Source organism: Leuciscus leuciscus (assembly GCF_965113295.1).
Source record: "Leuciscus leuciscus genome assembly, chromosome: 11".
NCBI classification, from domain to species: Eukaryota; Metazoa; Chordata; class Actinopteri; order Cypriniformes; family Leuciscidae; genus Leuciscus; species Leuciscus leuciscus.
This window is the reverse complement of record NC_138735.1, coordinates 17,039,746-17,111,834: the sequence shown is the minus strand read 5'-3', so window position 1 is coordinate 17,111,834 and position 72,089 is coordinate 17,039,746. Positions and strand designations below refer to the sequence as shown.

The 72,089-nt window shown below is 38.5% G+C and overlaps 2 protein-coding genes across 2 annotated transcripts; both read right to left on the bottom strand.

Moving 5' to 3' along the window:
• Positions 1-35,376: 35,376 nt before the first annotated feature.
• LOC309509093 (uncharacterized protein) lies at positions 35,377-37,870 on the bottom strand. Its single transcript, XM_082183633.1, has 2 exons — positions 36,577-37,870; positions 35,377-36,378 (listed from the first exon to the last, which is right to left on the bottom strand). Exons 1-2 carry the CDS (start codon positions 37,418-37,420, stop codon positions 35,513-35,515), a joined length of 1,710 nt encoding a protein of 569 aa, XP_082039759.1. The 5' UTR covers positions 37,421-37,870; the 3' UTR covers positions 35,377-35,512.
• Positions 37,871-45,660: 7,790 nt separating this feature from the next.
• On the bottom strand, positions 45,661-51,092 carry pi15a (peptidase inhibitor 15a). The gene is made up of 6 exons (XM_082183769.1): positions 50,957-51,092; positions 50,048-50,363; positions 49,196-49,314; positions 48,926-49,058; positions 48,259-48,374; positions 45,661-47,712 (listed from the first exon to the last, which is right to left on the bottom strand). The coding sequence occupies exons 2-6, from the start codon at positions 50,309-50,311 to the stop codon at positions 47,577-47,579; spliced, it is 768 nt and encodes a 255-aa protein (XP_082039895.1). The 5' UTR covers positions 50,312-50,363; positions 50,957-51,092; the 3' UTR covers positions 45,661-47,576.
• Positions 51,093-72,089: the final 20,997 nt, after the last annotated feature.

Here is a 72,089-nt window from a genome sequence, read left to right as displayed (position 1 = left end):
CAAAACATTGTGCTTTTGTAAAATAAAGAAAATAAACAGGGTGTGCGTTCTGCCTCTCCGTCGCGGTGAACTTTTTTTTCTTGAGCACGTCTATAAACTGAAACAAAACTCAGCGAATACTTCTCACACATTTATGAGCCATATATCTTTATACACATTTAAGTGTGTACTTTTAAATGATCGGATTCAAACTGAAAACAAATATTCTCTGTTTAAGTAATTTGTATAAAACCAACAGGATGTCCAGTATCTCAAACGCTTGCTAATTACTTTTTAATTCGACACGCCCACTCGCGCAAAAGAGATTCACATGCAAATCTCCACATGGGACGCGAACGCCCTCGTTACCTCAAACACAAAACACCAAAAAACTTCACAAGTCTCTGCTTTTCGTCGAGTTTGGAAGACACGTCTGAGCTTACATTGGATTTACCTAAGAAGAAGAAGAACGCGATTTGAAGACAAGAAAGATGTAAGGTAAGAAATTCTTACTTATTAGTTTATGGTATTGTTGCATAAACTTCACATTGCAGTTGAACTGTTGCTAGATATATGGTGAATATTATACTATTTAGACCCGTGTTTACTGTTAAATACTGTTTGTGGATATCTGCTCAAACATAGATATGTATAACCATAATGTTTAATATTTTGGAGCGCGATGGCGTTTGAATGTATCATATTTTGGAGCGCGCTGTGGGTTTGAATGTATCATATTTTGGAGCGCGCTGTGCGTTTGAATGTATCACATTTTGGAGCGCGCTGTGCGTTTGAATGTATCATATTTTGGAGCGCGATTGCGTTTGAAAGGTAAAATGCACCAAACATTAGGCTTTATGTTTTTACTATTATCTCATTTCATATCATCATAACGAATGGAAACATTTGAAGTAACATATGATAATCAATATATTTTTCTCTAGCGTAGTTGTTCTTGAAATCTTTTGGAAGATTTAATTTATTGTTATTATTATTTTATGCAGCACTGCGTAGCCTATGCCTACAAGGCACAACAAACCTGGTGTTCATTATATATTGTTGGAAACGTGTGTGTGTGTGTATTCTGTGAATTTTAAAAAGACATTTTAACCAGAAAAATCTAAAATCTATTCCCAAAATCGTGCAGCCCTATAGTTTCTCTTGATATCAGTATGTTCACAGTTTTTTCTTTTTTTTTCTTTCAGGGACCAGATGCAACTGAGTCCTGCTGACTTCAACATTTACATGAGTCTCTGTATATGAACATGATAAAGTGAAAATCAAACACCTTGGAAATGAAAGGTATGTACAATGTTTTTAGGAATGGCACAAAGGTCTCTGTCTGTTGTCATTTGTTGTGTATTTTTGGATTGTGTTGTGTTGTAAATAAATCCAAACAATCTAAAAGCCATTCTTTTTTAAATCTCCTCATTCTTTGTGCAAGGTTGCTCTGAATGACAGGGCCTGATCGCTCCTAATAGGGCAGTTAGGGGAGTGTCTTTGTCTTTCTCAGGTGTTGAAGGCTTACATATTCATGAGATGATCACGCCTCTTCGCATATCGCATATGGACTGACCAGTTATGTGCCCATTGCATACCTTGGCAATTTGGAAACTTCGTTAAAGCTGGCAGTTCACCCCAGGTAAACACTTGGAGTTAGGACTAGGGTGTGTACTGTAAGGTACACCCTGGCCTGTGGGACACAGGCCACACCCTAGATTGCCAAAAAACGACAAACTACTAAATAAAAAAAAAGGTCAAATAAAATCCGAAATATAGTTACGTTTGTAATGAAACAAAGTCAAACACATTTTCAAATGACAAAGCACAACTTATTCCCAGATATTATTATTTTAAAATACAAAATCTATGGTTAATTGGCCTTTTTTGGTTCCTAGCTCTGGTGCTGCACTCTGGGTGGGACTGACCAGTTATGTGCCCATTGCATACCGTGGCAATTTGGAAACTTCGTTAAAGCTGGCAGTTCACCCCAAGTAAACACTTGGAGTTAGGACTAGGGTGTGTACTGTAAGGTGGTGGGTGGGACACAGGCCACACCCTAGATTGCCAAAAAATGACAAACAACTATATAAAAAAAAAGGTCAAATAAAATCCGAAATATAGTTAAGTTTGTAATGAAACAAAGTCTAACACATTTTCAAATGACAAAGCACAACTTATTCCCAGATATAATTATTTTAAAATACAAAATCTATGGTTAATTGGCCTTTTTTGGTTCCTAGCTCTGGTGCAGTACTCTGGGTGGGACTGACCAGTTATGTGCCCATTGCATACCGTGGCAATTTGGAAACTTCGTTAAAGCTGGCAGTTCACCCCAAGTAAACACTTGGAGTTAAGACTAGGGTGTGTACTGTAAGGTGGTGGGTGGGACACAGGCCACACCCTAGATTGCCAAAAAATGACAAACAACTATATAAAAAGAAAAGGTCAAATAAAATCCGAAATATAGTTAAGTTTGTAATGAAACAAAGTCAAACACATTTTCAAATGACAAAGCACAACTTATTCCCAGATATAATTATTTTAAAATACAAAATCTATGGTTAATTGACCTTTTTGTCATAATGGTTCCTAGCTCTGGTGCAGCACTCTGGGTGGGACTGACCAGTTATGTGCCCATTGCATACCTTGGCAATTTGGAAACTTCGTTAAAGCTGGCAGTTCACCCCAAGTAAACACTTGGAGTTAGGACTAGGGTGTGTACTGTAAGGTGGTGGGTGGGACACAGGCCACACCCTAGATTGCCAAAAAATGACAAACAACTATATAAGTTGGAAGAGGTGTTAGTGAGGCCAGCAGGGGGTGCTCACCCTGTGGTCTGTGTGGGTCCTAATGCCCCAGTATAGTGACGGGGACACTATACTGTCAAAGAGCACCGTCCTTCGGATGAGACGTTAAACCGAGGTCCTGACTCTCTGTGGTCATTAAAAATCCCAGGATGTCTTTAGAAAGAGTAGGGGTGTAACCCCGGCATCCTGGCCAAATTTGCCCAGTGGCCTCTGTCCATCATGGCCTCCTAATCATCCCCATATACCGATTGGCTTCATCACTGTCTCCTCTCCACCAGTAAGCTGGTGTGTGGTGAGCGTTCTGGCGCAATATGGCTGCCGTCGCATCATCCAAGTGGATGCTGCACATTGGTGGTGGTTGAGGAGATTCCCCCTTCTATGTAAAGCGCCTTGAGTGCTGAGAAAAGCGCTATATAAATGTAATGAATTATTATTATTATTATTATTATTATATAAAAAAAAAAGGTCAAATAAAATCCGAAATATAGTTAAGTTTGTAATGAAACAAAGTCAAACACATTTTCAAATGACAAAGCACAACTTATTCCCAGATATAATTATTTTAAAATACAAAATCTATGGTTAATTGACCTTTTTGTCATAATGGTTCCTAGCTCTGGTGCAGCACTCTGGGTGGGACTGACCAGTTATGTGCCCATTGCATACCTTGGCAATTTGGAAACTTCGTTAAAGCTGGCAGTTCACCCCAGGTAAACACTTGGAGTTAGGACTAGGGTGTGTACTGTAAGGTGGTGGGTGGGACACAGGCCACACCCTAGATTGCCAAAAAACGACAAACTACTAAATTAAAAAAAAGGTCAAATAAAATCCGAAATATAGTTAAGTTTGTAATGAAACAAAGTCAAACACATTTTCAAATGACAAAGCACAACTTATTCCCAGATATAATTATTTTAAAAATCTCGTTAAAGCTGGCAGTTCACCCCAAGTAAACACTTGGAGTTAGGACTAGGGTGTGTACTGTAAGGTGGTGGGTGGGACACAGGCCACACCCTAGATTGCCAAAAAATGACAAACAACTATATAAAAAAAAAAGGTCAAATAAAATCCGAAATATAGTTAAGTTTGTAATGAAACAAAGTCAAACACATTTTCAAATGACAAAGCACAACTTATTCCCAGATATAATTATTTTAAAATACAAAATCTATGGTTAATTGACATTTTTGTCATAATGGTTCCTAGCTCTGGTGCAGCACTCTGGGTGGGACTGACCAGTTATGTGCCCATTGCATACCTTGGCAATTTGGAAACTTCGTTAAAGCTGGCAGTTCACCCCAGGTAAACACTTGGAGTTAGGACTAGGGTGTGTACTGTAAGGTGGTGGGTGGGACACAGGCCACACCCTAGATTGCCAAAAAACGACAAACTACTAAATAAAAAAAAAGGTCAAATAAAATCCGAAATATAGTTAAGTTTGTAATGAAACAAAGTCAAACACATTTTCAAATGACAAAGCACAACTTATTCCCAGATATAATTATTTTAAAATACAAAATCTATGGTTAATTGGCCTTTTTTGGTTCCTAGCTCTGGTGCAGAACTCTGGGTGGGACTGACCAGTTATGTGCCCATTGCATACCGTGGCAATTTGGAAACTTTGTTAAAGCTGGCAGTTCACCCCAAGTAAACACTTGGAGTTAGGACTAGGGTGTGTACTGTAAGGTGGTGGGTGGGACACAGGCCACACCCTAGATTGCCAAAAAATGACAAACAACTATATAAAAAAAAAACCCGAAGTATAGTTAAGTTTGTAATGAAACAAAGTCTAACACATTTTCAAATGACAAAGCACAACTTATACCCAGATATAATTATTTTAAAATACAAAATGTATGGTTAATTGGCCTTTTTTGGTTCCTAGCTCTGGTGCAGCACTCTGGGTGGGACTGACCAGTTATGTGCCCAGTGCATACCGTGGCAATTTGGAAACTTCGTTAAAGCTGGCAGTTCACCCCAAGTAAACACTTGGAGTTAGGACTAGGGTGTGTACTGTAAGGTGGTGGGTGGGACACAGGCCACACCCTAGATTGCCAAAAAATGACAAACAACTATATTAAAAAAAAAGGTCAAATAAAATCCGAAATATAGTTAAGTTTGTAATGAAACAAAGTCAAACACATTTTCAAATGACAAAGCACAACTTATTCCCAGATATAATTATTTTCAAATACAAAATCTATGGTTAATTGACCTTTTTGTCATAATGGTTCCTAGCTCTGGTGCAGCACTCTGGGTGGGACTGACCAGTTATGTGCCCATTGCATACCTTGGCAATTTGGAAACTTCGTTAAAGCTGGCAGTTCACCCCAGGTAAACACTTGGAGTTAGGACTAGGGTGTGTACTGTAAGGTGGTGGGTGGGACACAGGCCACACCCTAGATTGCCAAAAAACGACAAACTACTAAATTAAAAAAAAGGTCAAATAAAATCCGAAATATAGTTAAGTTTGTAATGAAACAAAGTCAAACACATTTTCAAATGACAAAGCACAACTTATTCCCAGATATAATTATTTTAAAAATCTCGTTAAAGCTGGCAGTTCACCCCAAGTAAACACTTGGAGTTAGGACTAGGGTGTGTACTGTAAGGTGGTGGGTGGGACACAGGCCACACCCTAGATTGCCAAAAAATGACAAACAACTATATAAAAAAAAAAGGTCAAATAAAATCCGAAATATAGTTAAGTTTGTAATGAAACAAAGTCAAACACATTTTCAAATGACAAAGCACAACTTATTCCCAGATATAATTATTTTAAAATACAAAATCTATGGTTAATTGACATTTTTGTCATAATGGTTCCTAGCTCTGGTGCAGCACTCTGGGTGGGACTGACCAGTTATGTGCCCATTGCATACCTTGGCAATTTGGAAACTTCGTTAAAGCTGGCAGTTCACCCCAGGTAAACACTTGGAGTTAGGACTAGGGTGTGTACTGTAAGGTGGTGGGTGGGACACAGGCCACACCCTAGATTGCCAAAAAACGACAAACTACTAAATAAAAAAAAAGGTCAAATAAAATCCGAAATATAGTTAAGTTTGTAATGAAACAAAGTCAAACACATTTTCAAATGACAAAGCACCACTTATTCCCAGATATAATTATTTTAAAATACAAAATCTATGGTTAATTGGCCTTTTTTGGTTCCTAGCTCTGGTGCAGAACTCTGGGTGGGACTGACCAGTTATGTGCCCATTGCATACCGTGGCAATTTGGAAACTTCGTTAAAGCTGGCAGTTCACCCCAAGTAAACACTTGGAGTTAGGACTAGGGTGTGTACTGTAAGGTGGTGGGTGGGACACAGGCCACACCCTAGATTGCCAAAAAATGACAAACAACTATATAAAAAAAAAACCCGAAGTATAGTTAAGTTTGTAATGAAACAAAGTCTAACACATTTTCAAATGACAAAGCACAACTTATACCCAGATATAATTATTTTAAAATACAAAATGTATGGTTAATTGGCCTTTTTTGGTTCCTAGCTCTGGTGCAGCACTCTGGGTGGGACTGACCAGTTATGTGCCCAGTGCATACCTTGGCAATTTGGAAACTTCGTTAAAGCTGGCAGTTCACCCCTAAACACTTGGAGTTAGGACTAGGGTGTGTACTGTAAGGTGGTGGGTGGGACACAGGCCACACCCTAGATTGCCAAAAAATGACAAACAACTATATTAAAAAAAAAGGTCAAATAAAATCCGAAATATAGTTAAGTTTGTAATGAAACAAAGTCAAACACATTTTCAAATGACAAAGCACAACTTATTCCCAGATATAATTATTTTAAAATACAAAATCTATGGTTAATTGCCATTTTTGTCATAATGGTTCCTAGCTCTGGTGCAGCACTCTGGGTGGGACTGACCAGTTATGTGCCCATTGCATACCTTGGCAATTTGGAAACTTCGTTAAAGCTGGCAGTTCACCCCAGGTAAACACTTGGAGTTAGGACTAGGGTGTGTACTGTAAGGTGGTGGGTGGGACACAGGCCACACCCTAGATTGCCAAAAAATGACAAACAACTATATAAAAAAAAAAAAAGTCAAATAAAATCCGAAATATAGTTAAGTTTGTAATGAAACAAAGTCAAACACATTTTCAAATGACAAAGCACAACTTATTCCCAGATATAATTATTTTCAAATACAAAATCTATGGTTAATTGGCCTTTTTTGGTTCCTAGTTCTGGTGCAGTACTCTGGGTGGGACTGACCAGTTATGTGCCCATTGCATACCGTGGCAATTTGGAAACTTCGTTAAAGCTGGCAGTTCACCCCAAGTAAACACTTGGAGTTAGGACTAGGGTGTGTACTGTAAGGTGGTGGGTGGGACACAGGCCACACCCTAGATTGCCAAAAAATGACAAACAACTATATTAAAAAAAAAGGTCAAATAAAATCCGAAATATAGTTAAGTTTGTAATGAAACAAAGTCAAACACATTTTCAAATGACAAAGCACAACTTATTCCCAGATATAATTATTTTAAAATACAAAATCTATGGTTAATTGACATTTTTGTCATAATGGTTCCTAGCTCTGGTGCAGCACTCTGGGTGGGACTGACCAGTTATGTGCCCATTGCATACCTTGGCAATTTGGAAACTTCGTTAAAGCTGGCAGTTCACCCCAGGTAAACACTTGGAGTTAGGACTAGGGTGTGTACTGTAAGGTGGTGGGTGGGACACAGGCCACACCCTAGATTGCCAAAAAATGACAAACAACTATATAAAAAAAAAAAAAGTCAAATAAAATCCGAAATATAGTTAAGTTTGTAATGAAACAAAGTCAAACACATTTTCAAATGACAAAGCACAACTTATTCCCAGATATAATTATTTTCAAATACAAAATCTATGGTTAATTGGCCTTTTTTGGTTCCTAGTTCTGGTGCAGTACTCTGGGTGGGACTGACCAGTTATGTGCCCATTGCATACCGTGGCAATTTGGAAACTTCGTTAAAGCTGGCAGTTCACCCCAAGTAAACACTTGGAGTTAGGACTAGGGTGTGTACTGTAAGGTGGTGGGTGGGACACAGGCCACACCCTAGATTGCCAAAAAATGACAAACAACTATATTAAAAAAAAAAGGTCAAATAAAATCCGAAATATAGTTAAGTTTGTAATGAAACAAAGTCAAACACATTTTCAAATGACAAAGCACAACTTATTCCCAGATATAATTATTTTAAAATACAAAATCTATGGTTAATTGACATTTTTGTCATAATGGTTCCTAGCTCTGGTGCAGCACTCTGGGTGGGACTGACCAGTTATGTGCCCATTGCATACCTTGGCAATTTGGAAACTTCGTTAAAGCTGGCAGTTCACCCCAGGTAAACACTTGGAGTTAGGACTAGGGTGTGTACTGTAAGGTGGTGGGTGGGACACAGGCCACACCCTAGATTGCCAAAAAATGACAAACAACTATATTAAAAAAAAAAAAGTCAAATAAAATCCGAAATATAGTTAAGTTTGTAATGAAACAAAGTCAAACACATTTTCAAATGACAAAGCACAACTTATTCCCAGATATAATTATTTTAAAATACAAAATCTATGGTTAATTGGCCTTTTTTGGTTCCTAGCTCTGGTGCAGTACTCTGGGTGGGACTGACCAGTTATGTGCCCATTGCATACCGTGGCAATTTGGAAACTTCGTTAAAGCTGGCAGTTCACCCCAAGTAAACACTTGGAGTTAGGACTAGGGTGTGTACTGTAAGGTGGTGGGTGGGACACAGGCCACACCCTAGATTGCCAAAAAATGACAAACAACTATATTAAAAAAAAGGTCAAATAAAATCCGAAATATAGTTAAGTTTGTAATGAAACAAAGTCAAACACATTTTCAAATGACAAAGCACAACTTATTCCCAGATATTATTATTTTAAAATACAAAATCTATGGTTAATTGACCTTTTTGTCATAATGGTTCCTAGCTCTGGTGCAGAACTCTGGGTGGGACTGACCAGTTATGTGCCCATTGCATACCTTGGCAATTTGGAAACTTCGTTAAAGCTGGCAGTTCACCCCAAGTAAACACTTGGAGTTAGGACTAGGGTGTGTACTGTAAGGTGGTGGGTGGGACACAGGCCACACCCTAGATTGCCAAAAAATGACAAACAACTATATAAAAAAAAAAGGTCAAATAAAATCCAAAATATAGTTAAGTTTGTAATGAAACAAAGTCAAACACATTTTCAAATGACAAAGCACAACTTATTCCCAGATATAATTATTTTAAAATACAAAATCTTTGGTTAATTGGCCTTTTTTGGTTCCTTGCTCTGGTGCAGTACTCTGGGTGGGACTGGCCAGTTATGTGCCCATTGCATACCGTGGCAATTTGGAAACTTCGTTAAAGCTGGCAGTTCACCCCAAGTAAACACTTGGAGTTAGGACTAGGGTGTGTACTGTAAGGTGGTGGGTGGGACACAGGCCACACCCTAGATTGCCAAAAAACGACAAACTACTAAATAAAAAAAAAGGTCAAATAAAATCCTAAATATAGTTAAGTTTGTAATGAAACAAAGTCAAACACATTTTCAAATGACAAAGCACAACTTATTCCCAGATATAATTATTTTAAAATACAAAATCTATGGTTAATTGACCTTTTTGTCATAATGGTTCCTAGCTCTGGTGCAGCACTCTGGGTGGGACTGACCAGTTATGTGCCCATTGCAAACCTTGGCAATTTGGAAACTTCGTTAAAGCTGGCAGTTCACCCCAGGTACATTTACATTTACATTTAGTCATTTAGCAGACGCCTTTATCCAAAGCGACTTACAAATTAGGACTAAATTCAGCGAGTCATCATAAAGAGGCAAAAGCAACAACAACGCAAGAAGTGCTCAAAATACGAAGTTCAGGTATTATTCAGAGTAGCATAAGCCTGATAAGTGATGTTTCGAAGGGAAAGGAATTATTTTTATTTTTTTTCTATAAGGTTAAGTGCTCACGGAAGAGATTGGTTTTCAGCTGTCTTTTGAATGTTGTCAGGGATTCTGCATTCCGGATGAGGGTGGGGAGAGCGTTCCACCAGCATGGAACTGTGAATGAGAATGTTCTGGAAAGTGATTTTGTGGCTTTCTGTGATGGAACCACGAGACGTCGCTCGTTGACCGATCGTAGGTGTCTGGTAGGGATGTAGACTCGTAGGAGTGAGTGAAAGTAGGAGGGAGCTGAGCCTGTGATAGTTCTGTAAGCAAGCGTCAGTGCCTTGAACTTGATGCGAGCAGCGAGAGGTTGCCAGTGCAGAGAGATGAACAGAGGAGTGACGTGGGCCCTCTTGGGCTCGTTGAAGACAAGACGAGCTGCAGCATTCTGGATCATCTGTAGGGGTTTGGTTGCACATGCTGGAAGTCCAGCCAGAAGAGCATTGCAGTAGTCAAGCCTAGAGATGACCAGGGCCTGGACGATAAGTTGTGTTGCATGCTCAGTTAGGAAAGGCCTGATCTTCCTGATGTTGTGCAGTGCAAACCTGCATGATCGAGCTGTCTTTGAAATGTGATCTGTGAAGGTCAGCTGGTCATCAAACGTTACTCCAAGATTTCTGACCGATCTTGATGGGGTGATTAATGATGACTCTAGCTGGATGGTGAAGTCGTGCTGTAGAGATGGATTGGCAGGGAGGACGAGAAGCTCAGTCTTTGCCAGGTTGAGCTGCAGGTGATGTTCCTTCATCCATGTGGAGATGTCCGCCAGACAGCTTGAGACCCGTGCAGCTACTGTGGGATCATCTGGTTGAAAGGAGAGGAAGAGCTGCGTGTCATCAGCATAGCAGTGGTAGGAAAAACCGTGTGCCTGTATGATGTGTCCCAGTGATGTGGTGTAGATGGAGAAGAGGAGGGGACCAAGAACTGAACCCTGGGGAACACCTGTGGTCAGCTGATGTGCTCTGGATACCTCACCTCTCCATGCGACCTTGAAGGACCTACCTGTGAGATAGGACTCAAACCAGTGGAGTGAAGTTCCTGTGATGCCCAGTGATGAGAGGGTGGACATAAGGATCTGATGATTCACCGTGTCGAAGGCAGCAGACAGATCCAGGAGAATGAGGACTGAAGATTTGGAAGCAGCTTTTGCGATCCGTAGGGCTTATGTGACTGACAGTAATGCAGTCTCAGTTGAATGTCCTTTCTTGAAGCCAGATTGGTTGACATCCAGCTGGTTGTTTAGAGACAAGAAGGATGTTAGTTGGTTGAAGACAGCTCTTTCAAGTGTCTTCGCAATGAATGGTAGGAGAGAGATAGGTCTGTAATTCTCTACAAAGGATGTGTTTAGCGTTGGTTTTTTGAGCAGTGGAGTAACCCGAGCCTGCTTGAATGCTGTAGGGAAGGTGCCAGTATGGAGGGATGAGTTGATGATGTGTGTGAGTGATGGTAGAAGTGTGGGAGAGATGGCTTGTAGAAGGTGTGAGGGGATGGGGTCAAGCGGGCAGGTGGTAGGGTGACTGGAGAGGAGAAGTGTAGATACTTCTTCCTCGGTTAGCGAAGAAAAGGAGGACAGAGGGGTATTGGCTGTGGAAGGGGTCGGTCTGGGTTCCTGTGTGTGTGGAGCTGAGAACTGACTGCTGATAGCTGTTGTTTTGTTGGTGAAGAAGTGCGCAAAATCGTCAGCAGTTAAGGAGGAGGCGGGTGGTGGTGGAGGTGGACAGAGGAGAGAGTTGAATGTCTTGAAGAGTAATCGTGTGTTGGAGGAGCTGTTGATCTTGTTGTGGAAGTATGAAGATTTTGCAGCATGAACATCAACAGAAAAGGAGGAGAGGAGAGATTGATACATACTCAGGTCAGATGCGTCTTTTGATTTGTGCCATTTCCTCTCCGCTGCCCTGAGTTCGGTCCGGTGTTCCCGAAGAACCTCAGATAACCAGGGGTTAGAGGGAGTAGCGCGTGCTGGCCTGGAGGAGAGAGGGCAGATAATGTCTAGAGAAGAGATTAGAGTGGAGCATAAGGTGTCCGTTGCGGTATTCACATCCAGAGATGAGAATTGTGAGGGTGGGGGAAGAGAGGATGACACGGCAGAGGAAAGATGGGAGGGGGAAAGTGAGCGCAGGTTTCGTCTGAAAGTGACTGGTGGTGGGAGTGGTGGTGCAGGGGTAGAGAGTTGTAGACTGAAAGTAATGAGGAAATGATCTGAAACGTGGAGAGGTGTCACCAGGATGTTTTCTGTGGTGCAGTTGCGTGTGTAAACCAGGTCCAGTTGGTTGCCTGATTTGTGAGTACCTGTGGTGATGAGTCGTTACCTCTTAAGAGGTAAACACTTGGAGTTAGGACTAGGGTGTGTACTGTAAGGTGGTGGGTGGGACACAGGCCACACCCTAGATTGCCAAAAAACGACAAACTACTAAATAAAAAAAAAAGGTCAAATAAAATCCGAAATATAGTTAAGTTTGTAATGAAACAAAGTCAAACACATTTTCAAATGACAAAGCACAACTTATTCCCAGATATAATTATTTTAAAATACAAAATCTATGGTTAATTGGCCTTTTTTGGTTCCTAGCTCTGGTGCAGCACTCTGGGTGGGACTGACCAGTTATGTGCCCATTGCATACCGTGGCAATTTGGAAACTTTGTTAAAGCTGGCAGTTCACCCCAAGTAAACACTTGGAGTTAGGACTAGGGTGTGTACTGTAAGGTGGTGGGTGGGACACAGGCCACACCCTAGATTGCCAAAAAATGACAAACAACTATATATATAAAAAAAAAAGGTCAAATAAAATCCGAAATAAAGTTAAGTTTGTAATGAAACACAGTCAAACACATTTTCAAATGACAAAGCACAACTTATTCCCAGATATAATTATTTTAAAATACAAAATCTGTGCTTAATTGGCCTTTTTTGGTTCCTAGCTCTGGTGCAGTACTCTGGGTGGGACTGACCAGTTATGTGCCCATTGCATACCGTGGCAATTTGGAAACTTCGTTAAAGCTGGCAGTTCACCCCAAGTAAACACTTGGAGTTAGGACTAGGGTGTGTACTGTAAGGTGGTGGGTGGGACACAGGCCACACCCTAGATTGCCAAAAAATGACAAACAACTATATAAAAAAAAAAGGTCAAATCAAATCCGAAATATAGTTAAGTTTGTAATGAAACAAAGTCTAACACATTTTCAAATGACAAAGCACAACTTATACCCAGATATAATTATTTTAAAATACAAAATCTATGGTTAATTGACCTTTTTGTCATAATGGTTCCTAGCTCTGGTGCAGCACTCTGGGTGGGACTGACCAGTTATGTGCCCATTGCATACCTTGGCAATTTGGAAACTTCGTTAAAGCTGGCAGTTCACCCCAGGTAAACACTTGGAGTTAGGACTAGGGTGTGTACTGTAAGGTGGTGGGTGGGACACAGGCCACACCCTAGATTGCCAAAAAACGACAAACTACTAAATAAAAAAAAAGGTCAAATAAAATCCGAAATATAGTTAAGTTTGTAATGAAACAAAGTCAAACACATTTTCAAATGACAAAGCACAACTTATTCCCAGATATAATTATTTTAAAATACAAAATCTATGGTTAACCCTCTGAGGTCGAGAAACGCGCCGACGCGTTTTGCTGGATTTTTTCACATAGCAGCAACATAAACTTAAATTAGTCCGTCATTTATGGATATACAGAAAAAATAAATATAAAAAAATAATCTGTGATATTTCCACTTTTGTATGTGTCCACTTACAATCAAATCAAAACATTGTGCTTTTGTAAAATAAAGAAAATAAACAGGGTGTGCGTTCTGCCTCTCCGTCGCGGTGAACTTTTTTTTTCTTGAGCACGTCTATAAACTGAAACAAAACTCAGCGAATACTTCTCACACATTTATGAGCCATATATCTTTATACACATTTAAGTGTGTACTTTTAAATGATCGGATTCAAACTGAAAACAAATATTCTCTGTTTAAGTAATTTGTATAAAACCAACAGGATGTCCAGTATCTCAAACGCTTGCTAATTACTTTTTAATTCGACACGCCCACTCGCGCAAAAGAGATTCACAAGCAAATCTCCACATGGGACGCGAACGCCCTCGTTACCTCAAACACAAAACACCAAAAAACTTCACAAGTCTCTGCTTTTCGTCGAGTTTGGAAGACACGTCTGAGCTTACATTGGATTTACCTAAGAAGAAGAAGAACGCGATTTGAAGACAAGAAAGATGTAAGGTAAGAAATTCTTACTTATTAGTTTATGGTATTGTTGCATAAACTTCACATTGCAGTTGAACTGTTGCTAGATATATGGTGAATATTATACTATTTAGACCCGTGTTTACTGTTAAATACTGTTTGTGGATATCTGCTCAAACATAGATATGTATAACCATAATGTTTAATATTTTGGAGCGCGATGGCGTTTGAATGTATCATATTTTGGAGCGCGCTGTGGGTTTGAATGTATCATATTTTGGAGCGCGCTGTGCGTTTGAATGTATCATATTTTGGAGCGCGATTGCGTTTGAAAGGAAAAATGCACCAAACATTAGGCTTTATGTTTTTACTATTATCTCATTTCATATCATCATAACGAATGGAAACATTTGAAGTAACATATGATAATCAATATATTTTTCTCTAGCGTAGTTGTTCTTGAAATCTTTTGGAAGATTTAATTTATTGTTATTATTATTTTATGCAGCACTGCGTAGCCTATGCCTACAAGGCACAACAAACCTGGTGTTCATTATATATTGTTGGAAACGTGTGTGTGTGTGTATTCTGTGAATTTTAAAAAGACATTTTAACCAGAAAAATCTAAAATCTATTCCCAAAATCGTGCAGCCCTATAGTTTCTCTTGATATCAGTATGTTCACAGTTTTTTCTTTTTTTTTCTTTCAGGGACCAGATGCAACTGAGTCCTGCTGACTTCAACATTTACATGAGTCTCTGTATATGAACATGATAAAGTGAAAATCAAACACCTTGGAAATGAAAGGTATGTACAATGTTTTTAGGAATGGCACAAAGGTCTCTGTCTGTTGTCATTTGTTGTGTATTTTTGGATTGTGTTGTGTTGTAAATAAATCCAAACAATCTAAAAGCCATTCTTTTTTAAATCTCCTCATTCTTTGTGCAAGGTTGCTCTGAATGACAGGGCCTGATCGCTCCTAATAGGGCAGTTAGGGGAGTGTCTTTGTCTTTCTCAGGTGTTGAAGGCTTACATTTTCATGAGATGATCACGCCTCTTCGCATATCGCATATGGACTGACCAGTTATGTGCCCATTGCATACCTTGGCAATTTGGAAACTTCGTTAAAGCTGGCAGTTCACCCCAGGTAAACACTTGGAGTTAGGACTAGGGTGTGTACTGTAAGGTGGTGGGTGGGACACAGGCCACACCCTAGATTGCCAAAAAACGACAAACTACTAAATAAAAAAAAAGGTCAAATAAAATCCGAAATATAGTTACGTTTGTAATGAAACAAAGTCAAACACATTTTCAAATGACAAAGCACAACTTATTCCCAGATATAATTATTTTAAAATACAAAATCTATGGTTAATTGGCCTTTTTTGGTTCCTAGCTCTGGTGCTGCACTCTGGGTGGGACTGACCAGTTATGTGCCCATTGCATACCGTGGCAATTTGGAAACTTCGTTAAAGCTGGCAGTTCACCCCAAGTAAACACTTGGAGTTAGGACTAGGGTGTGTACTGTAAGGTGGTGGGTGGGACACAGGCCACACCCTAGATTGCCAAAAAATGACAAACAACTATATAAAAAAAAAGGTCAAATAAAATCCGAAATATAGTTAAGTTTGTAATGAAACAAAGTCTAACACATTTTCAAATGACAAAGCACAACTTATTCCCAGATATAATTATTTTAAAATACAAAATCTATGGTTAATTGGCCTTTTTTGGTTCCTAGCTCTGGTGCAGTACTCTGGGTGGGACTGACCAGTTATGTGCCCATTGCATACCGTGGCAATTTGGAAACTTCGTTAAAGCTGGCAGTTCACCCCAAGTAAACACTTGGAGTTAGGACTAGGGTGTGTACTGTAAGGTGGTGGGTGGGACACAGGCCACACCCTAGATTGCCAAAAAATGACAAACAACTATATAAGTTGGAAGAGGTGTTAGTGAGGCCAGCAGGGGGTGCTCACCCTGTGGTCTGTGTGGGTCCTAATGCCCCAGTATAGTGACGGGGACACTATACTGTCAAAGAGCACCGTCCTTCGGATGAGACGTTAAACCGAGGTCCTGACTCTCTGTGGTCATTAAAAATCCCAGGATGTCTTTAGAAAGAGTAGGGGTGTAACCCCGGCATCCTGGCCAAATTTGCCCAGTGGCCTCTGTCCATCATGGCCTCCTAATCATCCCCATATACCGATTGGCTTCATCACTGTCTCCTCTCCACCAGTAAGCTGGTGTGTGGTGAGCGTTCTGGCGCAATATGGCTGCCGTCGCATCATCCAAGTGGATGCTGCACATTGGTGGTGGTTGAGGAGATTCCCCCTTCTATGTAAAGCGCCTTGAGTGCTGAGAAAAGCGCTATATAAATGTAATGAATTATTATTATTATTATTATTATATAAAAAAAAAAGGTCAAATAAAATCCGAAATATAGTTAAGTTTGTAATGAAACAAAGTCAAACACATTTTCAAATGACAAAGCACAACTTATTCCCAGATATAATTATTTTAAAATACAAAATCTATGGTTAATTGACCTTTTTGTCATAATGGTTCCTAGCTCTGGTGCAGCACTCTGGGTGGGACTGACCAGTTATGTGCCCATTGCATACCTTGGCAATTTGGAAACTTCGTTAAAGCTGGCAGTTCACCCCAGGTAAACACTTGGAGTTAGGACTAGGGTGTGTACTGTAAGGTGGTAGGTGGGACACAGGCCACACCCTAGATTGCCAAAAAACGACAAACTACTAAATAAAAAAAAAGGTCAAATAAAATCTGAAATATAGTTAAGTTTGTAATGAAACAAAGTCAAACACATTTTCAAATGACAAAGCACAACTTATTCCCAGATATAATTTTTTTTAAATACAAAATCTATGGTTAATTGGCCTTTTTTGGTTCCTAGCTCTGGTGCAGTACTCTGGGTGGGACTGACCAGTTATGTGCCCATTGCATACCTTGGCAATTTGGAAACTTCGTTAAAGCTGGCAGTTCACCCCAAGTAAACACTTGGAGTTAGGACTAGGGTGTGTACTGTAAGGTGGTGGGTGGGACACAGGCCACACCCTAGATTGCCAAAAAATGACAAACAACTATATAAAAAAAAAGGTCAAATAAAATCCGAAATATAGTTAAGTTTATAATGAAACAAAGTCAAACACATTTTCAAATGACAAAGCACAACTTATTCCCAGATATAATTATTTTAAAATACAAAATCTATGGTTAATTGACATTTTTGTCATAATGGTTCCTAGCTCTGGTGCAGCACTCTGGGTGGGACTGACCAGTTATGTGCCCATTGCATACCTTGGCAATTTGGAAACTTCGTTAAAGCTGGCAGTTCACCCCAGGTAAACACTTGGAGTTAGGACTAGGGTGTGTACTGTAAGGTGGTGGGTGGGACACAGGCCACACCCTAGATTGCCAAAAAACGACAAACTACTAAATAAAAAAAAAGGTCAAATAAAATCCGAAATATAGTTAAGTTTGTAATGAAACAAAGTCAAACACATTTTCAAATGACAAAGCACAACTTATTCCCAGATATAATTATTTTAAAATACAAAATCTATGGTTAATTGGCCTTTTTTGGTTCCTAGCTCTGGTGCAGAACTCTGGGTGGGACTGACCAGTTATGTGCCCATTGCATACCGTGGCAATTTGGAAACTTCGTTAAAGCTGGCAGTTCACCCCAAGTAAACACTTGGAGTTAGGACTAGGGTGTGTACTGTAAGGTGGTGGGTGGGACACAGGCCACACCCTAGATTGCCAAAAAATGACAAACAACTATATAAAAAAAAAAACGAAGTATAGTTAAGTTTGTAATGAAACAAAGTCTAACACATTTTCAAATGACAAAGCACAACTTATTCCCAGATATAATTATTTTAAAATACAAAATCTATGGTTAATTGACATTTTTGTCATAATGGTTCCTAGCTCTGGTGCAGCACTCTGGGTGGGACTGACCAGTTATGTGCCCATTGCATACCTTGGCAATTTGGAAACTTCGTTAAAGCTGGCAGTTCACCCCAGGTAAACACTTGGAGTTAGGACTAGGGTGTGTACTGTAAGGTGGTGGGTGGGACACAGGCCACACCCTAGATTGCCAAAAAACGACAAACTACTAAATAAAAAAAAAGGTCAAATAAAATCCGAAATATAGTTAAGTTTGTAATGAAACAAAGTCAAACACATTTTCAAATGACAAAGCACAACTTATTCCCAGATATAATTATTTTAAAATACAAAATCTATGGTTAATTGGCCTTTTTTGGTTCCTAGCTCTGGTGCAGAACTCTGGGTGGGACTGACCAGTTATGTGCCCATTGCATACCGTGGCAATTTGGAAACTTCGTTAAAGCTGGCAGTTCACCCCAAGTAAACACTTGGAGTTAGGACTAGGGTGTGTACTGTAAGGTGGTGGGTGGGACACAGGCCACACCCTAGATTGCCAAAAAATGACAAACAACTATATATAAAAAAAAAACCCGAAGTATAGTTAAGTTTGTAATGAAACAAAGTCTAACACATTTTCAAATGACAAAGCACAACTTATACCCAGATATAATTATTTTAAAATACAAAATTTATGGTTAATTGGCCTTTTTTGGTTCCTAGCTCTGGTGCAGCACTCTGGGTGGGACTGACCAGTTATGTGCCCATTGCATACCTTGGCAATTTGGAAACTTCGTTAAAGCTGGCAGTTCACCCCAGGTAAACACTTGGAGTTAGGACTAGGGTGTGTACTGTAAGGTGGTGGGTGGGACACAGGCCACACCCTAGATTGCCAAAAAATGACAAACAACTATATAAAAAAAAAGGTCAAATAAAATCCGAAATATAGTTAAGTTTGTAATGAAACAAAGTCTAACACATTTTCAAATGACAAAGCACAACTTATTCCCAGATATAATTATTTTAAAATACAAAATCTATGGTTAATTGGCCTTTTTTGGTTCCTAGCTCTGGTGCAGTACTCTGGGTGGGACTGACCAGTTATGTGCCCATTGCATACCGTGGCAATTTGGAAACTTCGTTAAAGCTGGCAGTTCACCCCAAGTAAACACTTGGAGTTAGGACTAGGGTGTGTACTGTAAGGTGGTGGGTGGGACACAGGCCACACCCTAGATTGCCAAAAAATGACAAACAACTATATAAAAAGAAAAGGTCAAATAAAATCCGAAATATAGTTAAGTTTGTAATGAAACAAAGTCAAACACATTTTCAAATGACAAAGCACAACTTATTCCCAGATATAATTATTTTAAAATACAAAATCTATGGTTAATTGACCTTTTTGTCATAATGGTTCCTAGCTCTGGTGCAGCACTCTGGGTGGGACTGACCAGTTATGTGCCCATTGCATACCTTGGCAATTTGGAAACTTCGTTAAAGCTGGCAGTTCACCCCAAGTAAACACTTGGAGTTAGGACTAGGGTGTGTACTGTAAGGTGGTGGGTGGGACACAGGCCACACCCTAGATTGCCAAAAAATGACAAACAACTATATAAGTTGGAAGAGGTGTTAGTGAGGCCAGCAGGGGGTGCTCACCCTGTGGTCTGTGTGGGTCCTAATGCCCCAGTATAGTGACGGGGACACTATACTGTCAAAGAGCACCGTCCTTCGGATGAGACGTTAAACCGAGGTCCTGACTCTCTGTGGTCATTAAAAATCCCAGGATGTCTTTAGAAAGAGTAGGGGTGTAACCCCGGCATCCTGGCCAAATTTGCCCAGTGGCCTCTGTCCATCATGGCCTCCTAATCATCCCCATATACCGATTGGCTTCATCACTGTCTCCTCTCCACCAGTAAGCTGGTGTGTGGTGAGCGTTCTGGCGCAATATGGCTGCCGTCGCATCATCCAAGTGGATGCTGCACATTGGTGGTGGTTGAGGAGATTCCCCCTTCTATGTAAAGCGCCTTGAGTGCTGAGAAAAGCGCTATATAAATGTAATGAATTATTATTATTATTATTATTATTATATAAAAAAAAAAGGTCAAATAAAATCCGAAATATAGTTAAGTTTGTAATGAAACAAAGTCAAACACATTTTCAAATGACAAAGCACAACTTATTCCCAGATATAATTATTTTAAAATACAAAATCTATGGTTAATTGACCTTTTTGTCATAATGGTTCCTAGCTCTGGTGCAGCACTCTGGGTGGGACTGACCAGTTATGTGCCCATTGCATACCTTGGCAATTTGGAAACTTCGTTAAAGCTGGCAGTTCACCCCAGGTAAACACTTGGAGTTAGGACTAGGGTGTGTACTGTAAGGTGGTGGGTGGGACACAGGCCACACCCTAGATTGCCAAAAAACGACAAACTACTAAATAAAAAAAAAGGTCAAATAAAATCTGAAATATAGTTAAGTTTGTAATGAAACAAAGTCAAACACATTTTCAAATGACAAAGCACAACTTATTCCCAGATATAATTTTTTTTAAATACAAAATCTATGGTTAATTGGCCTTTTTTGGTTCCTAGCTCTGGTGCAGTACTCTGGGTGGGACTGACCAGTTATGTGCCCATTGCATACCGTGGCAATTTGGAAACTTCGTTAAAGCTGGCAGTTCACCCCAATTAAACACTTGGAGTTAGGACTAGGGTGTGTACTGTAAGGTGGTGGGTGGGACACAGGCCACACCCTAGATTGCCAAAAAACGACAAACTACTAAATTAAAAAAAAGGTCAAATAAAATCCGAAATATAGTTAAGTTTGTAATGAAACAAAGTCAAACACATTTTCAAATGACAAAGCACAACTTATTCCCAGATATAATTATTTTAAAATACAAAATCTATGGTTAATTGGCCTTTTTTGGTTCCTAGCTCTGGTGCAGAACTCTGGGTGGGACTGACCAGTTATGTGCCCATTGCATACCGTGGCAATTTGGAAACTTCGTTAAAGCTGGCAGTTCACCCCAAGTAAACACTTGGAGTTAGGACTAGGGTGTGTACTGTAAGGTGGTGGGTGGGACACAGGCCACACCCTAGATTGCCAAAAAATGACAAACAACTATATAAAAAAAAAACCCGAAGTATAGTTAAGTTTGTAATGAAACAAAGTCTAACACATTTTCAAATGACAAAGCACAACTTATACCCAGATATAATTATTTTAAAATACAAAATTTATGGTTAATTGGCCTTTTTTGGTTCCTAGCTCTGGTGCAGCACTCTGGGTGGGACTGACCAGTTATGTGCCCAGTGCATACCTTGGCAATTTGGAAACTTCGTTAAAGCTGGCAGTTCACCCCTAAACACTTGGAGTTAGGACTAGGGTGTGTACTGTAAGGTGGTGGGTGGGACACAGGCCACACCCTAGATTGCCAAAAAATGACAAACAACTATATAAAAAAAAAAGGTCAAATAAAATCCGAAATATAGTTAAGTTTGTAATGAAACAAAGTCAAACACATTTTCAAATGACAAAGCACAACTTATTCCCAGATATAATTATTTTAAAATACAAAATCTATGGTTAATTGACATTTTTGTCATAATGGTTCCTAGCTCTGGTGCAGCACTCTGGGTGGGACTGACCAGTTATGTGCCCATTGCATACCTTGGCAATTTGGAAACTTCGTTAAAGCTGGCAGTTCACCCCAGGTAAACACTTGGAGTTAGGACTAGGGTGTGTACTGTAAGGTGGTGGGTGGGACACAGGCCACACCCTAGATTGCCAAAAAATGACAAACAACTATATAAAAAAAAAAAAAGTCAAATAAAATCCGAAATATAGTTAAGTTTGTAATGAAACAAAGTCAAACACATTTTCAAATGACAAAGCACAACTTATTCCCAGATATAATTATTTTCAAATACAAAATCTATGGTTAATTGGCCTTTTTTGGTTCCTAGTTCTGGTGCAGTACTCTGGGTGGGACTGACCAGTTATGTGCCCATTGCATACCGTGGCAATTTGGAAACTTCGTTAAAGCTGGCAGTTCACCCCAAGTAAACACTTGGAGTTAGGACTAGGGTGTGTACTGTAAGGTGGTGGGTGGGACACAGGCCACACCCTAGATTGCCAAAAAATGACAAACAACTATATTAAAAAAAAAGGTCAAATAAAATCCGAAATATAGTTAAGTTTGTAATGAAACAAAGTCAAACACATTTTCAAATGACAAAGCACAACTTATTCCCAGATATAATTATTTTAAAATACAAAATCTATGGTTAATTGGCCTTTTTTGGTTCCTAGCTCTGGTGCAGTACTCTGGGTGGGACTGACCAGTTATGTGCCCATTGCATACCGTGGCAATTTGGAAACTTCGTTAAAGCTGGCAGTTCACCCCAGGTAAACACTTGGAGTTAGGACTAGGGTGTGTACTGTAAGGTGGTGGGTGGGACACAGGCCACACCCTAGATTGCCAAAAAATGACAAACAACTATATAAAAAAATAAAGGGCAAATAAAATCCGAAATATAGTTAAGTTTGTAATGAAACAAAGTCAAACACATTTTCAAATGACAAAGCACAACTTATTCCCAGATATAATTATTTTAAAATACAAAATCTATGGTTAATTGACATTTTTGTCATAATGGTTCCTAGCTCTGGTGCAGCACTCTGGGTGGGACTGACCAGTTATGTGCCCATTGCATACCTTGGCAATTTGGAAACTTCGTTAAAGCTGGCAGTTCACCCCAGGTAAACACTTGGAGTTAGGACTAGGGTGTGTACTGTAAGGTGGTGGGTGGGACACAGGCCACACCCTAGATTGCCAAAAAATGACAAACAACTATATTAAAAAAAAAAAAGTCAAATAAAATCCGAAATATAGTTAAGTTTGTAATGAAACAAAGTCAAACACATTTTCAAATGACAAAGCACAACTTATTCCCAGATATAATTATTTTAAAATACAAAATCTATGGTTAATTGGCCTTTTTTGGTTCCTAGCTCTGGTGCAGCACTCTGGGTGGGACTGACCAGTTATGTGCCCATTGCATACCGTGGCAATTTGGAAACTTCGTTAAAGCTGGCAGTTCACCCCAAGTAAACACTTGGAGTTAGGACTAGGGTGTGTACTGTAAGGTGGTGGGTGGGACACAGGCCACACCCTAGATTGCCAAAAAATGACAAACAACTATATTAAAAAAAAGGTCAAATAAAATCCGAAATATAGTTAAGTTTGTAATGAAACAAAGTCAAACACATTTTCAAATGACAAAGCACAACTTATTCCCAGATATAATTATTTTAAAATACAAAATCTATGGTTAATTGACCTTTTTGTCATAATGGTTCCTAGCTCTGGTGCAGCACTCTGGGTGGGACTGACCAGTTATGTGCCCATTGCATACCGTGGCAATTTGGAAACTTCGTTAAAGCTGACAGTTCACCCCAAGTAAACACTTGGAGTTAGGACTAGGGTGTGTACTGTAAGGTGGTGGGTGGGACACAGGCCACACCCTAGATTGCCAAAAAACGACAAACTACTAAATAAAAAAAAAGGTCAAATAAAATCCGAAATATAGTTACGTTTGTAATGAAACAAAGTCAAACACATTTTCAAATGACAAAGCACAACTTATTCCCAGATATTATTATTTTAAAATACAAAATCTATGGTTAATTGACCTTTTTGTCATAATGGTTCCTAGCTCTGGTGCAGAACTCTGGGTGGGACTGACCAGTTATGTGCCCATTGCATACCTTGGCAATTTGGAAACTTCGTTAAAGCTGGCAGTTCACCCCAAGTAAACACTTGGAGTTAGGACTAGGGTGTGTACTGTAAGGTGGTGGGTGGGACACAGGCCACACCCTAGATTGCCAAAAAATGACAAACAACTATATAAAAAAAAAAGGTCAAATAAAATCCGAAATATAGTTAAGTTTGTAATGAAACAAAGTCAAACACATTTTCAAATGACAAAGCACAACTTATTCCCAGATATAATTATTTTAAAATACAAAATCTATGGTTAATTGACCTTTTTGTCATAATGGTTCCTAGCTCTGGTGCAGCACTCTGGGTGGGACTGACCAGTTATGTGCCCATTGCATACCTTGGCAATTTGGAAACTTCGTTAAAGCTGGCAGTTCACCCCAGGTAAACACTTGGAGTTAGGACTAGGGTGTGTACTGTAAGGTGGTGGGTGGGACACAGGCCACACCCTAGATTGCCAAAAAACGACAAACTACTAAATAAAAAAAAAGGTCAAATAAAATCCGAAATATAGTTAAGTTTGTAATGAAACAAAGTCAAACACATTTTCAAATGACAAAGCACAACTTATTCCCAGATATAATTATTTTAAAATACAAAATCTATGGTTAACCCTCTGAGGTCGAGAAACGCGCCGACGCGTTTTGCTGGATTTTTTCACATAGCAGCAACATAAACTTAAATTAGTCCGTCATTTATGGTTATACAGAAAAAATAAATATAAAAAAATAATCTGTGATATTTCCACTTTTGTATGTGTCCACTTACAATCAAATCAAAACATTGTGCTTTTGTAAAATAAAGAAAATAAACAGGGTGTGCGTTCTGCCTCTCCGTCGCGGTGAACTTTTTTTTCTTGAGCACGTCTATAAACTGAAACAAAACTCAGCGAATACTTCTCACACATTTATGAGCCATATATCTTTATACACATTTAAGTGTGTACTTTTAAATGATCGGATTCAAACTGAAAACAAATATTCTCTGTTTAAGTAATTTGTATAAAACCAACAGGATGTCCAGTATCTCAAACGCTTGCTAATTACTTTTTAATTCGACACGCCCACTCGCGCAAAAGAGATTCACATGCAAATCTCCACATGGGACGCGAACGCCCTCGTTACCTCAAACACAAAACACCAAAAAACTTCACAAGTCTCTGCTTTTCGTCGAGTTTGGAAGACACGTCTGAGCTTACATTGGATTTACCTAAGAAGAAGAAGAACGCGATTTGAAGACAAGAAAGATGTAAGGTAAGAAATTCTTACTTATTAGTTTATGGTATTGTTGCATAAACTTCACATTGCAGTTGAACTGTTGCTAGATATATGGTGAATATTATACTATTTAGACCCGTGTTTACTGTTAAATACTGTTTGTGGATATCTGCTCAAACATAGATATGTATAACCATAATGTTTAATATTTTGGAGCGCGATGGCGTTTGAATGTATCATATTTTGGAGCGCGCTGTGGGTTTGAATGTATCACATTTTGGAGCGCGCTGTGCGTTTGAATGTATCACATTTTGGAGCGCGCTGTGCGTTTGAATGTATCATATTTTGGAGCGCGATTGCGTTTGAAAGGAAAAATGCACCAAACATTAGGCTTTATGTTTTTACTATTATCTCATTTCATATCATCATAACGAATGGAAACATTTGAAGTAACATATGATAATCAATATATTTTTCTCTAGCGTAGTTGTTCTTGAAATCTTTTGGAAGATTTAATTTATTGTTATTATTATTTTATGCAGCACTGCGTAGCCTATGCCTACAAGGCACAACAAACCTGGTGTTCATTATATATTGTTGGAAACGTGTGTGTGTGTGTATTCTGTGAATTTTAAAAAGACATTTTAACCAGAAAAATCTAAAATCTATTCCCAAAATCGTGCAGCCCTATAGTTTCTCTTGATATCAGTATGTTCACAGTTTTTTCTTTTTTTTTCTTTCAGGGACCAGATGCAACTGAGTCCTGCTGACTTCAACATTTACATGAGTCTCTGTATATGAACATGATAAAGTGAAAATCAAACACCTTGGAAATGAAAGGTATGTACAATGTTTTTAGGAATGGCACAAAGGTCTCTGTCTGTTGTCATTTGTTGTGTATTTTTGGATTGTGTTGTGTTGTAAATAAATCCAAACAATCTAAAAGCCATTCTTTTTTAAATCTCCTCATTCTTTGTGCAAGGTTGCTCTGAATGACAGGGCCTGATCGCTCCTAATAGGGCAGTTAGGGGAGTGTCTTTGTCTTTCTCAGGTGTTGAAGGCTTACATATTCATGAGATGATCACGCCTCTTCGCATATCGCATATGGACTGACCAGTTATGTGCCCATTGCATACCTTGGCAATTTGGAAACTTCGTTAAAGCTGGCAGTTCACCCCAGGTAAACACTTGGAGTTAGGACTAGGGTGTGTACTGTAAGGTGGTGGGTGGGACACAGGCCACACCCTAGATTGCCAAAAAACGACAAACTACTAAATAAAAAAAAAGGTCAAATAAAATCCGAAATATAGTTACGTTTGTAATGAAACAAAGTCAAACACATTTTCAAATGACAAAGCACAACTTATTCCCAGATATTATTATTTTAAAATACAAAATCTATGGTTAATTGGCCTTTTTTGGTTCCTAGCTCTGGTGCTGCACTCTGGGTGGGACTGACCAGTTATGTGCCCATTGCATACCGTGGCAATTTGGAAACTTCGTTAAAGCTGGCAGTTCACCCCAAGTAAACACTTGGAGTTAGGACTAGGGTGTGTACTGTAAGGTGGTGGGTGGGACACAGGCCACACCCTAGATTGCCAAAAAATGACAAACAACTATATAAAAAAAAAGGTCAAATAAAATCCGAAATATAGTTAAGTTTGTAATGAAACAAAGTCTAACACATTTTCAAATGACAAAGCACAACTTATTCCCAGATATAATTATTTTAAAATACAAAATCTATGGTTAATTGGCCTTTTTTGGTTCCTAGCTCTGGTGCAGTACTCTGGGTGGGACTGACCAGTTATGTGCCCATTGCATACCGTGGCAATTTGGAAACTTCGTTAAAGCTGGCAGTTCACCCCAAGTAAACACTTGGAGTTAAGACTAGGGTGTGTACTGTAAGGTGGTGGGTGGGACACAGGCCACACCCTAGATTGCCAAAAAATGACAAACAACTATATAAAAAGAAAAGGTCAAATAAAATCCGAAATATAGTTAAGTTTGTAATGAAACAAAGTCAAACACATTTTCAAATGACAAAGCACAACTTATTCCCAGATATAATTATTTTAAAATACAAAATCTATGGTTAATTGACCTTTTTGTCATAATGGTTCCTAGCTCTGGTGCAGCACTCTGGGTGGGACTGACCAGTTATGTGCCCATTGCATACCTTGGCAATTTGGAAACTTCGTTAAAGCTGGCAGTTCACCCCAAGTAAACACTTGGAGTTAGGACTAGGGTGTGTACTGTAAGGTGGTGGGTGGGACACAGGCCACACCCTAGATTGCCAAAAAATGACAAACAACTATATAAGTTGGAAGAGGTGTTAGTGAGGCCAGCAGGGGGTGCTCACCCTGTGGTCTGTGTGGGTCCTAATGCCCCAGTATAGTGACGGGGACACTATACTGTCAAAGAGCACCGTCCTTCGGATGAGACGTTAAACCGAGGTCCTGACTCTCTGTGGTCATTAAAAATCCCAGGATGTCTTTAGAAAGAGTAGGGGTGTAACCCCGGCATCCTGGCCAAATTTGCCCAGTGGCCTCTGTCCATCATGGCCTCCTAATCATCCCCATATACCGATTGGCTTCATCACTGTCTCCTCTCCACCAGTAAGCTGGTGTGTGGTGAGCGATCTGGCGCAATATGGCTGCCGTCGCATCATCCAAGTGGATGCTGCACATTGGTGGTGGTTGAGGAGATTCCCCCTTCTATGTAATTATTATTATTATTATTATATAAAAAAAAAAGGTCAAATAAAATCCGAAATATAGTTAAGTTTGTAATGAAACAAAGTCAAACACATTTTCAAATGACAAAGCACAACTTATTCCCAGATATAATTATTTTAAAATACAAAATCTATGGTTAATTGACCTTTTTGTCATAATGGTTCCTAGCTCTGGTGCAGCACTCTGGGTGGGACTGACCAGTTATGTGCCCATTGCATACCTTGGCAATTTGGAAACTTCGTTAAAGCTGGCAGTTCACCCCAGGTAAACACTTGGAGTTAGGACTAGGGTGTGTACTGTAAGGTGGTGGGTGGGACACAGGCCACACCCTAGATTGCCAAAAAACGACAAACTACTAAATTAAAAAAAAGGTCAAATAAAATCCGAAATATAGTTAAGTTTGTAATGAAACAAAGTCAAACACATTTTCAAATGACAAAGCACAACTTATTCCCAGATATAATTTTTTTAAAATACAAAATCTATGGTTAATTGGCCTTTTTTGGTTCCTAGCTCTGGTGCAGTACTCTGGGTGGGACTGACCAGTTATGTGCCCATTGCATACCGTGGCAATTTGGAAACTTCGTTAAAGCTGGCAGTTCACCCCAAGTAAACACTTGGAGTTAGGACTAGGGTGTGTACTGTAAGGTGGTGGGTGGGACACAGGCCACACCCTAGATTGCCAAAAAACGACAAACTACTAAATTAAAAAAAAGGTCAAATAAAATCCGAAATATAGTTAAGTTTGTAATGAAACAAAGTCAAACACATTTTCAAATGACAAAGCACAACTTATTCCCAGATATAATTATTTTAAAAATCTCGTTAAAGCTGGCAGTTCACCCCAAGTAAACACTTGGAGTTAGGACTAGGGTGTGTACTGTAAGGTGGTGGGTGGGACACAGGCCACACCCTAGATTGCCAAAAAATGACAAACAACTATATAAAAAAAAAAGGTCAAATAAAATCCGAAATATAGTTAAGTTTGTAATGAAACAAAGTCAAACACATTTTCAAATGACAAAGCACAACTTATTCCCAGATATAATTATTTTAAAATACAAAATCTATGGTTAATTGACATTTTTGTCATAATGGTTCCTAGCTCTGGTGCAGCACTCTGGGTGGAACTGACCAGTTATGTGCCCATTGCATACCTTGGCAATTTGGAAACTTCGTTAAAGCTGGCAGTTCACCCCAGGTAAACACTTGGAGTTAGGACTAGGGTGTGTACTGTAAGGTGGTGGTCCTGACTCTCTGTGGTCATTAAAAATCCCAGGATGTCTTTAGAAAGAGTAGGGGTGTAACCCCGGCATCCTGGCCAAATTTGCCCAGTGGCCTCTGTCCATCATGGCCTCCTAATCATCCCCATATACCGATTGGCTTCATCACTGTCTCCTCTCCACCAGTAAGCTGGTGTGTGGTGAGCGTTCTGGCGCAATATGGCTGCCGTCGCATCATCCAAGTGGATGCTGCACATTGGTGGTGGTTGAGGAGATTCCCCCTTCTATGTAAAGCGCCTTGAGTGCTGAGAAAAGCGCTATATAAATGTAATGAATTATTATTATTATTATTATTATTATATAAAAAAAAAAGGTCAAATAAAATCCGAAATATAGTTAAGTTTGTAATGAAACAAAGTCAAACACATTTTCAAATGACAAAGCACAACTTATTCCCAGATATAATTATTTTAAAATACAAAATCTATGGTTAATTGACCTTTTTGTCATAATGGTTCCTAGCTCTGGTGCAGCACTCTGGGTGGGACTGACCAGTTATGTGCCCATTGCATACCTTGGCAATTTGGAAACTTCGTTAAAGCTGGCAGTTCACCCCAGGTAAACACTTGGAGTTAGGACTAGGGTGTGTACTGTAAGGTGGTGGGTGGGACACAGGCCACACCCTAGATTGCCAAAAAACGACAAACTACTAAATAAAAAAAAAGGTCGAATAAAATCTGAAATATAGTTAAGTTTGTAATGAAACAAAGTCAAACACATTTTCAAATGACAAAGCACAACTTATTCCCAGATATAATTTTTTTAAAATACAAAATCTATGGTTAATTGGCCTTTTTTGGTTCCTAGCTCTGGTGCAGTACTCTGGGTGGGACTGACCAGTTATGTGCCCATTGCATACCGTGGCAATTTGGAAACTTCGTTAAAGCTGGCAGTTCACCCCAATTAAACACTTGGAGTTAGGACTAGGGTGTGTACTGTAAGGTGGTGGGTGGGACACAGGCCACACCCTAGATTGCCAAAAAACGACAAACTACTAAATTAAAAAAAAGGTCAAATAAAATACGAAATATAGTTAAGTTTGTAATGAAACAAGGTCAAACACATTTTCAAATGACAAAGCACAACTTATTCCCAGATATAATTATTTTAAAATACAAAATCTATGGTTAATTGGCCTTTTTTGGTTCCTAGCTCTGGTGCAGTACTCTGGGTGGGACTGACCAGTTATGTGCCCATTGCATACCGTGGCAATTTGGAAACTTCGTTAAAGCTGGCAGTTCACCCCAAGTAAACACTTGGAGTTAGGACTAGGGTGTGTACTGTAAGGTGGTGGGTGGGACACAGGCCACACCCTAGATTGCCAAAAAATGACAAACAACTATATATAAAAAAAAGGTCAAATAAAATCCGAAATATAGTTAAGTTTGTAATGAAACAAAGTCAAACACATTTTCAAATGACAAAGCACAACTTATTCCCAGATATAATTATTTTAAAATACAAAATCTATGGTTAATTGACCTTTTTGTCATAATGGTTCCTAGCTCTGGTGCAGCACTCTGGGTGGGACTGACCAGTTATGTGCCCATTGCATACCTTGGCAATTTGGAAACTTCGTTAAAGCTGGCAGTTCACCCCAGGTAAACACTTGGAGTTAGGACTAGGGTGTGTACTGTAAGGTGGTGGGTGGGACACAGGCCACACCCTAGATTGCCAAAAAACGACAAACTACTAAATAAAAAAAAAGGTCAAATAAAATCTGAAATATAGTTAAGTTTGTAATGAAACAAAGTCAAACACATTTTCAAATGACAAAGCACAACTTATTCCCAGATATAATTTTTTTAAAATACAAAATCTATGGTTAATTGGCCTTTTTTGGTTCCTAGCTCTGGTGCAGTACTCTGGGTGGGACTGACCAGTTATGTGCCCATTGCATACCGTGGCAATTTGGAAACTTCGTTAAAGCTGGCAGTTCACCCCAAGTAAACACTTGGAGTTAGGACTAGGGTGTGTACTGTAAGGTGGTGGGTGGGACACAGGCCACACCCTAGATTGCCAAAAAACGACAAACTACTAAATTAAAAAAAAGGTCAAATAAAATCCGAAATATAGTTAAGTTTGTAATGAAACAAAGTCAAACACATTTTCAAATGACAAAGCACAACTTATTCCCAGATATAATTATTTTAAAAATCTCGTTAAAGCTGGCAGTTCACCCCAAGTAAACACTTGGAGTTAGGACTAGGGTGTGTACTGTAAGGTGGTGGGTGGGACACAGGCCACACCCTAGATTGCCAAAAAATGACAAACAACTATATAAAAAAAAAAGGTCAAATAAAATCCCAAATATAGTTAAGTTTGTAATGAAACAAAGTCAAACACATTTTCAAATGACAAAGCACAACTAATTCCCAGATATAATTATTTTAAAATACAAAATCTATGGTTAATTGACATTTTTGTCATAATGGTTCCTAGCTCTGGTGCAGCACTCTGGGTGGAACTGACCAGTTATGTGCCCATTGCATACCTTGGCAATTTGGAAACTTCGTTAAAGCTGGCAGTTCACCCCAGGTAAACACTTGGAGTTAGGACTAGGGTGTGTACTGTAAGGTGGTGGGTGGGACACAGGCCACACCCTAGATTGCCAAAAAATGACAAACAACTATATAAAAAAAAACCCGAAGTATAGTTAAGTTTGTAATGAAACAAAGTCTAACACATTTTCAAATGACAAAGCACAACTTATTCCCAGATATAATTATTTTAAAATACAAAATTTATGGTTAATTGGCCTTTTTTGGTTCCTAGCTCTGGTGCAGCACTCTGGGTGGGACTGACCAGTTATGTGCCCATTGCATACCTTGGCAATTTGGAAACTTCGTTAAAGCTGGCAGTTCACCCCAAGTAAACACTTGGAGTTAGGACTAGGGTGTGTACTGTAAGGTGGTGGGTGGGACACAGGCCACACCCTAGATTGCCAAAAAATGACAAACAACTATATAAAAAAAAAGGTCAAATAAAATCCGAAATATAGTTAAGTTTGTAATGAAACAAAGTCTAACACATTTTCAAATGACAAAGCACAACTTATTCCCAGATATAATTATTTTAAAATACAAAATCTATGGTTAATTGGCCTTTTTTGGTTCCTAGCTCTGGTGCAGTACTCTGGGTGGGACTGACCAGTTATGTGCCCATTGCATACCGTGGCAATTTGGAAACTTCGTTAAAGCTGGCAGTTCACCCCAAGTAAACACTTGGAGTTAGGACTAGGGTGTGTACTGTAAGGTGGTGGGTGGGACACAGGCCACACCCTAGATTGCCAAAAAATGACAAACAACTATATAAAAAGAAAAGGTCAAATAAAATCCGAAATATAGTTAAGTTTGTAATGAAACAAAGTCAAACACATTTTCAAATGACAAAGCACAACTTATTCCCAGATATAATTATTTTAAAATACAAAATCTATGGTTAATTGACCTTTTTGTCATAATGGTTCCTAGCTCTGGTGCAGCACTCTGGGTGGGACTGACCAGTTATGTGCCCATTGCATACCTTGGCAATTTGGAAACTTCGTTAAAGCTGGCAGTTCACCCCAAGTAAACACTTGGAGTTAGGACTAGGGTGTGTACTGTAAGGTGGTGGGTGGGACACAGGCCACACCCTAGATTGCCAAAAAATGACAAACAACTATATAAGTTGGAAGAGGTGTTAGTGAGGCCAGCAGGGGGTGCTCACCCTGTGGTCTGTGTGGGTCCTAATGCCCCAGTATAGTGACGGGGACACTATACTGTCAAAGAGCACCGTCCTTCGGATGAGACGTTAAACCGAGGTCCTGACTCTCTGTGGTCATTAAAAATCCCAGGATGTCTTTAGAAAGAGTAGGGGTGTAACCCCGGCATCCTGGCCAAATTTGCCCAGTGGCCTCTGTCCATCATGGCCTCCTAATCATCCCCATATACCGATTGGCTTCATCACTGTCTCCTCTCCACCAGTAAGCTGGTGTGTGGTGAGCGTTCTGGCGCAATATGGCTGCCGTCGCATCATCCAAGTGGATGCTGCACATTGGTGGTGGTTGAGGAGATTCCCCCTTCTATGTAAAGCGCCTTGAGTGCTGAGAAAAGCGCTATATAAATGTAATGAATTATTATTATTATTATTATTATTATTATATAAAAAAAAAAGGTCAAATAAAATCCGAAATATAGTTAAGTTTGTAATGAAACAAAGTCAAACACATTTTCAAATGACAAAGCACAACTTATTCCCAGATATAATTATTTTAAAATACAAAATCTATGGTTAATTGACATTTTTGTCATAATGGTTCCTAGCTCTGGTGCAGCACTCTGGGTGGGACTGACCAGTTATGTGCCCATTGCATACCTTGGCAATTTGGAAACTTCGTTAAAGCTGGCAGTTCACCCCAGGTAAACACTTGGAGTTAGGACTAGGGTGTGTACTGTAAGGTGGTGGGTGGGACACAGGCCACACCCTAGATTGCCAAAAAACGACAAACTACTAAATAAAAAAAAAGGTCAAATAAAATCCGAAATATAGTTAAGTTTGTAATGAAACAAAGTCAAACACATTTTCAAATGACAAAGCACAACTTATTCCCAGATATAATTATTTTAAAATACAAAATCTATGGTTAATTGGCCTTTTTTGGTTCCTAGCTCTGGTGCAGAACTCTGGGTGGGACTGACCAGTTATGTGCCCATTGCATACCGTGGCAATTTGGAAACTTCGTTAAAGCTGGCAGTTCACCCCAAGTAAACACTTGGAGTTAGGACTAGGGTGTGTACTGTAAGGTGGTGGGTGGGACACAGGCCACACCCTAGATTGCCAAAAAATGACAAACAACTATATTAAAAAAAAAGGTCAAATAAAATCCGAAATATAGTTAAGTTTGTAATGAAACAAAGTCAAACACATTTTCAAATGACAAAGCACAACTTATTCCCAGATATAATTATTTTAAAATACAAAATCTATGGTTAATTGGCCTTTTTTGGTTCCTAGCTCTGGTGCAGTACTCTGGGTGGGACTGACCAGTTATGTGCCCATTGCATACCGTGGCAATTTGGAAACTTCGTTAAAGCTGGCAGTTCACCCCAGGTAAACACTTGGAGTTAGGACTAGGGTGTGTACTGTAAGGTGGTGGGTGGGACACAGGCCACACCCTAGATTGCCAAAAAATGACAAACAACTATATAAAAAAAAAAGGTCAAATAAAATCCAAAATATAGTTAAGTTTGTAATGAAACAAAGTCAAACACATTTTCAAATGACAAAGCACAACTTATTCCCAGATATAATTATTTTAAAATACAAAATCTATGGTTAATTGGCCTTTTTTGGTTCCTAGCTCTGGTGCAGTACTCTGGGTGGGACTGACCAGTTATGTGCCCATTGCATACCGTGGCAATTTGGAAACTTCGTTAAAGCTGGCAGTTCACCCCAAGTAAACACTTGGAGTTAGGACTAGGGTGTGTACTGTAAGGTGGTGGGTGGGACACAGGCCACACCCTAGATTGCCAAAAAATGACAAACAACTATATTAAAAAAAAGGTCAAATAAAATCCGAAATATAGTTAAGTTTGTAATGAAACAAAGTCAAACACATTTTCAAATGACAAAGCACAACTTATTCCCAGATATAATTATTTTAAAATACAAAATCTATGGTTAATTGACCTTTTTGTCATAATGGTTCCTAGCTCTGGTGCAGCACTCTGGGTGGGACTGACCAGTTATGTGCCCATTGCATACCGTGGCAATTTGGAAACTTCGTTAAAGCTGGCAGTTCACCCCAAGTAAACACTTGGAGTTAGGACTAGGGTGTGTACTGTAAGGTGGTGGGTGGGACACAGGCCACACCCTAGATTGCCAAAAAACGACAAACTACTAAATAAAAAAAAAGGTCAAATAAAATCCGAAATATAGTTAAGTTTGTAATGAAACAAAGTCAAACACATTTTCAAATGACAAAGCACAACTTATTCCCAGATATAATTATTTTAAAATACAAAATCTATGGTTAATTGGCCTTTTTTGGTTCCTAGCTCTGGTGCAGTACTCTGGGTGGGACTGACCAGTTATGTGCCCATTGCATACCGTGGCAATTTGGAAACTTCGTTAAAGCTGGCAGTTCACCCCAAGTAAACACTTGGAGTTAGGACTAGGGTGTGTACTGTAAGGTGGTGGGTGGGACACAGGCCACACCCTAGATTGCCAAAAAATGACAAACAACTATATATAAAAAAAAGGTCAAATAAAATCCGAAATATAGTTAAGTTTGTAATGAAACAAAGTCAAACACATTTTCAAATGACAAAGCACAACTTATTCCCAGATATAATTATTTTAAAATACAAAATCTATGGTTAATTGACCTTTTTGTCATAATGGTTCCTATCTCTGGTGCAGCACTCTGGGTGGGACTGACCAGTTATGTGCCCATTGCATACCTTGGCAATTTGGAAACTTCGTTAAAGCTGGCAGTTCACCCCAGGTACATTTACATTTACATTTAGTCATTTAGCAGACGCCTTTATCCAAAGCGACTTACAAATTAGGACTAAATTCAGCGAGTCATCATAAAGAGGCAAAAGCAACAACAACGCAAGAAGTGCTCAAAATACAAAGTTCAGGTATTATTCAGAGTAGCATAAGCCTGATAAGTGATGTTTCGAAGGGTACGGATTTTTTTTTTTTTTTTTGTATAAGGTTAAGTGCTCACGGAAGAGATTGGTTTTCAGCTGTCTTTTGAATGTTGTCAGGGATTCTGCATTCCGGATGAGGGTGGGGAGAGCGTTCCACCAGCATGGAACTGTGAATGAGAATGTTCTGGAAAGTGATTTTGTGGCTTTCTGTGATGGAACCACGAGACGTCGCTCGTTGACCGATCGTAGGTGTCTGGTAGGGATGTAGACTCGTAGGAGTGAGTGAAAGTAGGAGGGAGCTGAGCCTGTGATAGTTCTGTAAGCAAGCGTCAGTGCCTTGAACTTGATGCGAGCAGCGAGAGGTAGCCAGTGCAGAGAGATGAACAGAGGAGTGACGTGGGCCCTCTTGGGCTCGTTGAAGACAAGACGAGCTGCAGCATTCTGGATCATCTGTAGGGGTTTGGTTGCACATGCTGGAAGTCCAGCCAGAAGAGCATTGCAGTAGTCAAGCCTAGAGATGACCAGGGCCTGGACGATAAGTTGTGTTGCATGCTCAGTTAGGAAAGGCCTGATCTTCCTGATGTTGTGCAGTGCAAACCTGCATGATCGAGCTGTCTTTGAAATGTGATCTGTGAAGGTCAGCTGGTCATCAAACGTTACTCCAAGATTTCTGACCGATCTTGATGGGGTGATTAATGATGACTCTAGCTGGATGGTGAAGTCGTGCTGTAGAGATGGATTGGCAGGGAGGACGAGAAGCTCAGTCTTTGCCAGGTTGAGCTGCAGGTGATGTTCCTTCATCCATGTGGAGATGTCCGCCAGACAGCTTGAGACCCGTGCAGCTACTGTGGGATCATCTGGTTGAAAGGAGAGGAAGAGCTGTGTGTCATCAGCATAGCAGTGGTAGGAAAAACCGTGTGCCTGTATGATGTGTCCCAGTGATGTGGTGTAGATGGAGAAGAGGAGGGGACCAAGAACTGAACCCTGGGGAACACCTGTGGTCAGCTGATGTGCTCTGGATACCTCACCTCTCCATGCGACCTTGAAGGACCTACCTGTGAGATAGGACTCAAACCAGTGGAGTGAAGTTCCTGTGATGCCCAGTGATGAGAGGGTGGACATAAGGATCTGATGATTCACCGTGTCGAAGGCAGCAGACAGATCCAGGAGAATGAGGACTGAAGATTTGGAAGCAGCTTTTGTGATCCGTAGGGCTTCTGTGACTGACAGTAATGCAGTCTCAGTTGAATGTCCTTTCTTGAAGCCATATTGGTTGACATCCAGCTGGTTGTTTAGAGACAAGAAGGATGTTAGTTGGTTGAAGACAGCTCTTTCAAGTGTCTTCGCAATGAATGGTAGGAGAGAGATAGGTCTGTAATTCTCTACAAATGATGTGTTTAGCGTTGGTTTTTTGAGCAGTGGAGTAACCCGAGCCTGCTTGAATGCTGTAGGGAAGGTGCCAGTATGGAGGGATGAGTTGATGATGTGTGTGAGTGATGGTAGAAGTGTGGGAGAGATGGCTTGTAGAAGGTGTGAGGGGATGGGGTCAAGCGGGCAGGTGGTAGGGTGACTGGAGAGGAGAAGTGTAGATACTTCTTCCTCGGTTAGCGAAGAAAAGGAGGACAGAGGGGTATTGGCTGTGGAAGGGGTCGGTCTGGGTTCCTGTGTGTGTGGAGCTGAGAACTGACTGCTGATAGCTGTTGTTTTGTTGGTGAAGAAGTGCGCAAAATCGTCAGCAGTTAAGGAGGAGGCGGGTGGTGGTGGAGGTGGACAGAGGAGAGAGTTGAATGTCTTGAAGAGTAATCGTGTGTTGGAGGAGCTGTTGATCTTGTTGTGGAAGTATGAAGATTTTGCAGCATGAACATCAACAGAAAAGGAGGAGAGGAGAGATTGATACATACTCAGGTCAGATGCGTCTTTTGATTTGTGCCATTTCCTCTCCGCTGCCCTGAGTTCGGTCCGGTGTTCCCGAAGAACCTCAGATAACCAGGGGTTAGAGGGAGTAGCGCGTGCTGGCCTGGAGGAGAGAGGGCAGATAATGTCTAGAGAAGAGATTAGAGTGGAGCATAAGGTGTCCGTTGCGGCATTCACATCCAGAGATGAGAATTGTGAGGGTGGGGGAAGAGAGGATGACACGGCAGAGGAAAGATGGGAGGGGGAAAGTGAGCGCAGGTTTCGTCTGAAAGTGACTGGTGGTGGGGGTGGTGGTGCAGGGGTAGAGAGTTGTAGACTGAAAGTAATGAGGAAATGATCTGAAACGTGGAGAGGTGTCACCAGGATGTTTTCTGTGGTGCAGTTGCGTGTGTAAACCAGGTCCAGTTGGTTGCCTGATTTGTGAGTACCTGTGGTGATGAGTCGTTACCTCGTAAGAGGTAAACACTTGGAGTTAGGACTAGGGTGTGTACTGTAAGGTGGTGGGTGGGACACAGGCCACACCCTAGATTGCCAAAAAACGACAAACTACTAAATAAAAAAAAAAGGTCAAATAAAATCCGAAATATAGTTAAGTTTGTAATGAAACAAAGTCAAACACATTTTCAAATGACAAAGCACAACTTATTCCCAGATATAATTATTTTAAAATACAAAATCTATGGTTAATATCAAAAGTAACCTCTGTCTTGTCTGTCAGCGTGTTGTCAGTGTCCGCTCTGCTGCGCGATGTGTTTTTCACTGCGTACGAGATCATGGTTTGGCCAGAGTTTGGCGTGAGCGCGGTGTAGCTTGTCGGACATAGCAACAGTAACTAAAGGGGCCGGGTCTTTGTGACGTGTTTTTTTTTTGTTAGTTTTTTTTGCAAAGTTGTTGTTCTTTGACATTTAAACGAAGTCAGCTATTTCGTTGGATTTTAGCTAAAAAATGTGGCGGCAGGCACATTACTGGAGTAAAGAAAGCATCTGTGAAAGCAGCGCAGTTTGAGTGTTTCGGAACGTAACGTTAGCCTATATGTGATCGGAGAGAAAGATGAGGCCCTTCTCTGACTACGTTTGAATGTGTGAGTTAAGTATTAAACTGTTGGTGAGATGAGATGAGATAATGCAACGCTGACATAGGCTACATTACAATGACAGTTGCACAGATGTTGGGAGTTGGGAACCGGTGAGAAAATGTCTGGTAGCCTACCCGGTAACTTTACCAGTTATAACAATATTAATTTAGTTCTGCTTAACGGTTCCTGAACGCTGTAACTAACAGCTGCCCAGCCATCAACACAGCCGCGTGTGATTTGTTTACGAGCTGGTCTATATCTGTATTCTAAGAGTTATTATTACTTGTATGGATCTCATCTCGTTAATAACTTGACAGCACTTAAATGTGTAGCAGATATTCTTACAAGTTAAAGAACAAATGTTTGTGCAATTCTTTTTTTTCACCTTTTATGAGGCCAAAAAAAAACTGGCTGGTAAAAAGTCACTGTGGCGGCTGGATTTTTAAAGTTTTAAACTTCAGGCCCTGGTCGCGAGTAATCTCCCTACTCGCATTCGTCTCTGTGTCACTGAGTGTAAAGTGCGAAAGGCGAAGCTTGAATTTACAGGTATGTCCCTCTTTGGCTAATGTAGTTTCAAGATGGAGGGGCAACATGGCGACCGGCATTCGAACCCCTCACCCGTATGTACTTTCAATGGCATATTATAAACTTACGAGAATACTTTATTACTTGAAAGAAGTAAATATACATTAATGAGCACATATATTTTTGAAAGAACTAAGTGTTTTTTGCTAAGAATCAACTAAAAAAATTACATAGTGTAGCTTTAAGTGTTATTTTATGGGGGGGGGGTTTTTGAGAAAATGAGAAAAGTGGAAGACTTTTGTGTGTAATTGTGTTTAATGTTCAATTAAATTGGAATTATTAGAACCATTTAAATTACAGTGGGTTACCATTGTGGAGAAGAGTGGAGCATTTTGTTTGGCTGTGGACTGATTCAGTTACTTTCAAATGCTTTGGTTGAAGGAACATGTAAATCTTAGCATTTAATATGCTAGTACACTGTAAAAATGTCTAACCTCTCCAAGTCAAAATGTTCTAGTGACTGGTCACATCAAAATTGTTAAATTGGCCCAAGTGCAATTCTTGTTGCAATAGTCTGTTAACATTGGCTCAATGAGAAATAATACGTCAGACTAATTGAAAAATGTAGATGTTATCAGTCACTAGAAATGTTTTGACTTGGGGATGTAATTTTTTTTTACAGCGTATGTGTTCTGCTAGTTGATAGCTATTTATAGTCTATCAATTTAATTATGTGTCACTAAAATGAATTAAATATTAAATAAGTTGGATTCAACTATATTTAATTAAGTAAATTAGTTGGTCCAAAACATTGCAAATTAGTTGGGCTGACACTGTTAAATTAAGCTGTGCCCAACCATAGTAAATACGTTGAATCAACCTTAATAAATTAAGTTGACCCAACGTAAGTACATTAAATTGGAATAACAGAATGGCATAATTCTGAAATAAAGCAAGTTAATCATGTGGAAATCCTTTTCCATGATTTATTTATGTTCATTCAAAGAGTTATTTTTTTTTGAGTGTACCTTAACATTCCCAGAATGACTTAAGGGTAAATACACATATATGCTGTTCACACATCAGTAGCTCAACCTTCAAATACTTGGTCGGGATTTGCTGTTTCAGTTGCAGCTCGCTTTCAGAAATCTCCCACCTTCCCCAGCTCCACCTGTATCTGCTATAGGTAATTCAGGTATACTATAGCCTATTGTACAGCAGCAGCATGTCTTAGTTGCTCACAGCAGCGTGTCGTGTATGTATTGGCAACTCCCATACTTGCCCTGCAGCAGCAGCAGCAGCATAGCAGATCTATTCCACCAAGGCATATCAACATTGTCAAATCCATTAACATGCCAAACACATGTCCGTTGTCATGACAGAAATATATCGCTCATTGTTAGTTAAGGTTAGTTAATGCATTAACAAATGTTAACCAAAAAGACCTTAATGTAAAGTAATATCTTGTATGTTTTCATCTCTAACTTCAACATTTTGCTTCAGTTTGAGAGGAAACTGCTATAATTTGATACTTTAAATACAGTATTGATTGTTGTTAGTTTGAAAGTGAATCATTGTAACAAAGACCATTTTAACAATAACATTGATGAAAGGTATGTGATATGTAGAATAATGTAAGTTAAAAGATGATATTTAGAAAATGTTTCAACTGTTTTTGTCATTAAAATAAAAGTCATTTTTCAAAATATCTTTTGTGTTCAACAGAAGAAGTAAAGTCATACAGGTTTAGAATCAGAAATGAGTGAGAAATGTTCATATTTTGGTGAACTGTCCCTTTAACACCTTTAGCTCTTTGCAACATCTGCATTTGGAGAGATGGATTGGCATTGCACAGGGGATGTTTACAGTCCATTCTGTTGCTTTTGCAGCAGACCAGATCTAGCTGTGGAGAGCACCAGATGCAGGATGTTACTCCACAGACTCGGTCACCCTCTATTTCACCACGTCCCCCTCCCCCCCCCCAAGAATTAAAAGGTGAGTTTTGATAGCGTCCATAAATGAATGTACAAGCTTTCTTCCAAGCAGTATTTGGCAAGCATTATGAAAGCTTAAAGCTCCATTATGATTAACAGCTGTTTTTTTTCTTGAGAATCATGGAAAGTGGGGACAGTGTTTAAGAGGAAAGGCCAAGGACAGTGGAGGCCAGTCTGAACTTAGCCACCTCAGATGAGAGGAAGGAGGCGCTGAGAGAGGGAGAGGCGGGGCGGCGGTCGAATGAACAGATTTGTTGTTGGTTCCTCAGAGGGAATTGCGAAGACAGAGAGTGAAGGAGAAAAAGCATTAAAAGGATTAAAAAATGCTATCTGCGATGGCTCCCGGAAGACATGAAAGAAAACGAGCGGGAGCCAAGTTTTCATCAGCAGGTTGTTGGTCTGTCATCCATAGTCTCAAGCCAGACACACTGGATCTTTCTTCTGGTCTGCCGTCAGCATGAGCCACATTCACCTGATGTTTAGCTGAAAGAGTTTGAGGGCATGCTTGCAAAAAATTGCTTAAAGCTCACATTCTCTTATGATGAATCATGATGAAAGTTAAAGCCATAATGTTTCTGTATTTCATAAAAAAAATTAAAAAAAATGTCATTTTAAAATTCAGTTTTGCATTGATATGAAGATATGAGATCAGAATTTTGTGACCCAAATAATAATGTCAAATAGATTTAGTTGGATACAGACAAGTGCGCAGTAAATCTTGTAATTCACACAGGTGGGGTATTTTTATTGCAGCTACAGTCTTGGGTCCATGACTCATTGTTTAAAGACATGAAACATTACCACTTGAGCTGGACTTTACAATGCATACTATTTGTCATTTTGACCTGAGAGCAAAACAGAGCTGCATTGTATAAACGTAATGAGGCATGAAACAATGAAGCAAGTGTAAAATCAGATTAGAAATTTATTCAACAGAACCTTTGATTAATAACGAGTTATATAGTTAAAAATAATGGAATAAATTAAATTAAGTCAATGTCAAACCCTGTTCACAATATATTTAACTTCCGTGAAGTATTTCCAAGTGAAAATGGATTTTCAGTTAGACCCATCCATTCAATCCACCCTATCCCCAGACTGATTGTCCTATGTAGAGTTTAATTAGACCCTATTATATAAACACACAAAAAAGTAGTTTATTGTTTAGTTCAGTTACATTTTACAGTTTTGCATACATTTTGAGATCAGAATTTTGTGACACAAATTTAGGTTGGTCTATAATGGACAATGTTATTGTAGTAAAAATGTATTACGAATTTATGTTAGATACAAACAAGTACACAATGAATCTTGTAACTCGCACAGGTTTTAACTATTATATATTCACACCTGTTTGAATGCACAAAACATAGAATTGTCAAAATACCCGGTTTTGCGAGTAGTCTAGTGAAAGCAGGCTTAAATCTGTTAAAGCTGTAAATGACCGTAAAGAGTAGGGAGAAAATAGCATGCATGTCAGATCCGTGTCATGTGTGGCAGGTCTTATGCTGCATTCCAAACAACTCAAAATTCTGATTTTTCCGACCTCCTACTTGGAAAAAAACCCATCTGGAGTCGTACATCTGACTTGTGTACTTGAAGCAGATCGATCAACTCTGACTTCAGTGAAACACAGCATTTCAAGTCGCTTACAAGATGGTGGCATGTCCTACAAACAAACTTTAACATCAGATCTTAAGTTTAAAGGTGCATTAAGCAACTTTTCATGTTAAAAATACCCGTTTTCTAACCCATACATGCTTAAACAATTGCCTGATGGGCTGAATGAGCCCTTCTCTGATCACTGAGATTGTCTCTATAATCCTGTAAAGTAAAATAAATAAGAGGGATTCGGGCCGGAATTTTAGACTGGACGTGACGTCATGCGCGTTCACGGTACGCTCACCTGGCTGTCTGGCAGGTTTGTGTATTCGCCGCCATTCTCCGTAGAAGATGGATTCTAAGAGACCGGCTTGTAGTTCATTTCAAACACCAACGCAAACTCCACGTAAGATAAAAAAAAAGAAAACTTTTGTCCGTGAGCGTGCACACTTCTGGCTGCAGTTTCGCTTGCCGCCAGAGGGGGCATAGTTCTGCAAAAACTCAGAGACTTGCGCAATGCACCTTTAAATATTTATTCCTTATTTTTTGCTTTATGTTAGCTGTTTTCAGAGCTAGAATTTTGTTAATTTTTTTTCGCCATAATTGACACGAAATGCTCTCATTGTGTCATACAGCAGGAACAAAGAAGAATGACAATACACATGCATGTAAAACACGCTGCTGCATTAGACAATAGGACACTACAGCCCTTCAACACAAGCAGATATATCACCAAAACATACAGTATGTTGCTGCTCCAAAGAGCCATGAGAACCATAAGCCAAATGGCTTAAGATCTAGTGACTTGATCTGTCTGTATCTGGGCTTGAGAACCCCAGAATTATTTAGCCTACTCCTGATTTTAGCAATGTGTACCTGGATGTCAATATGGCTCTAACTTACCAAATCAGAACACGCACTATATTGACTTAAGCAAATGATTATGTTGCAAGCTGAGAGAGATGGAGAAAATAACCCCCAACAACCACCTGAGCAAGAGTTCATGCTACAGTACATGCATTATTTATATTTTGCTGTCTGAACAGCCTATCCAAAAGTATGGTCATGTGACAAACAGCAAACTACAGGGTAACATGCAAACCTTCACATTCAATTTTAATGAAAAATACCTCATTTCAGTTCAAATGTATTCTCATGCAAGCTATGCTTTCCTGTAACCTCACAACAAAGTTGTCTTCCCGCTACTGCTGTTATTAATGTTGACTCAAAATGCATGCTCTCATGGCTTTGCTTATATACTAAATTATTTATTTTTTGCCTCATTTGCAACTTGCAATACATCAAAAATGATTTTAAACATGTATTTACTGCTGTTGTTGACTAAAGCATATTCTCTTGCTTGCTTGTATGCTTAATTATTCATTCCTTGCACAACACGTATAACACTAAATATGATTTTGAACGTGTGTGTTTGCTTCATTTATTAATTGATAAATGCATTGCAGACCATGCAACATTGTTTAGTGATTTGGAACAATAAAATACCATTCACTTATCTTAAGAGGGTGCATTTCATTTTTTAAATGTTGAGCAAGCAATCTTATTGGCTGCAGGATGACCAGAGGCCAATCAGCTTATGCCATGCAGTAATGATGTGACTGCATGCAGATTGCATGTAAGGGACCTATTTAGCATTGTTGTATATGTGAAATAAAGACTAAGAGCAACAACCAAAATGGCAGCGTGTAGGTAAAGGAAGGGGATCAGAGTTTTGGGGTGAAAATGGACTTTGCCACCATTTCTGTTTTGCCACACTAGTTGCCGTCACTGCAGACAGGTAGTTGGAGATAAGCGGATGACACATTTGGATAATTTCCCTGTCCATGTCGTCAGATTGACGTTAGTGGGAAAGGAAAGTTGTTTGAGAGGAAGTGCAAGTTATTACATTTTGATTAAAGATTATGAAGATTAACACATTTTTATTTTGAATAATATGGACAGATGAATCGTGCAGTAAAACCAGTAAGAAAGGTAGCAAATAGAGTCAATTTTTTTAAGCTGACATAGCCATTCAGAATTACTGTACACCCACTTCATCCTTCCTGTGAAACACTACCTTTTTAATGTTTTGGCATATTTTTTTCACAGCTACTGCATACCATGCGTTCTTTTTTTTCTTTTTTCTTTTTTTAAGTATGATGGACTGTTATTCTTTGTACGGCATTGGCAGGATTCCGCCTCTTCTTACAGCTGGAAGTCTGTACAGGAACAGCTGTGTCTGTCCAATAGATCAAAACATTTATGGCATCATATTTCCCTGTGATATCTGCATACTTCTTCCAAATCTGCTGAATTTGGTAGCGGTGAGAGTCTGTCTGCCTGCTCGCCCCACCCGTTCCCAAATGAGTGCATGAGGTGGAGCCTGTAGCTTTCACAGAGTTCATCGGTTTCATTCGCTCCTTTACAGAACTGAGGGCCCCTCTTACTAAGATCATATACATATTGTTTGTCTAGAAGACGGGAATCAGCTAGGCCAAAGTCAAGGTTTTCTTATTAAGATACACTTGTAACCTTTTCATATCAAGGAAGAGGTCTTACACTTACAGTGCTTAGTGAAATTGTAAACGGAGCACCAAAAGAAACAGGGATGAGAAAGAGTTCAAAAGATCCCATAATCACTATCAGCTCTTGTTTTGTTTATAGCCTACTTCTATGAAACACATACTTCAAATAAAAATAGATTTTTCTGGTTTGAATGTATTTGTTTTTGCTTGTGGGCAATGTCCAAAATCATTTCAACCCTCATCCAGCACTGGTGATGTCTCTTTCAACATATAATCTTGATCCAAAACTCTCACCATCAAATCTGTTGTAATGGGTGTTATTTGAGAGCTGCCCTTCAGATCAGATCTTTTAATGTTTTTGAAAAAAGTTTCTTATGCTCATCAAAGCTGCATTTGATCAAAAACACAATAAATCAGTAATACTGTGAATATTATTACAATTTTAAAACACCGTTTACTATTTTCATATATTTGTAATTTTATTTATTCCAGTGATGGCAAAACTGAATTTTCAGCATCATTACTGATTTGCTGCTCAAGAAACATTTCTTATTATCAATTTTGAAAACAGTTGCAGTTTAATTTTAATGCCACTTTTAATCAATTTAATGTGTCCATGCTGAAAACATTTTTTATTAGTTTCTTAAAATCGTACTGACCCCAAACCTTTGAATGGTTTTGCTTTGCAATGAGGCACAAAATGACAGGTTTAAATAACAAAATTTATATTAAAAAAAAGAGATTTGTATAAAAAAGGTTATGTACAGCTTATTTCAGATGATAAATAAATTGTTACTGCCACAATAGGTGCAAATACACAAATGTACATTATGGTCATTTAATCCAGCTCCATAACTACTTTTCAGAGGTTTACAAAGACACATTAACACAATGAAAAGATGCAGTCTATGACATCATTAAAAATTATATTTTACAGAACTAAATTTACCAGAAAATACCATTTCTATAAACAATGTCATGTTGAACATTATGAATCTATGGAGGGGAAGGGATAAATAGCCCTTTATATCCCCTCCATATGCAGAGCAGTGCCTGATAGATTTCCCCAAGTGCTTGTGTGATGCAGTTAAAAAAAAACAAAAAAGAAACAAGTGAAATCAACACAGTGCAATACAATGCAATAACGTGCCACTATTATGCATGCATTGTAGAGACTGTACTGCTGAATTCATAATACATGTATGTACAACTGGTAAAAATCACAAATAATGACAGTCTTCAATACAAATACATTTAAAAAACATTATAAGGTGCACTTAAAGGTCCGCCTCAACATTTCATGTGGGTACAGCATGATTAGCCATCTCACTAAATGCTCTTTCTGGGATTGCAAAATGCAGAGGTTTTTCCAAATGATGCCTAATCCACGATTTCTAAGCCCCAAGCACACGCTTGTAAGCTTTAAGCATGTGGAAACCTTCCAAGAGGGAAGACCCAAAGCAAAGCATTACTAAGGATGCCAGTGAGTATATTCAAACCAGTGAAGTTCTATCGTCTGAGCCCAGTTCAAGAAAAACTAGCTTAACATTTCTTCTGAAGCACCAAAAGTCAACCACCAGGGTTAATAGACATGACATCATATGACTTAAAGGGATAGTTCACCCTAAAATGACAATTCTGTCATTATTTACTCATCCCCATGTTGTTACAAACATTGTTTCTTTGGTTGAACATAGAAGATACTTTGAAGAATGTCAGAAACCAAACAGCTTCAGCATTAGCAACATTCTTTTCCTTTCTTTTAGAAGTAAGTAAGTCATACAGGTCTGGAACGACATGAGGATGAGTAAATCATAACTGAATATCATCTGTGGGATGATATTTAGAAGAATGTTTCAGCAGTTTCTGTCCATACAAGAAAAGTCAATGGGGTCCAAGACTTCCATAATAGACAAAAACAGCTGAAAAATTCTTCTAAAATGTCTTCTTTTGTCTTCCACAGAGTTTAAAACGACATGAGGGTGAGTAAATTATGACAGAATGTTCATTTTTGGGTGAATTATCCATTTAGGAACAGTCTGGGACTACAGACAACGCACAATGTTAGACTTGCTAACAAGGCCTGATGGGAATTTTGGCAACTGCACCTCGTGATCTCTGAATACAGTTACGGTTGAGTACTGTAAGCACCAATCCTGACTTGACAGATCACAGTAGAGTCCCTCTCAGGAAATAAACTATAAATAAGTTTCCTATAAATGGGTACATACACAAAACAATATAATGGTATAAACACTGAAAAATAAGTTATGTACATGTCTTTAAAAACTTGCTGCCTTGCAACCCACGGTCCTATATGGCCCATAATATTAAAAAAACAGGGTGATGCAGGAATGTTGTGCAAATTCCCATGAGGGACAGTGTCTCTGTAATGGGGCATGTGCATTCTGTCTGTGTGTTCATTTGAACCAGTGCAGGTAATTTGAGTTCACAGCAGGAAAGCACATGTTGTTACTGCATGATCCTCCATAGCTCGGAGGGCACGTGGAACAAGGAACACCTACTTTATACGGGGCCTCACCAATCCAGTTCCCCCTGTAAACAACAATAGTATCAACATTGACCAGTGAGATATATTAAACTTAACTGTTTGAAATTAGCTTTGACATGAAGCATACAACAACTAGATTTCATATTCCCATTTTAACTGCGTTTCTATTTTGATTCCATGAGAAGACATGCTTTAAATCAATCCGGATCTACTTTAACTAGTTCTCAGATAGTAAGTCGGGTCTTTACAAGAGTTTAAAAATAACTTGCTCTGCAGTAGCCTAAGAATTTTTTCAAGTGCGCTGCCCAATTAGACTGAAAGAACGAGGTCACATGTCAGTCACAAGTTGCCAGCCACACAAGATCATGGTGCTTTGATTCTGGAATTAGAGGCAGAATTCTGCTAAAATTCCACATGCAGCAGGAATGTGAGAGGTCGTCTAAGTCTTTGAACCAGAAAGCCCCCTGGATGTCCATGTCAAAAAATGTTTTTAACAGAGGAGTGCCAAATTGCTAGCTTAGCCTAATTATGTTAGTGAAAAGTGTTCTGGAGTCTGCAGTTAAGCTACAGAACAGAAAACATATACTTACTTTGGAGAATAGTTGCACACCAAGTATGTTGCCCTCTTCCATACTGAACCCCAAACATTCATATTATGGCAAGTGTGGATGGCACATCCTACTTTATTCGAGGTTGCCCACACCATCTGGTAAAACGTAAGCAACAAGTGAGAAATGGTCAAATGAAAATGATAAACACTGATGTTCAAAAGTTTGTGGTCAGTAAGATGTTTTTAAAAGAAGTCTCTCATGCTCACCAAGGCTGCATTTATTTGATCAAAAATACAGTAAAAACAGCATTATAATGAAATTACCGTATTCTTTTTTAAAATACATTTTAAAATATTTAGAATTCTCAGCAGCCATTACTCCAGTCTTCAGTGTCACATGATCCTTCAGAAATCATTTTATTCTGCTGATTTGGTGCTCAAGAAGCACTTTCTGTTATTATCAATGTTTAAAACAGTTGTGCTGCTTAATATTTTTGAGGAAGTCGTGATATTTATTTGAAATAGAAATATTTTGTTACATTTCAAATGTCTTTACTGTCACTGTCACTTTTGATCAATTTAATGCATCCTTGCTAAATAAAAGTATTCATTTCTTTCAGATTAAATACATTTTACTGACTCCAAACTGTGAACGGTAGTATACCTGAAGAAATTCATTACACAAAGACCATCTTAAATCAACTCACTTGTGTATAATGAGTGCACATTGGCCCATAACACTTAAGAGGACATCTGGGATTGCAGTCTCGAGGATAGGGAAAAGAATAGTCCTTCACTTCATCGTGCCAGGGCTTCACCAGCTGCAGAATGGATCTGTACCTGTAAACAATCCAAACATACCACTAAATCTCATTATGTTTTGATGAAATGCTTAGCTTGGTCTTTCAAGCCTAAACGTCCATTGGTACAATAAACATCACTGATCACAAACTGGGACTGAGGGTGGAGATGCATACCTTCCTGTTCGAACTGAAAGGTTCTGACCCAGAAATCGAAGAAGATTGCGAGGACCGTGCTCCCAAATGCATGTAGACGCCCACTGCTCAGCCGATTTTGCAAGAGTGTCGTCCCAGACCTGAGACATGAAATACACTTTCATCAGTCTTCTAAAATAAATTTAATTATTCATTGCATCATAATGTTTTTTTAAGGGAGCATGATGTACAAATTCTGCCCATAAAATGAAGCTTAAAAGCAAAATTGCCCCAAATATTAACACATTTGATTGATTCCTGAGTGATTTAAGTCATTAACCACGGATGTACATTTTATGCTGGAAAATGTGGTTAAACTATTTAACACAGTAGACCATTTCATAATCTTTACCCCTTTAATCATGGTAAAATCAGAGAATGAGTTCAAACAATACATTTAGATCCATTGAAACATATCTAATACAGCATTTCCCATGACTGTGCACTTTTGAAAGTATTTCAGTGCTTGGCTGTAGTTTTAACACATTGATAACGCTGGAGAGGATCTACTCTGGTGGTCTGAGCCAATTAAATCTGCTCAACAGCTGCTGGTGCCAAAAGGACACAGAGAAGTTTGTCATTCCTGTATCCTGTGATGAGTGCAGTAACATGTGCAACGTTCACGTGGCCAGCTACAACAGCAGCAATGTGCTTTCCAGGCAAAATGCCAGGTAATTATACAATTAAATAAATAAAACAACTGAACCCGATGAACTGCCGTGAGGGTGCAGACCAAAAGTTCAAACAAGCAGAACTTTTTTTTTCTTCAAATAGTTCCTGATTGTATCACAGGCTACTCATTTTTTTAATTGGTAATTATTATAAGTGACTTACCATATATTCCATGTTTGAAGCTGGGGGGAAAACTTTCCCTCTGACTTTATTATGGTAATCAAGAATAGTGACCATATCGTTCTGGGAAATATAACGTTTCCGTCTGGTTTTGGGAAGGTTTGCGGCCTCAGTGAGATATTCAATATCAGTGAAATTGGTTGCTGGCAGAGATGAAGATGCAGTGGGATTGAAGGCTGCCAGTGCACTTGCTCCACAGGATATACACAAGAGCAGAATGTCGATAGCTAAACGAATTTCATTCATGATTGATGGCTGAGATGTGGTGAGAGGTTGCTATTCCTTTTGCAGAATCTGCCTGTGAAACATAAATGATTCCCATTTATTAGAGAACGCATTAAAACCTATAATGTCAATTAACCTTCACTGTACCATAGAGACAATACTGAAAAAAAAAAAAACATGCTCATCAATATAACATCTTTTCTTCTAACTTGACAGAATAATTTCTATTCAAATGTATTAGTTTTCAGAATTCAGAATTTAATTAATATTGGTTGTAAAAGTGAAGTAAATAATAGTAAAAGTGAAGTAAATTATAGTAACAGTGTCAATACTAGTATCAGAAAAACAAAATCTGGTTTTATATATATATATATATATATATATATATATATATATATATATATATATATATATATATCTTGGATCTGCCAGGAAATGGATAAAAGAAAAATATATATATATAGCTGATTACATCAATTTCATATTAATTTGTTTTAATTTTACAAAAAGTTTTTGACACTAAATTTGCACTAATAGAAATAAAATGCTTTCAAATGAGCTATTCGTTCAACATTGAGCATGCGGACATTTGTCTACACGTTACACAACAATTTAACACACAATCTAATTAAATAAAAGATATCTTGTAAACACAAATGTCCCTACCTTCTCAGAGATTTTAGAGCAGCCTGTGGATATACACACGTCGCCTATTTGACTGAATCTGTCCAGTAGCAGCTTTGTTTTAAGTCTTTGTGAACTCTGCGAGCTCTTTCTCTCTCCCTCTCCCTGCTCAGACGCGCTGCGGGTTTTTATACGGCTGAGGTACCGGTTCAGGAAGTATTCCGGCTTTGAAGGTGCGCGGGGTTCCGCCCCATCAGTCACCTGAAGCGTGACATCATCTGAGACGTAATACTGCGTTTCTTTTATCCATTTCCTGGCAGATCCAAGCAAGCTTAATCAAAACATCTGCTTTTAGTTTGCACAGCTGGCGTGAGTAGAAAAGAAAACACAAGATAAGCAAGTGAATATTCCCGTGACCCCAAAATGCAGCTTAGTCCATTGCAATGGCCAATAAAAATCTCCAAATTTACAAATATATGAGTATTAAACCAGGGAGTGTTGTAATTAATTTAGTTTAAAAATCTAAAACTGTTAGTGCTGGACAGCCCCATATTCATTTACTTCAAATTACAGTCATTTAGAAATCTACAATGTATCCCTAAATTGTCAATTATTTATCAAGAACAAAGAGTGCTGCTGTTGTTACAACTTACCACCCTACAACTAATAAGGAAAAATGATCAGGAATTTATTTATCACTTAATTTGTTATTGCATTATTCAGCTTTTTTTAAACAAATCACTTGAGTGAATTATTCAGTGACTAATTTGTATCACAGGGCTGCATGTAAGTTATTTTTATGCCCTTCCCTGGCTTTCATCTCTCCATCTCGTTCACTCGGATATAAATCAGCTTACGTTGCATGAATGCCCTACCCTGGTAATCCAGCGTTCTCGCAAGAGCACAAGTTGAATTTGCTCAGCGAGTTACTCTGGTGTCGAATAATGATGCTCATTAAATATGCCCCTCGATCTGAGCTGCACCAATCACATCGGGTTATCTGATATAGGCGGGCCAGAGGCGAGCTAAACAGATGACGACAGCGCTGTGATGTCGAAGTCATTAGTAAACATTGCAAGATGGCTATGGATGAACACCAGTTGTTTGAAACGGCTTTGGCTGCTACAATGAACGAGTTAGACTTGGCTTTTTATCTAAAACAGGAACAAAAGACGCCGCTCGAATCGTTCCTTTGCAAGAAGGACGTTTTTGCTGTTTTGCCGACCGGATACGGTAAGAGTCTAATCTACCAATTAGCTCCGCTAGTAGCTAAGCGTATGGGGTTTATTGGTGTGATTGGTCGTAGTGTTATCCAATTGCATGCAGTGAGATTTTCAAATGCATGCTTGGTGCCGCCCCTCGAGCTGGCCGAGTTTCACTAGTCGACGCCAGACCATTAATCTTTTAGATTTAGGTCTGGATTTCCAGGCTATGAATGCCCACTACTGGCGGAACCCTTGCAATGTGTTTAATGGAACACCCTAAGGGGCTGTTCACACAGAACGCGTCTTTGCGTCTAAAACGCAGTGCTAAGGAATGGTTTTTTAAAAAGTGCAGTGCAAAACTCGAAGGTCTCGAGACGCGCTTTTGAGACGTGATGCAATAACGAAAATAGCCAAACAGCAGAATAGATAGCTAATATTTTTGACGGGGGAAAAAAATTATCTTACTGGACCTTGATAAAAACTGTTGTTGTTCAGAGAATGACAGGACAGAGATCTGACTGGGTTCACCCCATCTTCTGACACAACAGTTGCCATGCTAACTTGCTACTGTGAACAAAAGCTTGCAATGACTGCCCCGCCTCTGGGGTCTTCTGATTTGTTCACTGTTTTGGAACTGACATTGATGATCGGCGCTGCATGTAAAAGTGGAAAATTCTTTTAACTTGACACGGCTTCCGAAAAACGCGGCACTCATGTGCTTGAGCGCAACGGTCAAACACGTCCGTCTAGCACGTGTATAGAAAAACAAAGGAAAAGTAGCACATTGGAATGGATTAAAAAATACACAAACGATAATGATAACAATACAATAAACAATAACTGTTTAAAAAAACAGTCAGCTTAAGGTTACTACAAGTATTTAATGCGGCTAAATGTCAAAATAACTCCAATATTACACACTAGAGTTGTGTGGGGTGGGAGTAAATGAAGTGTGATCTGCTGTGACGTCACAGTCATGGTGTGTTGGGGTCTATGGTTCTGCCCGAAGTGTACATGTTGAGTTGACTCGCTCACTCGGTCAAAATCGAGGGATCGAGCGTCTCTCCAAATAAACTTCCCTCGTCCACTTGACGAAGTTGAACACACTTAAAAATGGCGGTGGGGATTCCCCCGAGGGGAAGTGCTTAGGGACGTTCACGAGTGTATGCCTAAAAGTGTTCACGAACCACCAGTTCACAAACTATGTCCTTCTGGAATAAACACAGACAAGTGGGGTGATACAAATAGTGAAAGTCTCACTCTTGGAGTGCTGCTCGACCAATCAGATTTGAGGACTGTCGTATAATACAACTCAAGTCATGTTACAGTCCCTGGGTGTCTTCTACCTTATTATGCTTAGCATCCATATGCACTGCATATGCATATTACATATATTCTTGTTATTCTTCTTTTGCAAATGCAATACGTCATGTAAAAGCATGTGTATATATTAAAGCTGAGTTTGTTTTTATAGACTATAAACTGGTATAAAGGTCTGTCAGTTAGGCTGCACCATAAAGTATGTAGTTACAATTCAACAATAGTCTTACACTGTCTTAAATGGTCAAGTAATTAGGACATTCAAGAATGGCTGGATGAAGTCCAGTGGTTTTTATACTTTAGGGCTATTGCTCTCAACTTTATTTTCTTTGTCTTATTTATAATAATTCATTAAATTGTACAGATTGCACTTGTTCAGCGTCAAGCCAATATAGTGTGCCACAGCAGTTGGCGAGCCAAGAGCAAAACCCCCTCAGCAGTTTAATCATTTTCTTTGGCAGCCTGAGGACAAATTAAAGCAACGTGACGCAGAAGCAGCCCCCTCCTCCCCACGAACGCCAGTGGTTTCCAAACTTTCTTGGAAGTGATAGCCTTCACAAGCTACAATTGTGAGAAATTAAACCAATATACAACTACAGTACGTTGTGAGAGCTGCTGGTTTTTATGAGACAGTCTGTGCTCTCTGTGGGAAAACAATGTTAGATCTACTCCATATGTCAAGACTGGTACACCACTCTGAAAGAATATATACACACATGTACATATACAGTACATACATGCAGGTACACATGAGGCATTGAGGGGGCAGGTATGATCCCACATATACCACAGCTTTAGTATATTAAGGAAACTTTGTCAATTGTGCCATTAAGCCACAAGTCAGGTAACATCCACAGTCAAAGCAAATTCACTCTCCCCCTACATCAAAAACATCAACAGGCTAATCCAAATTCAGTATGAAGACACTAATAAACAGCCTTTACTATGACCTCACTGCACCTGCTCTGGTTTTACTGATGCACACTCCTGGACAGATGTTCATTAATGCACACCACACATGCTTCTGCCATCACATTTAACAGAATAGATGTCTGTGGTCTCACTATTCGACCGAGGATTCTTCTTTGACAAGGGAACTTCACTTAGCCATCAAGAAATGTGTTCTCCCCATGTTATCGAATCCAAAAGCTAATCTACAACATCAACAGTCACCACTGCCCCAGGTAATTAGACCACGGTTAATGATCACACAGTCAAACAAACAATCACTTCTCATTTGTGAGGGATAGACTGAGAGTAGAGAACTGTTTTGAAGAAGGCCACTTTTTTCAGACGAAACATTTATTTTCTTATTGCCTCATTCCAAGTTTCCCCTCGCGATCCCTCTCCGCGGCCTCGTGGAAGCCCTACTGATGCCAACAGGGTTAGACGCAATAGAGGCTACACATCATGGAGTTCATCAGTGTGCTTTCGGCCCATGTGTTTAGACACAGACTCACAGCTGTGAACTCCACCCCAAGGCTTTAGTTTCTTCTCTGGCAGGGAACAGCATGTCTAGGAAAATCACTTAGCAGTCATCGGTGTGTGAATGAAACTAAAACACCACTGCCTCGAGACTAGCAAAACCAGCGTCTGCCCTCAGGGCTCGAATTTGAGAGCTACGCTGAACCGGTGATTTGATTCGAACAGTCACTGATCATTTGTTTTTGTTTGTAGTCATCGAAAGGACCAGACTTATCTCAGTGATCTTTTCCAGTATGGAAATCATTAGTTTTGTTCTCAAAAACTGGCACATCCAGTTCTTATTGAGATCAATTTAGATGTAAACATAAGGTGGAGTGTCAATACATAGTGGCTCATCCACGTCATAGGCGTGTGTTGTGAAATGCCCATATGTTTCACATTGTTTTCTGGCCATGCTCAACTTTTGTCTAGATGTTACTGCATATAATTGATTTTGGAAAATGCAAAAATGTCTTCTCTTGCACTGTCCTGTAATTTTGTTAAAGTCCCCTTGTGGTGAAAATCAAGGTTTTAATATTGTTTATATGTCTATGTGGTGTTTTTAATATGCTTTAAGACAAACCATGAGCAAATTCATAAGTCAACACCATTGCTGAGTATTTTCTCCTTAAAACTGCAGTGAACCAAAGACAGTCTCAAAAACGCGGTTTGATATCGCTGGTGTTCCTGACATCACAAACTACCTTGTAACCAATCACGTCAACGTGTGACAAGTGGATCTCTGAGCTGGCATGAGTGAGTGGAGACGGGGCTAATTTGCATATTCATAGAACCGCGTATACTAAATGAGGCAAGGGTGTACAGTTACATTCAAGCTATTTTAAGGCATGAATAATTTTTTTTCAAGAAAAATGCTTAAATATGTCATTTTGGTGATCAAAGATGAGCTTTTTAGGGATAAAATGATTGACTATAGGGGGACTTTAAGAAGAATATGGATATTAAAGTGCCATTCAAAGGATAAGATGTTTTTTTTTTTTATGATAGTGTTCAGTTTAAACTATAATTCCATAAATTCAAAGCAACTAGTGTCTGTCTCAAACGCTCTGATCAGACGAGGAAAAAGGGGTCCAGAAAAGATGTTTTCCCAGCATGTTGTCTAGATACATGCTTTCACATGGGCCTTTCTGGGTTTTCAAAGAATCTCATTGTCAGGTTTGACAAGTGCACATACAAAAGTGAGCTCTTAAACTGAGATCAAGTGTAAACAGTGTTATACAAAGCCACGTCTATCTGCAACCTTGGTGCAGTTAGAGGAATCCCCATAATAACTTTAATCTAGACACTACATCGAGCTACGTATTAAACATCTTGTACAGATATAAGAAACAACACCTGCACGTTAGGAGGGTGAACAGTCCACAGCAAATAAAGCTGAGGTGTGGGAACATGATCATGCATCTCCATGCTACTATATCTATTTTTAACATACTACATTCCTGCACAGTCAAAATATTCACTCATATATATATAAGACATTTATGGCCATCTTTGATGCCAGGACCTTATAAGCGCGGGGGCAGTTGGCTTCGTGGCCATCCTCAGACATTTCACAAGAGGTTCTGATGTAAACGCCGCAGGGACGAGTAAACATGAAATGCTCCCAAGGCCTAAACTTAGAGGGTTTTTTTCTTCTTCTGAGAACGAATTTGTCCATAAATACAACATCAAGCACAAATACATGTACAAAATCACAGACATGTACAAAAACTACATTTTGATTACGGTTCCAAGAGTATAGGTCAGTTATTTTAGTATTAGCCTATTATTGTTCCTATTAATATTTTGAATTAGCTTCTATTGTTGTCATTTTAATTTTAGTTAAAAAACATTGCAATTGAGTTATATGTTTTGTCATTTTTATTATTATTTTTATTTATTTATTTTATTATAATTTAGGTTCAATTTATATTTATTTTTTAAGTTTTAGTTTGTATTAACTTCCAGTTCAACTTAAACCTATTTCAGTTAGTTGCCAAAAAGACTACATTTTTAATGTTTGTTTAATGTAACGTTTGTCACAAAAAAATATATATTTTGAAGAATGTTTCAGTCAATTGTACATTCCACAGAAGAAAGAAAACCATACAGATTCAGTTTGGGTTTTTAGATGAACTATCCATTGAATTGAAATGCCATTGTACTCTGGTTAGTTTGTGAAGATAAATGTTGGAGGAAAGACAGAATGATCTGACATTTTACATGTTTATAGTCGCTTTGGAGCACATCTCTTGTCTGGCCTTGGTGGGAATAAAAGTGTGCAGTGTGGGTCAGCGTGGTCTCGCAGATCTCCCTTGGTTGTGAAAATGAGCAAGCCGATTGGCTGCGGCTAAAGAGGGCCTGAGGCTGTCTAGACAGCAGATGAAAGATGACTTTCAGCTTTGGCAGCTGGCGGTTTCAGCCTTGTTCCCTAGCCAAGGTTTTCTACCTGTCATGGCTAATTCAAGAGCATGTATCCAAATCACGCTGCATATGTGCAATTCTAACTTAATGTTGTATGTCAGATGCACTCCCCAATGATGTGTGGCTTTCGTTCTTTGTTATTTGTACATGTTTCTTTTCACGTGGCTAAAAATATTAGAGATGACTGCAGAAAATGTTGTATGTCCAAGGTGATTTAGGGGATGAAGAAAGGAATATTGTGTTTTATAAACTTCTGTCTGTGTCAAGATTACAGCACTTACTTTCTAATTCAAGTTGCCCAGTGTTGTTTAACTCTGAGATGATTCAAATGGAGATTTTTTTTTTTTTAAGTGAAACAAAAGAAGAGAAACTTTGTGCAAAAGAGATTCCAATTTTCCTGTATGGGAACTGCATCTGATAAAATGTTCTATAAATATGAATTCATTATCTTTTCATTACACTTTCATCTGCTTACATACTTGACTGTCATGTAACACCCTTTTATTGCTGTGTACCCTACTCTATATATTATGGGCATTTATAGCAGTGGGGAAAAAACAGCAAAATTTCTGTCGTAGTCTACTTTGTATTTGCATATTTAGCATAATTTTGGTATAGAGCAACAAAAAACGATTGGATTGCAATCAAACGTTTTTTGATTGGAAAAACGCGCCTGTGGCGAAATTTCTGCAAAATGATATTGTGTTGCTTATTGTACGTTTTGTGATACTCTTTGAAAGTAAAATATCCAGTGAGTGGCGCTAAAAGTGTGTTCAGTTTTATCAGAAACAGAAGAACGTGAATCTGGCAATGTTTTATTATATACTGACTGGCTTCATCACTGTCTCCTCTCCACCAGTAAGCTGGTGTGTGGTGGGCGTTCTGGCGCAATATGGCTGCCGTCGCATCATCCAAGTGGATGCTGCACATTGGTGGTGGTTGAGGAGATTCCCCCATCTATGTAAAGCGCTTTGAGGTCTCAGAAAAAGCGCTATATAAATGTAACAAATTATTATGTTGGTTGATGTACGTGCCACGGCAATTGGGAAATGAAGTGACCAGTGACTGGCGATCTATCACGTTTGAAAATAACATACCTCCAACACTAAACCGAACTGATAGTGTTAACAAAAGCAAATATAAGCTAAACATACATTGGCTGAAGCTACCATCCCATTTTGTCTTGCTTCTACGAGTCTTTGAGCTCTTGTGTTTCACAGGACTCATAGCCAAGTGCTTCAAATCGCAAGTGCAACGTTGTACCAGGTGAACTAACAAGCAAGTTTTTGTGAAATAGCAAAAATAAGTTGTTAGAGTTTTACTGCCAACAGTGGTCATTTCAGCTGGAATCTGTAGTAAAATAAATGTATAGACCTATACAGCTCTGTAAGTAAGTTGAGTTTTGCAAACATAGTAGCACGTTTTTGCCAATGAGCCTATGTTGAACAATGCATTTAAGTTACATGCTTTAGTATGTGAATTTTCCGGAACTCAAACCCATATAATGTTGCTATAGTGCCAAGTGCTACCAGATGAGCTACATGGACACGTGCAGCAGGATAAACTTGTGCATGTGTATGTCTGTTACTGTATGTGCCGTAAGCAGTCCAGCTGAAAATCACAAGATAATGGTGATTGGTAGAGCAGATACTGTATATGCAGGTTCTTGATTCAGTTGGCCTGTGTTTTTTAAATGTTAACTATCATAAATCCTTTTCCTATAATCAAAATGTTTTTGGAGATTTATTCCCTCACTGTTTTTTTCATCATGTAACTTCTGCGAAAACTGTCAAGTCAACAAACTGTAGAGGAATATTTGCGGGTTGTTTTAAAGTTCCTGGTTTGGCTTGTATCTGATGACTGGTGTCTGTCTAAGAATGTACCTTCATAAAAGTTTAGGGTTTTGAAATTTGGCGCAAACAATTCAGTTTGAAATCTATGAAATCCCACTAGTTACATTTTTCAATAAAGAGGTGCTTCTGTGAAATGTTATTTTTAATAACCTGAATGATTATGATAACATTAATTGCTTTTCTATTTTGTTTTAATTGACCATACAGTATAGCACATTGACAGAACTTTTAATTACAATCCACCAAATAATGATAATAATTCAGTGTCACTTTATCGCTGCAGTGGACTGTAAACGTGGTTGCGACAAAAGCTGTTGGCTCGCACCAAGATCCCTTTCCTGACTCAACTAAAAACCTGACCACCTTGTTCATGATGACCTACTCGTTTAAGCTGTCACTGTCAGGATGAGTGGAATAGTACATAGTGACAAAAAAAAAGAAACCATGATAATCAGCGATGCTGTCTACACCGGACACATTTCATAGCGCCATAGATAGATGCTTCAACCTATTTCTGATGTAAGTTACCCCACGCACTTGTGCTGCTTCTGACAACAGGACAAGTGGATAAGGAAACCCTTACAAAAAATACTTCAAGTTCATTTTATTAAGTAAGTTCAAATATATTTATCATCCTTGAAAGTAGGTAAGTTTCATTAAAAAAAAGGAACATTTTGAACAAAAAGGTGAGAAAATCGTGTTTTTAGTGTTAGATTGAGTAGATTGAGTCCATCAACACCCCCAAAGCTTCACAGTCCTGTACCTCGCCCTGGGTCGACATTTCATTCAGTAATGTCATGCAGTTTTGATTTATATGCTGTATAATGTTTGATGATCGTGTTATTTTACATGTGGATAAGCAATGCTTCTAACGCTTGTTTCATGTTTCTTCGCCTGTCTTTTGATCCAGAGATTCTGTACTCTTTTAGAAGATGCGCAATAGCGCCCCCTACCAACAGTGAAAACATGGATTGCCAGAAAATTCTGACAATGGCGGGGAGAGAGTTAAATAGATTTGAAGTAAATTCTTATGTCCACTACCAGTGGACTACACACAAATTCTCATACTTTGAATTAGGAACATATTTTCAAACAATGCAAGTTTATAAGACAGTATGTAAAACTATGTGAAAAAGTATTTTATTGACTGCTCAATCAAAAGAGTAAACACAACTACAAGCCAAGTATACTTAGAATACTTAATTTATACTTTAAAGTATATCTCGATCAAAAGATTGAGTACAATTATAGGCCAAATATAGCCTACTTAGAATTTTTTCTGTCAGTAGACCTATAAGTCAGGTATCCTAAAATAATTTTAAGTATATTTCTGAGAAGTTCATAAAATATATTTCTGAAAAGTACATAAAAAGTAGACTGAAAGTGTACTTTCTTATTTTAGTTTACAAGAAGCTTACTAATACCACAGTTGAATAAACTTATTTTTTGTATGGGAAGACTTAAGGCCTGGTCACACTGAGGGTGAAAACTATAACTATAAAGTTGTAATAATCATTCTAATTGAGAATAGGGAAGTCCACACACACTATAACAATAAAGACACAAAGTAATGATATTACTGAAATCACTTTCAGAAAAAAAAAAATCAGAATCCACCCGATGTTAAAGAGCTTGAGCATTTAAACTGCAGCGTGCACTTAAAATAAACACAATGTTGTCATCCGTTGGTGTGGACACTAATACAGTTATTGTTATATAGTTATTGTTCTTGGTGTAAACGGGCCTTTATCATTGAGGTGATCTTTTCGGACTGTTTGCCAGTAGACCAGGTGCAACATTACAGCCAGAGTAACATATCTTGTAAATAAAAAATACAGGAATGCACTAGTGAATGTCAGTCAGTGTCAATGTAAAATATTGATGATGTAGATTTTTTTAGTGTACATGATAATACATGAGTCAGTTAATCGTAAGGTGGAGATGGGCATGTTTTATATAGTTTCCGATACAAGGGGTGACATCCGAGTGAGTCCCGGTTCTGTATGCCATGATGAAAAAGATACAAAATATTCTGTCTCTCTAACTTCCAAAGCAACAAGACAGAGCCAAAGAAACTGTACACCACAGGGTTTAATGATAAATTGTACTCAATCCTTCAAAAAGAAATGGCTGGTAATGAAAGATTTCCAGTATTACACCGTGTCCCCATAATTGACCATTTTGGCTTTTTCTATTCAGAGGCTTTTTAAGGCATGTTGGCAGTGTTGATGGTGATTGAAAATCCATCATAATTTCTGTGCTTTTGTTTGGCTTATTCAACAAAGAATCCATTACAATTTAACGATTTCAGTGTCTTTAAATCTGTCACCCATCAATTTAAGTGAAACCGTGCCGCATGACTTCATTGTCTCCAAAAACAAAGAGTATCACACTCCCAGTTTCTCTTGATATTATAACCGCACTCGACCCTCTGGCCTGCAGCATGTACATGCTCAGCAGGTCTTGATTTAGAAAAAGCTTTCCGCGAGGGCGTATCAGCTTTTATCAAATATCACATAGGGTGGTTCGCTTTGAGGTCTTTCTCTAATTTCAAACAAATCATACAGTAAGCCGTGATACTGTCTTGTTTAATGAGACAATGAAAACTTGGCAAAAAACCTAGCAAGCTCTTCCAAAGATGACCATGAGAATGTTGTTTTAGACTGGAGTGGGGATTATTCCCATCCCTGTATACCAAACGTTGACCTCACATGTTGATGAAAAGAAACTTGCACAAGTAAGCTTATCCCACGAGAAGGCGAGATTGTACGTTTGTTTGTGCCATCTCTGCTTTAGTAAATCACATCTCTCTTTATCTTAAAGCTGAAATTAAACAGTCGTGCATGCTTTGAAAACACTGCTTTATCACAAATATCATATAGGAGAATTACTCTTTGATGTTTCTCGATTCATTTATTATTTTATTTTCTACTCTGCTATTTCAGCATCATTGCGTTTAGCAGACCAAACAAATGTAGCCACTCCAGGTGCAAAATACGTCAGTGGACAGCTTCACATATAATTGGTTGACGTTGTACTCTAGGGATCCAACGTTTTAGTGTTTGAACTCAACCAGACACACAAATCTGCATCACCTCAGTCTTTGTTTTGACTGCAGCTCTACCGCTGGTCAGTTTCACCCACCAATTTTCCTTTGGCTTTCATTCCAATAGCAAGCCTTTTTTTGTGTGTGAAACAGACATAAGCTTGTTTCCTGGAAATAAAGTGGCTGGAAAATGTAAATTACTTTTAGCTCTTTTTATGAATTTATGCAAGGTGTGTCTAGCGGTTACAGGCCCAGATAAGTTTTGACTTCCAACATCCCGAAGAGTAAAGCCATGACATCATGGTTTACCACATCTGCATGGTGTTTGGGTCTCGCCAAAGCACTTAACCAGAAGATTCATTTTTCATTACATTCGACTGAAAATCAATAATGCGTCACTGCACTGAAAATCATGCCAGCAAGCTTTTAGTGACTTGCTGGGCTCATCTTTTCACCTCTTCACTTCACGTGGTTTTCCACAAACAGTAGCCATGTTGGTCGCTGGTGCAAATCTCATATGTGACCCTGGAGTCTGGACCACAAAACCAGTCACAAGTCGTACGGGTATATTTGTGGCAATAGCCAACTGTATGGGTCAAAATTATCGATTTTTCTTTTATGCCAAAAATCATTAGGATATTAAGTAAAGATCATGTTCCATGAAGATATTTTGTCAATTCCCTACCGTAAATATGTAAAAAAAAAAAAAGATTGTGAGTGGATGCAGCAAAATCGCGAACATAAATGGACAACTTTAAAGGCGATTTTCTCAATGTTTAGATTTTTTTTGCACCCTCAGATTCCAGATTTTCAAATAGTTGTATCTCGGCCAAATATTGTCCTATCCTAACAAACCATACATCAATGGATAGCTTATGCTTTTTTATTCAGCTTTCAGATGATGTATAAATCTCAATTTCAAAACATTTACTCTTGTGACTGGTTTTGTGGTCCAGGGTCATATATTAGATTTTTTTCAGCTGTTTCCAGATGTAACAGAGGCCAGCCAGTGAGAGTTGTGCAGGCAAAACTCACTCCCCTGATCCCGACAGACGCACTAGCATCCTTGTTAGGTCATTCAACACAATGTTTTTTTTTATTTTTTTTATCATCACTATTTTACCAATATTTGTGTGAGTGCTTTGTATTTTTATGCTTATTGAAACGATCATCGTTTAGGGGTGTGTGTGTAATGGACGTAGGCCAGTAAGAGATGTGACCCCGGTTCAAATTCTGCTCAGAGCGGGTCGAGTAGGACCTGTTACACATGGATAAATCATATATAGTAAATACTGCAATATTCCATAAAAAGATTACATGGTGACTTTATAAGGAAGCTAGCTTTTGGAACAGAGCTTCTGTAAGCACAGAAATAAATGTATGCTTTGTTTTGTAATCTTTACACTAAAAACATTGCCTCACTCTCAGTCTTTAGCCTTACATCTGAAGTTACACTGTGTCCAAGAGGAGAACAAAGCAGGATATGCAGAATGTCTTCCCTATTGTTCTTTCCATGGCCTTCAAGTGAACCAGCAATGCACTAAAAGTTGCTTGCACTTATTGAAATGTTGCTAAATAGCCAATGCAGTAATATTTCTAGTCTTATATGCTTTCTGAATACAGTGAAAAAGCAGAGAGAAAAATATGCATGTTCTGTTATAGTTGTTTTCTCATACACAGTGGAGCAAGTGGTATCTTCTCTGACTAGATATCTTACAATGAATAGGCCTCTACAGTATGTGAAGTGTTTGGTTGTCAGGGTCATATGTGACCCTGGATCACAAAACCAGTCACATGTCGCACGGGTATATTTGTGGCAATATCCAACAATACATTGTATGGGTCAAAATTATCGATTTTTCTTTTATGGCAAAAATAATTAGAATATTAAGTAAAGATCATGTTCCATGAAGATATTTTGTAAATTTCCTACCGTAAATATGTTTTTGTGAGTAGATGCAGCAAAAGCGCGAACATAAAGAGGCAACTTTAAAGGCGATTTTCTCAATGTTTCGATTTTTTTGCAACCTCAGATTCCAGATTGTCAAATAATTGTATTTCAGCCAAATATTGTCATATCCTAACAAACCACACACCAATTGAAAGCTTATTTATTCAGCTTTCAGATGATGTATAAATCTCAATTTAAAAAAATTTACCCATGTGACTGGTTTTGTGGTCCAGGGTCACATATCTGAAAGTTTGCAATATGACTCTACCCAAAAATATTTTAATACTGAAATATTTCTTGGTATAGACATATGCATGTACTAACAATGTTTTACATTTGAAAAGTTTAACTCTTTGGTTGTCTCTATGAGGTCTCTATTTTGTTCTCTCCCTTCCCTTTGTGTGTTAGAATGACAAACCTTTAGCTGACCTATGACCCTGAACATCACACTGTACCAGAGTAAATCCAGATGGAACCACAAGAAAAGGAATACACAAAGAAACTCACAGTTAATATTGTTTTGTCATAGACCCGCATGTTGTAATGAGGATGTTGTAATTATTTTGAGAAACATAATCCACACTAATACTTACACATTAAAGACTTTATTAGCAAGGGCACCTGAGAGAAAACCTTCTTAACATCACTTTATATGCACTGGAGAAACCATTTCCATCAATGACATTAACACAGACAGAACTGTCTGAGGAGAGATCTCTCTGAACTCGTTCCCATCGTTAAACAAACCTCAGTAACTGTAGTAACTTGGACTTGGAGCCAGGAAAAGCAGTCTCCAAAGCTCCAAACATGGTAAAAATAGTAGTAAAGCAAAACAATTTATCTGTTAACAAAGATAAGAGAACTCTGTCATAGTTTGGGAAACCTCTGCTGTGACTAAACACTTTCTGGCCTATGATTTGTTGAATGATCTTTCACATTTAGGGGTGACGTTCAAAAAACAAAACAAATGACGGACAAAGCTGTGTCTTTACGTAAACAAACTAAGAAATGGACGTACATAACAAAGATTTCCCCATGGAAGAAATCATCAAATGTCATGAACAATTATTGCATCAGCAGCTGTGGAATTTATAGTGGCCGATCAAAAAGGATTTGGTTGATTTATCATACAGAGCCTTAATTTATAGATAATCTTAAGTCATCATAAAATCAAAATTGACCATTCATGTTTTGTTTTTTTATAGATTACTGCAGTATTTATTATAAATGATTTATCCATGCACATCTTTTTTTAAATTTTTTTATTCTTCTCCTCTTCTCTGATGACGTGTTTACTGGCACTAGGGTGACACAACCTGTCACTAAAAAATGCAAACCTAAACGATTCAATCAATTCCAAATGGACAAAATCAAGTCCCATCCTAAATTTTTTTCTTCTTCAAGAAGCTGTTTCACCCAGATATACGTCACAGTAGGGAAGAAAAAACTATTGCAACTTCCATTTCATGCCGACTTTAAACTGATTATTTAGAGATTACCTGAATATTGCATATGCCATTTATAGTTATTTGGGATAATAATAATGTGTCTAAAATCACCTCTTATATATAGTGCACTATATGATGCCATTGTGGACATTATCGAGCATGCTCATTCAATCCCACGATGCACCTCAAAACACCTCGTTGCTCTGAATGAATTCCCTAGTCTCACTAGAAGATGCATCTACAGCACTTCCGATGCACTCAGTGTCTGAATTTGCTCACTCATTCATTTATTCAGTTGACTATATTAGTGGAGTAGTGTAGGGAATTTTAGTGTAGAGTTTCTTTAGTTATGTTTTACTGGCTCTTAACATTAACAACTGATACCGCAGTGATCTTGGCTTGAACTTTTTTAGTTACGCCTACTGGCATGGAGGCATTGTGCTAAAAACCCTACCAATGCAATTTTCTATTTTAGAAACACAATTTGAATGATTGATGATTTGAATGAAACAATGAATTGATTCAACAATTGAAAGTGTGTTTGTCTGGTCTAATGATCTCAACATGGCAGCCACCTTGACGGGATCTCTTATGCAGAATAGATTGACTTTTTTTAAGCCAGTATATTATCATTTATGGGGTATGTCATTGTAAACATATTTTTCGAAAGTACTAGTCGTTTTATTTTTTCAGTGGAAAAGTGAAAAAAAAATTACTTGCGATGACTTGAAAAATGAAAAATGTTTGCATAAAAAAAGTGGTTTGCAGCCACTAAGTTGCATAAAAGACAGACACTGCATGCTTGTCATACTACTTCATGTAGTAATGGTACCTTTGATATTTTTCTTTGCCATTGTTTTGCAGATCTATTTTTTCCAGGTTGTGATCCACACATATTTGTCATTTAACATAAAAAGGCAATTTTAGTAGGGCATTTAGTTGAAAGTGCAATATATCAGATATACCAATGATCACTCTCTATAAAGCATGTCTTGTTGAAAATGGCACATGACATTGGCATGTAGGATGGAAAACTGTAATCCGTTTCATAGGTTTTGAAGAATTTCCTTTTAAAAATAACTGCTTAAATCATTTGAATTCACAATGGTGTTTTTTCTTGCTGCTTTTTTTCTGATATCTTGCCATGGTAAAAAGACAGCTGTTAGGTGCTATTTTTTATTTTTATTTTATTTTTTGCCTGGAGGAGGACAACACATTCATTTCTCTCTGTGGGGAAAACCCCCCTTCTTCACTTCTTATCACAAAAAAGACAATACAGTGAAAACACACAGTCCAGCCATACAGAGCTGTTGACAGCAATTTGGCATGCAGGTGGTGACCCTTCTATTGTCACAGTCAGGATGAGGAAGAGGACGAGGTGAGGCAAAAAGGATCTAATTTGCAGCACTGTTACCTTTTATATACTAAACAAAACAAAAGATGCAATGAAGGCAAACACTCGTAACAATGTGAGCTAAATCAAACAATGCCAGACAAAGAACAGACAGAACTGAGGGCAATATACCAAGCAAAATCAATAAACAAAACAAGGATCAAGTGGATCAAATCAATCAAATAATGAGTCGCTATGACAACCAAAGAAGCCGTTCTAGAAACCATGAGGGGAAAAAAGAAACACTGGAAACAAAGCGTTACAAACTAGAAGTTCATGAAAACTAAACAGAAACCAAACTGAACGTTACATAACTCCCCCCTCCCGAAAGGCGGGGATGATGGGTACGGTATCCTCTAGGTGAAGTGGAACTGCTGCTAGATCAGTAGCCCCGTTTACATGCACACTTTTTTGCTATTCTGATTAAGATCGTTCTGATTGACGGATTCCGGTTGACTGTTTACATGGGATGTTATCTAAACCGATCTGGTGTTTACATGTGCTGACGCTTTCAATCGAAATCATTTTGTGACATGCGCACACTTGTCTGCCGGATCTGGAAGCTCATTATTTTCCACGTTTTCAGTCCTGTGAAGATGTATCACTTAATCTTAAACCGGTGCATCACTTAATCGTTGCGTTAGTTGTAGGCATTAGCCGCGTTTCCACTGTCGGGCCAGTGCGAGCCAGGGCTTTAAACGGCCGTGCCAGGCTAATATCCTCGGGCCAGTAGCACCGTGCCCAAAATCTGCTGCGTTTCCACTGTCGGGCCAGAAGCTCCACAGCGCTTCACTTAAAACACGCCCGAAACACGCCTCTCTGGAACAACGTCACACAAATCCATAATTTCACCAACAAAATGGAAGTTTTATCAGAAAACTAATCAGAAAGAAATCACTGGAAACAGCGTGATCGCAAAACAAGAGCGACCGTTTGCTGGCATTTTTGTTGATTAATTGAATATTTAAAACCCAAGAATCGATGTTTTACCACAGGTTTCCAATAAAAAGCGACACATTGATCATAATGAATTAATTTGTGTCAAAATTGCACATTAGTCACACAGAAATAAAGTGGTTTACCGTTTATGACGTTTGTGAACGTCTATTTCACAAAAGAAAGAGGACACGCAACTTATTCAGTCGCGTCTGTTTCTGTTTATTTGGTAGCCTAGTTACAGCACATATTTACATCACATTTAGAAAGAATGATAATTTCTACAAATATGCCACCAAAAATATTACCTGAGGAGCTTTAGCACTCTCTCCCAGAAGGATACAGTTATATTTTCAGTCAGAGATAAAGAGGATAGTCCGGTATAAAGAGGCGAGACGTAGGCTACTGACAGATAAAATAAATCAGGATTATGATAACCTATATGATTTGTCTAATTTCTTGATTTGTCTGATTTCGCTGATTTCTAAGCGTTCATATTTACCATGTTTACTATGGTAATGGTTAGCGTGCATAGTTTTTTGCATCGGGTCACAAACAGAAGGCATATGTTAGCTGACAGAATTATCTGGCGCAAAACCAGGCATGCGCAGAAAGACGTTCACTCAAAGTAATCGGATCAGCTCGTTTACATGGTGTAATTTTTCATTTGATCGGTTCATGAAAAGGTTTATTCCACCCCCTTCAATCCGACTGAAATTTCAATCGGTTTGAGCATTTTTATTCCGATTGAGGTGTTGACATGGAGCATTTTCATTCTGATTGGACTTTTAAACTGGTTATAATCGGAATACAATGCTACATGTAAACGGGGCTAGTGATTAAATCCTTTCCTCGGAATGGTGTTCAGTCCTAGTCAAGATGAGGAATAAGCCGAGGTGAGGCACAGACAGTGTTAATTTGTGCTGGATCCTGGCAGATCCTGTTCCAGATCCTATTCTAGAAAATTATAGATTTTGGACTTTTTTGTTCTGGTATTTGTTCCAGCATCAACAAGTGCATTACATGGTGATGCGTGTGTGATAAAGTGAGACAGAGGAGTGTGTTTTTTTCCATATACAAAATAATGCTGATGGTGTTTCTGATCAAAAGAGATTCCGAGAAGAACTGCACTCCTGGACAATTCTGCTTATACTAATCAGGAAAGCGAGAGACATGAGCAGCAGGAGTTAGATCAGTCAGAAATCATGTAATGAAGAGGCAGCGATGCCGTCAGTGAGAGAGAATATCACTGATCAACTGAATGATATTTGGACATATGTGACAGAATAATACAGTAGGCTGGAGTTAGGGCTGTGCAGAAACTTGAATGATGCTCTTATTTAGTTATGCCATCACGGATTAGTGACGTCATTGTATGTTCCGGGAAAATCGAAGTTGTGTGGTCAGTGTCGGTCACAGCGCCTTTCAATTGCTGTTTTGGATTCGGCAATTATTCATTTACAAATTAAACACTCGACACAGGGGATCTAATTTGAAGCTCTATTAACTTTAATATACTAAACAAAACAAAGATACAATGAAGGAAAACACTTGTTACAGTGTGAGCTAATAAAAACAACACCAGAAAAAATCTAATAAACAACAACAACAACAACAACAAAAAACTAGAAAATTAGAAATGTTGCATTGGCAACTAACTGAAATAAAATAAGTTTAAGCTGAAAGTATTACAATTACAATTTCTAAAAAAATTAAACTGAAATAAGAATACATTCGAACTAAATAGAAAATTACAGCACATAAAATGACTAAAACTTAAATTTGAAAAAGAAAACTGAATATTTAAATACAAAAGCTCAAAAAAAAGCTCACTACTTACCATCATCTTTTAGAATAGTAAAATATCTACTAACTAAGAAGTAACAACAAACTATGAAATAACACAAATGGAGTTTTGAAAAAAATATGGCCAAAACAATTTATAACCAATCAAAACAATTTTACATTTTAGCTTCTTCAATGCTATTCTGAAACCAGGTATCTATCCTTGATCGTTCCCCTTATATAAATAAATAATTTAAAATACCTTATTTATAGGCAATTTATATTGTCCACAAAGCTTATTTGAATCATTTAAGCTTAATCTTTCGATCTTTCGATTTTTATTATCACGAGCAGCACGAATTTAGTCAAGAATATTCAAACTCTATACTGGCAATGTACCATAAATCTGGATTTTGAAAACCTAAGGTAATGCAGTACTGCTTTAGCTCCGAGATAAATGCATAAGAATGTGCTTCTACAGCCCTAGTGGCATTTAACAGGCTATATTGCCTGACAAGTCTTTATTTTTTCTGGCACCTGGTGATGGAGACTTGTGCTTGTTTGATGATCTGCTCAGCAGGACTGCTTTACTTCCAAAAGCGAGGGATATCATATGTAAAACAGATTATCCAATAAAGCTTACTCTTCTTTTCCCACAATTAACAACTGAAATTGAGTAGTATGGGAGGATTTATCGTTAAGTATTTCTTAATACTGAATATTTCCAAAAATTTGGCTTGCGTTTTTATCGTGCATAGAGCGCACATCCATCCAGTCTACTTCCACTGACAGGAGCAGAAAAAGAATGTTAGGGCACATCTGCAATAGGCCTGTATAGAAAGGTCAGTCTTTAGCCATGACAAAATACCAATATAGTCTCTGATTCAAGCCAATTTGAAAAGAAGTCAAATATGTCCACTGTACAAAAGCTAATGTAACGTATTTTGCATTCTTCCAAATCATTAATTTTCCACCTTGCCAAATCAAACTTTTGCCTTGCCTAGTCAAATTCAATATATTTGCACGTACTAGATGTTAACTCAACTAGCATATTTTTTTTATTTTTTTGTCCGGTGTTGTTATTGCAAGGCTACGCCATTGATGAGAGTCTAGTCATGTGATTTTTAAGAAGTGAGTGTCAATGAATTGACCCTTGTCATCAAGAGGCAGACAAGGAAACACTCATATTACCGTCCATATGTTGAGGAAAACGGTGGGTGGTAGTGACGTAAAACGCTGAAAGACTGTTCTATTAACTTCCCGTAACAACATTCCATTCAAAGACCACTTTCATCAGGTTGACATGAGCGACCAACAGCTGTGGGGTAAATGAAGAAGATTATTCGATAGACATTATGATTTTATTATAATGTATATGTGTAAAATACAATTTTTGAGGTTATTTGTTTACCAGTTTGGGAATCTTCCTGTGGCTGTGGTAAAGTCATTGATTAAAAGTTGTTTTCTCCAAGATGTACCTATGAGGCTTGTTCTCACCCCACGGGGAGCCCCTGTAGCAGATGATGAGAAAACCAGCTGTGGCCCCAAAAGGGTAGCTAATCCTGCACTGACATAACATAGCAGTAGATTTTAGCAGACTTAATGTGTGTCAGGTAAATTCTTAAATTGACAGAAACATAAACATTTAATAATAATATATTTTTTATAAATTCTAAATTGTATCTTCCCTGTAAATTACACCGTTTACAAATTTAGGGCTTGTAAGATTTTTTTGAAAGTCTCTAATGCTTAACAAGCCTATATTTATTTGATCATGATCAAAAATACAGTAAAAATGTGTGAAATATTATTGCAAATTAAAATAATTGTTTTCTATTTTAATAATAACCTTCTTTTTTTTCTTTTTTTTTGGCCCATAACTCAGTCTTCAGTGTCACATGATCTTTCAGAAATTAAATGTGCTGATTTTGGTGCTCAAGAAATATTTCTTATTATTATCAGCAACGTTGATAACTGTCACGCTGGTCAAATAGCACGGCGAAGGAGATATATTCAAATAGGCTTTAATTAATAATCCAAAATCACTCAAACACAGGTGAGAAAAAAGACAAATGAACAGAATGAAACACAGGGCGTAGCTACATAGGGAAAGTAATCAAAGAGAATCTGAACAGGTTAGGAACTGTGGAAATAAATCAACACACAGGGAAACTAACTTGGAACAAGAACAGAGCATAAAGAGTGAAAACATAACCAACAAAAAATATAGCAGAATATACACATTACAAGAACAGTTGTGCTGCTTAATACTTTTGCTGAAAGCATTTTTTTTTTTTTTTTTGATGAATAGAAAGTTCTTTTTTTTATTTAATTTTTTTTTATCTTGCTG

Excerpts from the sequence above, each read along its gene's own strand:
- LOC309509093 (XM_082183633.1), bottom strand. The coding sequence starts at position 37,420 with ATGTATCAATCTCTCCTCTCCTCCTTTTCTGTTGATGTTCATGCTGCA. Across the intron at positions 36,379-36,576 it reads GTTTGAGTCCTATCTCACAG|ATGATCCCACAGTAGCTGCA; the intron begins GTAGGTCCTTCA and ends CCTTTCAACCAG.
- pi15a (XM_082183769.1), bottom strand. The coding sequence starts at position 50,311 with ATGAATGAAATTCGTTTAGCTATCGACATTCTGCTCTTGTGTATATCC. Across the intron at positions 49,315-50,047 it reads CTTCAAACATGGAATATATG|GTCTGGGACGACACTCTTGC; the intron begins GTAAGTCACTTA and ends TTCATGTCTCAG. Across the intron at positions 47,713-48,258 it reads GTGTGCAACTATTCTCCAAA|GGGGAACTGGATTGGTGAGG; the intron begins GTAAGTATATGT and ends TGTTGTTTACAG.